Source organism: Phoxinus phoxinus, assembly GCF_949152265.1.
Source record: "Phoxinus phoxinus genome assembly, chromosome: 1".
NCBI classification, from domain to species: Eukaryota; Metazoa; Chordata; class Actinopteri; order Cypriniformes; family Leuciscidae; genus Phoxinus; species Phoxinus phoxinus.
The window spans coordinates 55,451,060-55,523,148 of record NC_136876.1 but is presented as its reverse complement, the minus strand read 5'-3'; the positions used below and the strand labels follow the sequence as shown (position 1 = coordinate 55,523,148).

The 72,089-nt window shown below is 40.0% G+C and overlaps 1 protein-coding gene across 1 annotated transcript; it reads left to right on the top strand.

Moving 5' to 3' along the window:
- Positions 1 to 29,643: 29,643 nt before the first annotated feature.
- On the top strand, positions 29,644 to 55,539 carry LOC306996065 (uncharacterized protein). Its single transcript, XM_079608160.1, has 7 exons — positions 29,644 to 29,680; positions 30,157 to 30,220; positions 30,306 to 30,459; positions 47,812 to 47,972; positions 48,399 to 48,605; positions 48,828 to 49,009; positions 49,113 to 55,539. Exons 2-7 carry the CDS (start codon positions 30,169 to 30,171, stop codon positions 54,663 to 54,665), a joined length of 6,309 nt encoding a protein of 2,102 aa, XP_079464286.1. The 5' UTR covers positions 29,644 to 29,680; positions 30,157 to 30,168; the 3' UTR covers positions 54,666 to 55,539.
- The last annotated feature ends 16,550 nt before the right edge of the window (positions 55,540 to 72,089 follow it).

Below are 72,089 nucleotides of genomic sequence, written 5' to 3'. Positions count from 1 at the left end.
TGAGCATGAGCACCAGCAGCGTGAGCATGAGCACCAGCATCGCCATAAGCACCATCAGCAGCAGCATAAGCAGCGTGAGCATGAGCACCACCAGCATCGGCACCAGCACGAGCACCATCAGCAGCAGCATCAGCAGCATGAGCACCAGCACGAGCACCAGCATCGGCATCAGCACGAGCACCATCAGCAGCAGCATCAGCAGCATGAGCACCAGCACGATCACGAACACCAGCATCGGCATCAGCACGAGCAGCATCAGCAGCGTGAGCATGAGCACCAGCACGAGCAGCATCAGCAGCGTGAGCATGAGCACCAGCACGTGCAGCATCAGCAGCGTGAGCATGAGCACTAGCACCAGCATCAGCACGAGCACCATTAGCAGCAGCATCAGCAGCGTGAGCACCAGCACAAGCACCATCTGCAGCAGCAGCAGCGTGAGCATGAGCACCAGCATCACGAGCACCAGCATCGGGACCAGCACCATTAGTAGCAGCATCAGCAGCATGAGCACCAGCATCACGAGCACCAGCATCGGGACCAGCACGAGCACCATCAGCAGCAGCATCAGCAGCGTGAGCATGAGCACCAGCACGAGCACCATGAGCACCATTAGCACCAGCATCGGCAGCAGCGTGAGCACCAGCATCGCCATAAGCACCATCAGCAGCAGCATAAGCAGCGTGAGCATGAGCACCACCAGCATCGGCACCAGCACGAGCACCATCAGCAGCAGCATCAGCAGCATGAGCACCAGCACGAGCACCAGCATCGGCATCAGCACGAGCACCATCAGCAGCAGCATCAGCAGCATGAGCACCAGCACGATCACGAACACCAGCATCGGCATCAGCACGGGCAGCATCAGCAGCACCAGCATCGGCAGCAGCACGAGCAGCATCAGCAGCGTGAGCATGAGCACCAGCACGAGCAGCATCAGCAGCGTGAGCATGAGCACCAGCACGAGCAGCATCAGCAGCGTGAGCATGAGCACCAGCACGTGCAGCATCAGCAGCGTGAGCATGAGCACCAGCAGCGTGAGCATGAGCACCAGCATCGGCACCAGCACGAGCACCAGCATCGGCACCAGCACAAGCATCGGCACCAGCATGAGCACCAGCATCGGCATCAGCACGAGCACCAGCAGCGTGAGCATGAGCATGAGCACGAGCATCGGCACCAGCATCGGCATCAGCACGAGCACCAGCAGCGTGAGCATGAGCACGAGCATCGGCACCGGCATCAGCACGAGCACCAGCATCGGCACCAGCACGAGCACCATCAGCAGCAGCGTGAGCATGAGCACCAGCAGCGTGAGCATGAGCACCAGCATCGCCATAAGCACCATCAGCAGCAGCATAAGCAGCGTGAGCATGAGCACCACCAGCATCGGCACCAGCACGAGCACCATCAGCAGCAGCGTGAGCATGAGCACCAGCAGCGTGAGCATGAGCACCAGCATCGCCATAAGCACCATCAGCAGCAGCATCAGCAGCATGAGCACCAGCACGATCACGAACACCAGCATCAGCATCAGCACGGGCAGCATCAGCAGCACCAGCATCGGCAGCAGCACGAGCAGCATCAGCAGCGTGAGCATGAGCACCAGCACGAGCAGCATCAGCAGCGTGAGCATGAGCACCAGCACGAGCAGCATCAGCAGCGTGAGCATGAGCACCAGCACGTGCAGCATCAGCAGCGTGAGCATGAGCACTAGCACCAGCATCAGCACGAGCACCATTAGCAGCAGCATCAGCAGCGTGAGCACCAGCACAAGCACCATCTGCAGCAGCAGCAGCGTGAGCATGAGCACCAGCATCACGAGCACCAGCATCGGGACCAGCACCAGCACCATTAGTAGCAGCATCAGCAGCATGAGCACCAGCATCACGAGCACCAGCATCGGGACCAGCACGAGCACCATCAGCAGCAGCATCAGCAGCGTGAGCATGAGCACCAGCACGAGCACCATGAGCACCATTAGCACCAGCATCGGCAGCAGCGTGAGCACCAGCATCGCCATAAGCACCATCAGCAGCAGCATAAGCAGCGTGAGCATGAGCACCACCAGCATCGGCACCAGCACGAGCACCATCAGCAGCAGCATCAGCAGCATGAGCACCAGCACGAGCACCAGCATCGGCATCAGCACGAGCACCATCAGCAGCAGCATCAGCAGCATGAGCACCAGCACGATCACGAACACCAGCATCGGCATCAGCACGGGCAGCATCAGCAGCACCAGCATCGGCAGCAGCACGAGCAGCATCAGCAGCGTGAGCATGAGCACCAGCACGAGCAGCATCAGCAGCGTGAGCATGAGCACCAGCACGAGCAGCATCAGCAGCGTGAGCATGAGCACCAGCACGTGCAGCATCAGCAGCGTGAGCATGAGCACTAGCACCAGCATCAGCACGAGCACCATTAGCAGCAGCATCAGCAGCGTGAGCACCAGCACGAGCACCATCTGCAGCAGCGTGAGCATGAGCACCAGCACGAGCACCATCTGCAGCAGCAGCAGCGTGAGCATGAGCACCAGCATCACGAGCACCAGCATCGGGACCAGCACCAGCACCATCAGTAGCAGCATCAGCAGCATGAGCACCAGCATCACGAGCACCAGCATCGGGACCAGCACGAGCACCATCAGCAGCAGCATCAGCAGCGTGAGCATGAGCACCAGCACGAGCACCATGAGCATGAGCACCATTAGCACCAGCATCGGCAGCAGCGTGAGCACCAGCACGAGCACCAGCATCGGGACCAGCACGAGCACCATCAGCAGCAGCATCAGCAGCGTGAGCACCAGCACGAGCACCATCAGCAGCAGCATCAGCAGTGTGAGCACGAGCACCAGCATCGGGACCAGCACGAGCACCATCAGCAGCAGCATCAGCAGCGTGAGCACCAGCACGAGCACCATCAGCAGCAGCATCAGCAGTGTGAGCACCAGCACGAGCACCAGCATCGGGACCAGCACGAGCACCATTAGCAGCAGCATCAGCAGCGTGAGCATGAGCATCGGCATCACGCGAGCACCATCAGCAGCAGCAGCTCCAGCATTGGCACCAGCACGAGCACCATCGGCACCAACACAAGCACCATCAGCAGCAGCAGCGTGAGCATGAGCACCAGCATCGGGACCAGCACGAGCACCATCAGCAGCAGCATCAGCAGCGTGAGCATGAGCACCAGCATCTAAACCTTTTTCCCCCAACTATTTACAACATACGTTAAACATCTCAAAATCAACATAAACAATTACATTTTACAGTACATAAAATAAGAAAGAATGATGTAGACTTGTATTCAGCTGAGCGGGAGACCCTGGTGTGCTGCTGGACTGGGATGGGCTCCACTATAGAGACCCTGGTTAGGCCTCCTGCTGGTGGGACTTCATCTGATGGTCTCCAGAGTGTTTGACTGCATATTTCCACTGTCCACTGCGTTGTCTACCAACAGGTTTGCAGGGCTGACTCATGGAATAAATATTGAGATACTTTATTACGCTAAAGTACTTTTAATAACCACTAATACCGCATTGGGGAAAAACTACTAGTCATATATTTCAAAGCTTAGTTAAACAGAATTATCTTATGTCTATCTTATCACTATCGATTTAGATCACTTATCACAAATCTTATCACTCTAATGTACTTAAGGTATCAACAGTAAACGTAAAGGAATTCTGCAGGAGAACCCCCCCCCCTGTCAGGGTTTTTATGATGGTTTTGCATTTATATTACTGCATGTTGCATTTTACTTCTGAATATTTTCAAGGTTGATACATTTAAATTATATACTTTTGTGTAATTTAATGTAAAACAATGCATCATGGTGTAAAATAACAATTTTGTAGTGTTGCTGTCCTGTGTGGGAAAAAAGTACTTCACATTTGTACGTGCACAAAGTATGTAGTTCCTTACATTTCACCACTGGTTATTTAGAAAATTAAAGTAACAAAAATGTAGGCCTATTATCACAATATTAACAAATTTGTTGCTAACTACAGCTCCGTCCCATTTCAAAGGGCGCATCTGAAGCGCTCGTACCGGTGTAGCCTACGGAGGATTGTTCTTGTCGCCTAGCAACAGTGACAGCTGCCGATGACGAGCGGGAGTAACATTACATTAGCACTGGACTTTTTTATATTCAATTGGGTTTTATATTCAAATAGGGTTGAAAACCTGTGTAAATATATTTACCATGGTCCATTTATGTGCATAATAAATAGAATACACTAGCCTACAAAATCGCATCAAGGTAAGATATAAATTAACATTTGAACCTTCGGCTAGACCTGAAACATCCTCACCATGTCCTCCAGTAAAATATAAAACATAAAATGACAATAGCCAATTCTGGCTCCATACTCAATTATATCAAATTAATTATCAGGATGGCAGCTGTACTCTCGCACCGTTGCTTAGTGCCTGGAGCGGTAATCGGGAACACCTGGTTGCGCAATTAGTAAATCCAACAAAGGCTTTATTCAAAGGACGCATAGGCTGCATAATTTGAAGTCCGCAGCCTTCACATTGGGACACAGCTTCCGTGTTATAAATATGTTAGACCGATCACTTCTGCCACTAAACTTTATCAATAATCTTCCTAATCAGTTTCATCATCTCAGCATCCCGGATAGCTTAGAAGAACTTGATATTGCAACAGAAACTTTTAACTCTCTCTTTTTCAGCACTTTAGACACAGTTGCTCCGTTGCGCTTAAAGAAGATTAAAGAACATAGTCCAACGCCGTGGCACAACGAGCACACTCAGGCCCTTAAAGCTACAATATGTAAAAATGTATTTTGCTGCTAGGGGTCGCTAACCTCTTACAATAACAAAGGCGTACGTTGATGACGTAACATTTCCTGCTGAATTATGGAACTTGTCGTCAAGCTGATGGATCTAATAATGTTTATGGATGAGTGAATACATTGATGTTTTTATCATGACTGAGGTATGAAGCAGGGCGCGATTGCTAATGAGAGACAGAAATCAGCGCCACACGTGAGTCCCGCGGATATAAAGGAATACGGACATTTCATTCTACCGAACTAGCCGCAAGTGCAGAAAGACTACTCACACAGGTCAGTTTATTTGACGAATTAAACTTGTGAGGTAAAGCAGCGCTGTTTCACTAGGTCTACACTATCACACTAAACTGCATTTGAGTGTGGTGAAAGTTATAATGTTATTCTAGGTGTTAGTTTGTCTGTATGAGACTAGCAGTAAGCTAGATCAACATTAGAGTAACATACACGTCATATTCTAACATTTCATAATGTTGAGCTGTATTGATTAGTAATGTGTACATTTGCTCACCTGTCTAATAAAGTACATGTGAGTGCTCTGTCAAGTCGAAGTTTGTCACGGACGTCAAGTGAAGTCAAGTCACCTTTATTTATATAGCGCTTTTTACAATACAGATTGTATCAAAGCAGCTTCACAGTGATTACATGAAAATAATACAAAAAACAATTTCATCATCGTCCACCTTTAAGGCATATCTATAATATTGTTGAATATTAAATGTCCCCAACTAAGCAAGCCAGAAGGTAAGGCAACAGCGGCAAGGAACCAAAACTCCATCAGGGACAGAATGGAGAAAAAAACCTTGGGAGAACCCAGGCTCAGTCGGGGGCCAGTTCTCCTCTGGCCAATGAGTGAACAGTGTATGAAGTTCAGAATGAATCAGAGTATTTGTCCAGTTCCGGTTGGTTAAAGTCGGAGTGGAGAGGAGGAGAGACTGGTTGACACTTCAGGTCAGCGGCGTCGTCGTCGTGTCCTGGCGCTGGTCCTTCATCAGATCTGGATACGGCCTGGTTCCGGTGGACAGCAGTAAACCTCGGGATAGACAGAGAGACTAATATTAGCGTAGACGCCATCCTTCTTATGATGTACCAAGTACATCAGGATTACGGGAAGTGTTCCCGGTCCCGGCTGTTCTAAACTATGCAGCCTAATTATATAAGTCTATAATGTGTTATGTGTATGCTAGGCTGAAGAGATGTGTTTTTAGTCTAGATTTGAATTGACAGAGTGTGTCTGCTTCCCGGACAATGTTAGGAAGACTGTTCCAAAGTTTTGGTGCTAAGTAGGAAAAGGATCTACCACCAGCAGTCGATTTTGATATTCTAGGTATTATTAACTGGCCGGAATTTTGAGATCGCAATAGACGTGAAGGACTATAATGCGTTAAGAGCTCGCTCAAGTACTGCGGCGCTAAACCATTTAGTGCTTTGTAAGTGATCAGCAATATTTTAAAATTTATACGATGTTTAATAGGCAGCCAATGCAGTGTTGACAGAACAGGGCTAATATGGTCATACTTCCTGGTTCTAGTAAGAACTCGAGCTGCTGCGTTTTGAACTAGCTGTAGTTTGTTTATTAAGCGTGCAGGGCAACCACCCAGTAGAGCATTACAATAATCTAGCCTTGAGGTCATAAACGCATGAACTAATTGTTCTGCATTATTTATTGAGAGCATATGACGTAATTTAGATATATTTTTAAGATGGAAGAAAGCGGTTTTACAGATACTAGACACATGACTTTCAAATGAAAGATTGGTATCAAAGAGCACACCCAGGTTCCTAACCGACGACGAAGACTTAACAGAGCAGCCATCAAGTGTTAGACAGTACTCTAGGTTATAACGTGTGGACGTGGAGCTCTCTGCATCTCAAAAACACAACGCTGATATTGGTCCTTGGATTTTAAGGTTAGAAATAATTCAGAATAATTAGGGCCCAAGCCCTGAAAGGGTGCAGAGCCCTATTGTTCTTCTAAGGGTTTTTTGTTATTCTTCTTCTTCTTTATAATAATTTTTTTTTCAAGGTTTTTGCCACTTTTGGGGGCCTTAACATGCTCAAAAACTCTTGAAACTTTGCACACTGGTCAGAACCCGCGGCCATTAGGGCCGGACTGAAGCTGGGACCCGGGCGTGGCAGGGGGGCTCGACAGCGCCCCCTGGAACGGGGTCCGAAAACTTGGTCCATAAATCAAACACGCTTGCATGAAATAATATGAAACTCGGTACACTTATAGATCTCACCGGTTCATATATCCTTCATGCTCTGACTTTTTACCCCAGCCCAACAGGAAGTCGGCTATTTGGCGTAGTTTAAAAAACACATGCAATGGAATTTAAAATACTCCTCCTAGACGATTCAACCAATCACCACGAAACTCGGTGTGCATGAAGTCAAGACATTGAGGATGATAAATTGCCAGGGGATTTTTGATATCTCGAACGGTTTGGCCGTGGCGAGGAAACGAATTTATGGCGAATATTGGAAACAGGAAGTGTGTTATAACATCCTCATACATTAACTGATCTTGATGAAACTTCAGCATTGTGTTCGCTGTAAGAGGCCCATCACATGGATGTGACTATTGTGAGTCAAAGTTATAGCGCCACCAACTGGCAGCAGGAAGTGTGTCACTTTCAAAATGCTTTGAATTCACCCTCTTATTTTTACCCGATTTGCTTCAAACTTCATCTGTATAATGTAAACACACGACAGATGTAGACCTGTGAAAGGATTATTGATATCTTTAATACTGTCGCCATGGCAACGCTTTAAACTTTTATATTCTTTTTGGATGCATTTGAGGCTCTTAACATGCTTCAAATTGCATGAAACTCAACATGCATATCACATTTATTGCCTAATAGACATGTACGAAGTTTCAGAAACGGGCGTGGTAAGGGGCTCAGTTGCGCCACCTTTAGTCAAAAATGGGGTATTAGTTTTACCTACAGTAACCAAACTCGGTACGTATATTCTTCTCTTCGATCCGGACAACTTTCTAATTTACACTCATTAGCCCCGACCAACAGGAAGTCAGATATTTTGGTTTGAATGTGTACTGTTTGGAGCATTTTCCCTCTGCCCCTCTGTGTGTGTGTGTGTGTGTGTGTGAGGAGGGGGGCTAGTTTAGTTTAACCATTTCTCTGCTGTGTGCAAAATCTCTGGCACTTTTGAGGGCCTTAACGTGCTCGAAAACTCTTGAAATTTTGCACACAGGTCAGAACCCGCGGCCATCAGGGCCGGACTGAAGCTGGTACCCGGGCGTGGCAGGGGGGCTCGACAGCGCCCCCTGGAATGGGATTCGAACACTTGTCCGTATATCAAACACGCTTGCATGAATTAATATGAAACTCGGTACACATATAGATTTAATCGGGCCGAACAACTTTCCCTGGGTCAAGTTTTACGCCAGCCCAACAGGAAGTCGGCTATTACGGGTTGATTGGAGAACGCTTGCTCTCGCATTTGAAATACTTCTCCTAGAAAATTAATCCGATGACCACGAAACTCGGTCAGCATGAAGTCAAGACATGGAAGATGATAAATTGCCAGGGGATTTTTGATATCTCGAACGGTTTGGCCGTGGCGAGGAAACAAATTTATGATTAAAAAAGGATGCATAAAGTGTGTTATAACTTTCTTCTCTTCGATCCGGACAACTTTCTAATTTACAGTCATTAGCTCCGACCAACAGGAAGTCAGATATTGTGGTTTGAATGTGTATTTTCTCTCTCTCTCTGCCATTCTGTGTGTGTGTGTGTGTGTCTGTCTGTGTGGGGAGGGGAGGGGGGATGTGTGTGTGTGTGTGTGTGTGTGTGTGTGTGATTTTGGTTGGGTGACAGTTGTAGGTTACAGTTTGACAAGAGTTTATAGTTTAACAAAAGCACAATGTTGTGTTTCATTGCGAGTGTACACAAATATAGAGAAACACTTTGCATTTTGAATGATGTTCTGTATGAACAAAATGACGGAGTATGTTTTTATGTCTCCATTGTTCGATCGAGCCTCACACACACACACACACACACACACACACACAGCATTCCAGCATTGCAATCTTGACATCGCAGAATGTTCATTATAGCCTTAATAAAATATAATAATAAAATAGTCAACCTTACATATAAAAATTACACTGCTCTGTTTAAATAGTCAGTTGTACAGTTTGTGCCGTTCATAGTAAGCACCGCTCCACTGTGATGTTTCCAAGCACATTTTTGCGCATTTGAAGAGGATAATTTTTCTATATTGGAACGTGAGTGTACAAAGTGTACAAAGTACAAAGCCTATAAAAAGAATAGTTTAGCATCCAAAAATGTTAATAATATATATATTATTATTATATATATAATAATATATATGTTAAAAATAGGGGGAAAAAAGAATTTACATAATATATATATATATATATATATATATATATATATATATATATATATATATATATATATTTATATATTTATATATATATCCCTCAGACGGTCTTCGTTTCGGAGTCACCTCCTGGGCCTTCCCGGTCAGAAGTGACCGGACACCTAAAAATTAAATTTCCTCCATCCCAGTAAAACCAATGCAATTTATTTTTGTTCTATAATATTTTTTCTTTTTAATTTTGTATTTTGAGAGAATTTGATTGAATTTATTAATATTTATGCAATATTTATGGTCTATTTTTGCCATTGAAAATAATACAAAATTTTTTTTTTTTTTTTTTTTTTAATGCAGTATTTTAGTTTAATATAGAGTCTAGGCCTTCAAAAAAAAATGGTTAAAGCAGATTAGCGCCATCTGGTGAGAGTATGGAGAGAAAGCGTAGAACCATGTTGTAACCACTAGATGGCATAAGACTTCCCCAGCTGTTTAATGGACACATTTACTTTTTTATTTTTTTGTGGATTTGAATATATATTTAAACAATCTCAAAAACTATTTCTTATCAAGTTTTATATATATATATTTTTAGAAATAGTGATTTAAAGTGTTAGTTTTTGCATTATGATTAGTCAAACCTAAACATTGTGTTAGAAAGCCTAGAAAAATTATCCTAGAGTGGAAATCACACAATCCACCTAATATGTCATCATGGCTTAGTGATATAATGATGTTTAATATAAATATAAATATATATATTTTTAATAAATATATAAAAAATAAAAAAAATTATGAAAACATTTTTTTTTACATTTTTTTTTCTCTAGATGTTTTAGAGTGTCACCCCTTTAATGCTGTGTACTTAAAAAAAAAAAAATTGTAAAAACATTTTTGGGTGAATTTTTGTGTTTTTGTCAATTTCCCATTCATTTCCTATGGGGGTCATTTTTGACCAAAGACCACAAGTGTGACTATTTTTTTTATGACCACTTATCATGCTCGGATCATGACCTCAATTTTTTTGTGTGTTCACATACATAATGCCATAAAAGTCACCAAGTTTCGTAACATTCCGATGAAGCTGTGATTTTTAAAAATTCAAAACATATTTTTTGTAATCTGAATTTATTGGTGTGTATGTGTATAAAAGTGTGTTTGTATGTGTGTGTGTGGGGGTGGGTGTGTCTGTTTTGCACTCTTGATGTTGTAGAGTTTCCCCCCTTTCCTGCGGTGTACTTTTTTTTAGGATTGTGTCCGATTTGTAGATTGTACACACAAAAATGCGGAGAATTTTTGAATTTTTGTAAATTTCCCATTCATTTCCTATGGGTCGGTCATTTTTGACCGAAGACCACAAGTGTGACTATTTTTTTCACAACCACTTAACATGCTCGGATCATGACCACAATTTTTTTTTGTATTCACATACCTAATGCCATAAAAGTCACCAAGTTTCATAACATTCAGATGAAGCTGGGATTTTTAAAAATTCAAAACAGAAAATATTTCGGTCAGAAACGACGAGGACCGTCTGAGGGATATATATATATATATATATATATATATATATATATATATATATATATATATATATAATTAAAGCTGGAGGGCCCAAGCCTAACTAAAGGCGGTGCCACCGGCTTGGGCCCGCAATCGCTGCTTGCAGCTTTATATTAGTTAGTGTTATTGTTGCATAAACTTCACATTGCAGTCAAACTGTTGCTCGATGCCTCAGTAAATGTTCTCTGCACGCGCTGTGAATTTGAGTTAGTCGCGCGATGTGCGTTTGAAAAGCAAAATGCACCAAACATTATCATGGTTTTTACTCCAATCTCATTTCATAACATCTTGGAAATGACAGGTATGCACTATGTTTCAGGAATGGCACAAAGGTGTGTGACTGGTTAAGTCTCTGTCTTTAGTTCAGTGTGTTAAATAATGTGCTTATTTTGTCATTTGTTGTGTATCTTTGGATTATGTTGGGTTTGTAAATAAATCCAAACAATCAAAGAGCCATTCTTTTTTAAATCTCCTCATTCTTTGTGCAAGGTTCCTCATAGGCCCTGAGAGCTCCTAATAGGGCCATTATGGGAGGCTCTTTGTCTCTCTCAGGTGTGAAACACTCAATATTCATGGGGTGGTTTACGCCTACTCGCATAAAGCTTTCTTACACAAGACATGTCTTACAAATTTTAAATAAATATATTGTCTTATCTGAATGAGTATTCAGGATGATTTTCACATAGTTTTGGAGCAAATATTCTAGGCTACGTGATACAATTTTCAAAAGTCTTGTAAAGAAATAATTAGTTTGGGCAATTCACAGAAATCTTCAAGGAAGACTGCAACTGATGAAATAGGAGGTCTATATACAGTTAGCAGCAGGATTTTTGGACAACTTTTAAGGACAGCACAAAGATATTCAAAAGAAGCATAGTCTCCATAGGATGACTGTTGACACTGAAGAGAAGCTTTAAAGATTTTAGCTATTCCTCCCCCACATCTATTTTCACGGTTGGCACTTATGAAGTTGTAATCGGATGGAAAAGTGATGGTTCATTTGTGTTGTTCAGTGATACAATTCAGCGATGGTTCATTTGTGTTGTAAAAAAGTTCATTTATATATATATATATACAGGGGTGCACATAATTTTTTCAGTGAGTTACTCAGGTGAGGACCAGGAGATGGTGTTTGGTACTCACCCCATATGTAGCGTGGCCACAGCTGTCAATCATGACATCACATTTCCATTTTTATAGCATAAAATAACTAACTAAAACCAAACTTATAAAATAAAAATAAACGAACACTTAAATTTACATCAGCGTGAAAAGAACGACCTAAAATGATAGAAACATTTTTTATTTGAAGTGTTATTTGATTGTTCAGATATATGTATTTGTATAAATTAAATATAATTCATCCTTATTAAAGATATTAAAGAGCAGTGAATTTTCTCTTTTTATTTTGTTGTTTGATCAATATTAAGTGTACAGAAGGCATTAGGTTTATTACGCACTGTCACTTTAAGAGTGTGCACTGATGCACGGTACGTTCTGTAAAGACATAACCGACTGTGTTTACGTGAATACTCTCCAAAACGGACATTTAGACATAATGTTGTGTGTATTTGTCCATTCAGACGCGAAAGAGAGCTCGATTCAGTCCTTGCGCGCAGCGTCTATGTGCGGGGCTGCACGCTTCGGGTCGTGTGTGTGTGTGTTCGCACAGAAAAACATACCGAATAAAGCTGTCTTTCGCGTCGTCACTCTTCTTCAGATCTATCCATATGTCTGCTCTTCTCTTTCTCCCAGACGTTTACATTTTTTAACGATTTGAGACATGCATGAAGCGCATGCCGACTCGGTAGATCAGCACGTTACAATTCAAATGTGCGCATCTTCCACAAACGCAAATCAGTTCTGACTGGATCACTTCCCCAATCGTCCCTCCCTTACATTTCCGTCTAGTTTTTATTCGTCATAGTGGTCGTCATTTAAAACAAGGTTTTTATTTAGTTATCGTCTCGTTTTCATCTGTGAAAAAATTTAATTAACACTGCCTAGGTTGCATTTTGGCGACAGTACGCAAAGGCGCGTAGTAACACAAGTGGCATTACGCATTCCTGATTTTTGTCGCGCATGCGTACCTGCGTACCAGTTATGTGCACCCCTGTATATATATATACATACATACAGCGCAGTCTGGTATTGAATTGGAGTCTGAAATCTGACACTTTTACTTTTGAAATGGCTACTGAAGCAAAGATTAATAGCATATTTGGCCCTCTTGACTTTGTTGCCAGTTACAACCCAGGGCTAATCAATAATGAGGGAACTTAATGATGACTGGGACTCCCCTCTTCCTAAAGAAATATTCAGTAAATATTGGGGAAACATGGGACATGTGGCGACTTTAACTTAAGGATTTAAGTAAGCTCCACATTCCAAGATGATACACAAACATATCACCTTCTACAGCCACAGGAAGGTTGTTTGTCTTCTCTGAGGCATCAGCAAAACCAATAGCTGCAGTGGTCTACCTTAGATTGACAGATTCATGAGGAATCAACCATGTCGGCTTCATCATGGGTAAAGAAAATTCGGCTCTGAGCAAACGGTTCCCCATCTTGAGTTGTGTGCTGTGGTTCTGACAGTTGAACTGGCTGTGGAGCTTGACGTAAAAAAGCCCCTAATCATCCCTGTGCAACATCACATAGCAACACTTTAAGTCAAACATTATCATGAGAAAGTGCAACACCAGGGACAACATTACACAGAGGGTGCAGTGCGTGCTGCTGGCTATTGGATAGTTGGTGGCAAGAGTTTGCAGTGTCATTCATGAATATGTTACATGCGGAAGAACCACAACCTAAAAAAATTGCTTGATTTCAGACATGATTTCACAAATTAAATGGTTGGGGTGGACATTTAAATATCATCAATTGGTGCCATCTATAAAAGCCATTGGCGAATGTATCTAGGCAGGGCGTCATTTCCCGGATGTGGTGTGATTTCCACTATCGCGACTGAACGCGACTGTGGGTCGGTAAAGGAGAGCAGCTGTGTTTACGATCGCTTTCGTGTTTTCTGCCACAGCTGCTCTAATTGGCTGATGAATATGAATGTGCATCTGTCCTCCTATAGGTATCATTTTAATTTATAATATCAGCTTACCGTGACAGGTAGACAGTTGTCAGTTTTTCAAGATCCATTACAATTTGCATATTGAAAAAAGGTGTGGGAGTGGATGATGCCATACTATATATGCTGCATTCTATTGTCACAGTTCATGAATTCAATGTCTCCTTTCATCTCGTCTTGCATTGTGTGTGTGGGTGTGTGTGATTGTGGGCGGGGTCGCTGATCGCTGCTGCTGATCAGCACACCAGCGGTGTATGATCAGCGTCCAGCTGCAGCTGATCAGTGAATCATGTTTCAGTCCCTCTGTTCACTCTGTCTTTGTCAGAGCGTTGTGGTGTTTTCCTGAAGTGTTATCCTGTTCCCGTGCCTGTTCGTTTGGATTGTGGATTTGCCTCTTGTCTTCGCGTTCATCGTCTATCTGGGTTCCCACACTTCTGCACTGATTCACCGCGCACTGCCACCGAGGATTACTGCACTGGATCACCGAGCACACTACCTGTTGCCTGCCGAGGTCCCTGCGTCACCGTCCACCTCTGTTTGTGTCCGCCTGACCTACATCTATCTTCTCTGGCTTAATAAAGCTATTTGATATACTTGCATTTGCATCCTGCCTCGTGTTTGTTACAGAAAGCTCTGACCACCATCATGGATGCAGCAAGTTCGATGGACTGGGACGAGTTCGCCTCTCGCAGCATCGCGAGAATGGACCAACAGGAGGAGAGCATCTCCAGTACAGGTCGGGCGGTCCAAGCTTTTGTGACGCAGGTGTCCGAGCTCACCCAACAGCTACAACATCTAAGAGCTCCCACTGCGCCACCCACACCGCCCGTTCAGCCCATTCCACCAGAGTCGCAAGGTCATCGCGAGCCACGCCTACCCACACCTGAGGGATATTCCGGTGAGCCTGAAATTTGCAGAGCTTTTCTGACCCGATACTCTATGCACTTTTCGTTACAGCCACAAACATTCAGCCAGGAACGATCTAAAGTGGTGTTTCTCACTGCTTTCGGGCAAGGCGGCTCTGTGGGGAACGGCGGTGTGGGAGAACCAAGACCCATGCTGCGCGTCGTTCCAGGCACTCTCGGAGGAGATGAGGAGAGTTTTCGATCGTGCGGTGGCGGGTAGGGAGGCGGCCAGACTACTCGCCGATCTCCGCCAGGGAGATCGCTCGGTGTCGGAATACTCCATCCAGTTCCGCACCCTGGCCGCAGAGTGCCGATGGAACGAGGAGGCGCAGTGGGACAGATTCCTGCATGGGTTGGTTGACCGTGTCCAGAAGGAAATTTACATGCTGGATCTTCCTCCAAGCTTAAATGGACTTATTGAGTTTGCACTGAGAGTCGATGCTCGACTGAGCAGGATGAGTCACTTCCATCGGAGTCTTCATTTTGGCGACGCAGAGGACTGCCGAGTCAGCAGCACGGACACGGTCAGCCCCGTTTCAGATCCCGAACCCATGCAGGTGGGCAGAGCTCGGCTTTCCCGAGAGGAGAGAGAAAGGCGGAGGTCCCAAGGACTTTGTTTATACAGCAGCAAAGCGTGCCACTTCATCAATTCCTGCCCGGTAAAAGACCACGCCCGGTAGTAGCTAGGAGGCTACTATCGGGTGGGATCTCCGCCAAGAAGACCTCATCTACACTCCTCTCGGTAAGACTGAGGTGGGCAACACACTCACATGACACCAAGGCTTTACTGGACTCGGGGGCTGAAGGTAATTTTATGTACGCCAGACTTGCTCACCAACTTCAGCTCCCCATCTCACCACTCACGCACAAGATTTCCGTCACTGCTCTTAATGGCCAGGAACTTCCCAGTATTTCTCATACCACTGAACCCATATCACTCATTACATCTGGCAACCATACTGAGACAATAACCTTTCTCATCATGGACTCACCACTCGCACCTATAGTACTTGGCCATCCTTGGCTCGCTCAACACAACCCCAGAGTCGACTGGGGTCACAATTCTGTGTCTGCTTGGAGTAATATATGTCATGAGTCATGTCTAGTGCCTGCATGTTCGTCTGTAGGTGGTAACATATTGTTATGTTGTTCAGTAAGTCCTGCGCTGCTTCTCTCCCTCCGCATCGTCCCTATGACTGTGCCATAGATTTAGTGCCAGGTGAGTCTCCGTCTAAGGGCAAATTATATTCACTTTCTGTTCCAGTAAGGGAGGCTATGGATAAATATATTTCTGATTCTCTAGCTTCCAAATTAATTCGCCCTTCCTCATCTCCAGCGGGGGCGGGGTTCTTTTTTGTGGGGAAGAAGGATGGATCTCTGCACCCGTGTATTGATTATCGGGGGCTGAACAACATCACGGTAAAGAATACTTATCCTTTGCCGTTGACACAAAAATCTTCACAAAATTGGATTTATGTAACGCTTAACATTTGGTCCGCATAAGGAAGGGTGATGAATGGAAGACCGCGTTCAATACCCCCAGGGAGCACTTTAAATACTTGGTCATGCCTTTTGGGCTGTCCAACTCCCTAGCGGTGTATGATCAGCGTCCAGCTGCAGCTGATCAGTGAATCATGTTTCAGTCCCTTTGTTCACCCTGACTTTGTCAGAGCGTTGTGGTGTTTTCCTGGAGTGTTATCCTGTTCCCGTGCCTGTTCGTTTGGATTGTGGATTTGCCTCTTGTCTTCGCGTTCATCGTCTATCTGGATTCCCACACTTCTGCACTGATTCACCCCGCACTGCCACCGAGGATTACTGCACTGGATCACCGAGCACACTACCTGTTGCCTGCCGAGGTCCCTGCGTCACCGTCCACCTCTCGCCTGACCTATATCTATCTTCTCTGGCTTAATAAAGCTCTTTTACTTGCATTTGCATCCTGCCTCGTGTTTGTTACAACTATTTATAATCATTTGGAAACAACTGCCAGTTCTGTTAGGATTGTTTTTTTTATTTTTCTAGTGCTTTTAATACAATTCAACAACATGTTTTAGCTGATAAATTGTTGCATTGTAACCTTCATAGTACAACTATAATTAAGCGTAGCGTTAGTTCTGGCAGATCACGTTAGTCAAGCTTGCATCAGCTGATTCTCATCTACCTATAGGAATACGACGCCCAGCTCCACCTCTCGTCAGTCAGGATTTTACATTCTGATTCCCCTTTAATCAGAATAAATTCTCGAATTATGTTGTACTTTAAAATCTTGAAATAGTGATATCGGCAAAACATTTATGTTGGTTCTGTTCTGTTTACCCTAATTGCTAATTGATACCCAACTCTAGGCTGCATAGATGCGCAGGGAGTTCTCATCCAGAACGGAACCATACCGCCAATCCAAACTGTATGCTAATTGTCAATTGTATTTGACGCTAGTGGTCCTGACATAAATGTGGGTATTGGATTATCTTCTATGTCGACCCCAGTATTTTAGGCTGGGTGTTAACCCTCTGGGCTCGGCAAACGCGCGGGTGCGTTTTGCTTGTTTTTTTTTACATAGCAGCAAAATAGACCTAAAATGCTCAGTCAGTTTAGGTCATACAGCCTTAAGAAATATGAAAAAATAAGCTGTTAAAGGGCATATTGCAGGTTTTTTTTTTTTCAGAATTAATATATAATGTCATATGAAGAGTAAATGCATGATTAAAAATTGTTTTGCCAGACATAAGGGCACAAATTTAGTAGAAAACGTGACAGTTTCCTCGACCTTGTTGAAAAAACGCTTTTTTTTCACCATCGCGTCATATTACGTCACATGGGGGAGTCGTTTGCCGGCTCTGCGTTCGCTCAGTGCAGAGTAGGCTGGTATTATGTTGAAGCGGTTGTGATTCAGTGTGTTTTCGGTGGTTATTGTATTTCAATTAATAATTATCGTGATAAATGACTGTGAATTATGGCCTGTCAGGACATCGAGTCCACAGGTTTCCAAACAAGATAAAGGACGGTGCTATCTTCCGTGTTTGTGTGCGTTTTGTGCAGGGTAAGAGACGGCCTTCGCTTCTGCGTCTGCTTTTAGCGTTCACTATAGACTGCATGATTATAATCCCGGCGATATGATGAGTTAACGTTACGGTGTAGTGGTAAAAAAAGAGGTGGGTAAACTATAAATTCTGGTGAACCACGACGTGGTCACCCGGTAAGGTGGGCCACTGCGTACCGGTGTGTGTTTTTTATCCTGATGACATCGCTATAGGCATCATTTGATGGTACTACCAAGGTTATCACTGGTTGTTCCCTCATCATAGGTCACACAATCACTAATCAATTCATACATTAATCTAAATTCTTGTTAAAAAGACTCAAGAAGGAATAATATGGTTGAAATCTATAAAGTTTACTAAATGACAAAACAGAGAGAACAAAAATATTTTTAACCCGTAATTACAAAACAAAAACGGTTGTTGTATTTTTAAAAGGCAAAGTTGAACACCAAAATTTTAATTTGAACTGTAGGCTACACCAAATGCTGCGCAAAAAAAATAAATATTGACGAATTTTTGTTTATTACTTGTTGCCCCTGTTGTGGTTTCAATCTTTTTATGAAATCACTTCTCAGAGATCTTTGATGCCAGAAATGTTAGACTTTATTTAACAAACAAAGCCGAGCTCCCCTCTGCAGAAAGAGTCGCTCCAGACATGTGGTCGGCTTCACATATATACCCACATCACTTCCAAAAATGGTCATACATCCTATAGATAGGGTCTTGCACCATGTGACAAACTTAAATAGAATCATCTGCTGCATCAGCATTCTTGACCTTTCTGTAAGCCCCCAAAAGACAAACCAAAGTCACACACAGGGAAATAATGGTGTACAAATATATAGCTGAATTACTTATTTCCTAAATAATAAAATCTTCAACATTCCCTCCTCTGGGGCTTATCTAAGCCCCACTTTTAGTATCCTTTTCCAGAGTGTAGTTTCAAAATCCAGCCCCCTCACTTATGCTACCTAGTGACTAAATCAAGTCACCCAGTCTCTTTTCCAATGACTAGATTATGCGCACCACACTCGGGAGGAGCATTCGAGCCAAACATCTCTCTCCATACATTTTCTTTCTTTCAGTTGTATTTTCTTTTTTTCTTTCAATGGAGAGAGTAAAAGACTTCGAATTCTCCCTAACAAAACAAAAAACATTGTTATAAGTGTGTGGATAAAGTTGGTTCAGCATTGCCTGTTATTGTCACAGTAGAGTATGTCAAACATAAAAATCCCTTATACATTTAAAAGTATTCTTGCGGTGTAGATATCCTCTTCGACCCAGACTCCCAGGGTCTGGCTCATCAATCATCTTCTTCATCTTTATTTGAGGTACTTGAATCAACATCCAATTTTTGTACATTTAAATTTGGTTTATAAGCCCAATCTTAATAATATTGGTTGCCCTTTAAAATTAATTTTCATTATCTTGATATTTCAGCATTTCCATTTGTTTAACAGTGATTTTACCAACTAATGATCTTACTATGGGAAGTACACAACAGAATAATAACCACCTTTCAATATTGCAACTTCAGAAAACATTCCTATTTTAGCAAACCATGTTTATACTTCAAATCAAGTTTTTCTTAACTTTTTGCTCTTAAACTTTTTTGACTTAATCCTGTATTCGCTAAATGTTCCTCCCTGCGCAGTATTATTTGGTTAACGTGCAACACTGATCTTCAAACATAAGTCCTTCTACTTTTCTCATGTAATTGTTTTCCTCCTAATGCAGACAAAGCATTACAGTAAATCTCTGCTGATTTATAATAAATAATTTATTCATTCTGCGTTTTTATTTTTCGTGATCCATATGAATTTTGATTTAAAATAGGGCTGGGTTAAATACCTATTTTTCTCATTTTCAATTGCTTCTTTTTATGAAGGAATATCAATTATTAAATTCGAAGAATCAATCTTTTAGTCAATCATTTTTAGTTGATGAACGAACAGAACATTGTAGTGCACCTTTTATCCTTTAAATCGCTTTGTGCTTCGTTATAAAGTTTCACATTTTAAATTCTGTCTATTTTATTACCAAATTGACCAATAACTACCATTTAGACATTTTCAATGCCAAGCTCCTCATTGTAGCTCCTCAGTTCAAGCATACTTTAACTGAATACCTTTTCTTCCTTTCTACTAATTTCTAAATAAACTATCATGAATAAACTAATTATGTCCCATGTAATCACTCAAACTAAGAAAGCTTTAGAGCAATGTTACATTTACCTCATAAAAGTCATTCAATAAACTCATTAGACAATTAGAACAAATAACTCTAGAAAATAACTTTTTCTACTACCTTACATATTGATTATATGTAGGCCTACATTTCTTTTTTTCTGTAAATCTAAATCCATAATTTTTATATCAACCATTTAAAACATAAAGCATTATAACTTTATTATTAAAACTTCCTTGTGTGCAATTTAAGTGTTCGTATACAATTCATTTTAATCTTCAATATTCTTGGAATAACTTGCTAACCCATTATCTGAATTTATTTCTGATAGCATTTCAAATCTAAGGAATACTTCTCTGTTAGAAATCTCATTTCTGCATCTGCCCTTCCTCTGCTAATATCATTGCCTTTACCCGTCTATATAATGTCCACATAATCCATTATCAAGCGTTTTAATAGTCCTTCTTGGCTATTTGTGTCGCTGTTCCTTTCTTAACTGTTTTTTGGCACAAATTTTACAAATTTCACATTCTTAATCTCTCTTTACAAATTTCACATTCTTAATCTCTCCTTTTCCTTAATCTCTCATAATTCCCCCCTTGCGTACTGGTCAAAACCAGGCGCATCTGGATTGAAAATATTCAAAAGTGATGTTGGTGTAACAATCTGTCCTTCATGTGAATGTCAAATATCTGTTTTTACCCTCCTCTGGTACCATAGATTGTTCTTAAAATCCTGCTTGTTATTGAATTCGATTAACTTCCAATTAACTTGAGTTTGTCGTCCTATTAGCACTACTTAATATTTTATTTAGTCAATAGAATATTGAATCATAACATAATCTTATGAATTAAAATTAAAATCCAATATTTGTTAATAGCCAGTCTTAATACTTGTTTTAATTTCAACTGTAGCCTTAAACTAATTAGGTATACCCCTGTATTGACAAGTTGCATCTGAGTACCCTTTTGGATCTTTTTAAAATGTCTTTTAGTTCTTTTTTTTTTCCTTCTTCCTTTATGAATTGTCTTAATTCCCATTATTCTATGTAAATTTCTTGAATTAGTCGTTAACATTCATTTTATCATCATACCATACATTTTCTTCTCTTCAATCAATTTTTTCTTGTGGGGTTATTATTAGGTTGCTACTAAATATTCAAGGGCTTTAACATTACATTTTTAGAAAAGTTTGGTTGATGTTGAGTATTGTCTGAACTTGTACTCATCTCTTTCACTCTGTTGCTTCTCTTCTTTGCACAACTCCTTGTGAATCTCCTACTTTCTGCAACTTTTCATTCCTGTGTTGCTGGTTAAGTTTGTCTCCTTTTTCCATTCATGTTGATCTTTGTGAGTTGCTGCAATGGGTTTTTTCCTCTCATTTGCAAGGGAAGATCATTGATCCCTCACTTTCTGTTGTCGAGGGGGTTGAGGCTTGTTGGTGTATTTTAAGTTGAGGCATGGACTCAAGTCACTTTGCTGATTAATGCACAAGCCTCTTTTGAGCCTCTTCTGAGATTACAATGCACAGTCACTGGTTCTTTGTTAGAACCATCCCAGGAACCTTCCTGGAAGTGAGCTACTATCATCTGTGAATGAAATCTTAATTATTTATGTTAGTGACAACAACATATATTAAATCATCTGCTCATCTGGCCCATTGTCCTCCTTGGTGTTACCTGTAGAATGGTCATGTGGGCTGAGTGGTTTCCTTTTATTATCAGCAGGGCTTGAACCCATATATTCCCTTTATTTTTCATAAATTTGGCTTTTTATCTTCATATTTGCACCCTCTTTACATTTTTCTCACATTCAATTTCAAATGTACTTTTTACAATTCGTCAATTCAAAACGTATCTCATTGTTTTGAGTCCCACTATCAGCACACTATTCATCTTGGACAACACTCAACCCACTTTACAAGACAAAAGTTACAAGACATTATTTCATACTTTTGAGAAATAATCAGCTCCATCACAATATGCTGAAAAGAAAGTCAGATGTGTTATGCTCCATCATGATATTCTGAAAGGAAAGTAAGATGTGTTATACGCTGCGCAAAATGTGGCACTGTTTTTTCCCATTATTTTTCTATTGCCACTACAGTTTCAACCAGGAAATTTAACCAAATTCATCCATGGTCATTATTTTATTGGGCAGAGTTTGCCCTGTGGGCCCACATATTCAATTTTCAATACAGCTGTATTGGCAAAATAATTGATTTGCCTCAGTGTCTCTTCAAACTCAATCTCTCACTCCATTCATACTCAGTCACACACATTGGCCAACACACACACTCCTGTTACTGCTGCAGCAGGTTCTGCTCTAAATGCAGAACTTATAATTTTAGCTGTGGAATGCCACAAGGTCTGATCAGGTCAACACAACTATGTCCAATCACTATTGAGAAGTTTCCATGATCATAAGGTTTCCGTTTAATACCGGTTTTACAAAACCTTTTTTCTTTTTTATAAACTCTAATATCCTCTATATTTTAGAATAATAGGCCTAGTTGGTCTAATTTTTCTTTCATATTATTTTTGTCTTTGCTCATGAGCTGCTTTTAAGAAGAAATTTGGAGATCTCTGCATAATCTTGGATTCTTGGCCAGTAACATTTCCAACTCATTATCCCAGTTTTGACGTTTGTGATTTCATAATTTTGGACTTTTGGAGTAACTTTTCCCTCCAATCTATCTCTAGAATTTACCAAAACAAGATGGAGTGACCAGTATCATTGCTTTGTCAACAATAATAATCAATAATAATCATGCTTTTACAATAATAATCATGCTTTGACATTTTGTCTTTCTTTTTCTTTGCCAGAGAATAATTCTATCATGCTTTTAGCCCTATAGTTGTTTAATCTAATAGCCCTCACTATACCAAATCCAGCCTCCGTTCTGATTATTTGGTGAGTTTGAGCACCCACTTCTGTCTGTCAACATATTTTCTTTTTCTTATAGGGCTGGACTTGTACCTACTGAAAAAGCAGAGAGGGTTAGTTTAGCAGAGAATATAAAGAATTGCTCTTAGACCAGTGAATAATCAAAATTAATAAAGTTAATATAATAATTAACCAACTTTGAAGCAGTCTCTGGTGATCATTGAGGAGTCCACACCTGTGGTGCCCCGTAAGGGTCAGTTCTTCTGTTTTTAGATCATCAGTCCGTTGAAGCTTCTTGGCTGTCGCTCTGCATATGTTGTCAGCCGATGCTGTCACTCAAAGGCCTGGTGTAGGCTCTGCTGTTTCTCTTCTCAGTTTGGGCTTTGAAGTTGATCCTGCCTGAGTTTTGCATCTCAGGATTTTCTCTTTTTCCTTAGGAAAAGTCTCAAGTGAAAGTTTCACCTTTTCCATCATTAAATCAGTCTTTCTCCTTGTTGAGCTTTCCAGAAAGTCAATTTCAGGAGGGGAGCAGAAAGCCCCTCACCCACTTCTGTCTTCTTTCTGCAGTCTCTTTGACCTTTGGCCTCTTGTTGCTTTCATTGAAACTGTCAGTGAAGCCATCTGAAATTTGAACACTCAGAGATCTGCATGAATCAAATTGAACTTTTAACTAGTTTCAATTGTGTCTGAGCTATCAGCTCTTTATCTAAAGTCCACTTTTTAACCATCTTTTTTTTTTACTAGTTCTTCTATATAAAAATCTCACTGGTTGACAACAGCAGTTCTTCCATTCTATTTTTAGTAAAGCAAGTTCTTCATTGCAGGAAAAAGCAAGCTATTTCTGTTTTTCAATATCAGCAATAATCTAACTTTGATTATCTAAGTATAATTAACTTTTCCCTATCATAAAATCAGCTTTCAATCTTTATTCTATTTTTGCATGCTGTGTTCAAATAATCTAGCATGGTGAATAACATTTTTCTCAACCAACATCAAGGAATTCCTCTTATCTTTTCTTTTTAATTATTGAATCAACAATATTTACTACAATTCTAAGATTCCTAATGTTTATGAAACTTAGTCACCCAATCTTGATCACCTAACACTGCACAACTTATTTTTTCTTAACACAAACTTAATAATTCGCAATGGAATAATTTTCCACTCTGTCTTCAGGGATAATGAGATACAAATTTAGACGTCTTCAGATATAACATATTAAGCACGTGCAATCTTATTTATATTGATCTATTCATATATATATATATATATATATTATTAGGCTACATTTATTGATTAAATACTTCTTTTTTCATTATTTTATTTTTTTTCATACTGCAATAATCTGCAGAGTTAATATCTTGAAACAATTGTCTTCCTTTACTTTTGTTAATTCACCATTTATTTCATGTCTCTAAATCTCATTCACACATTCTTTGTCCCTTTTCAAGTGACCAGGGTCAGGGGGGTCACTATTTTTATCCACAGGCACAGTCAAGCAAGACACAGGATCCCACAGGGACACACACCCTATTCTGTACTCTATTCCCTGTCAGATCTGAATTATTCGCTACTTCTCAAATTTTTTATTTTCAAAACACTACATTAAATATTCACTGTTTCACCTCCTCAACACAGCAAAAAACAATACCTCTAAGATTCACTGATTCACTTCCTCAACACAGTGAAAAAACAATACCTCTTTAACTATACTAAAACTTCATCTGTGCACATGCTATTTACTTGTATCCTTCAAGGCCCACTTACAAGTAAAACACAAATCAATAATAACTGATATCCTTATCAGTACGGTTGTCATATATGCTATTCTTGTATCATTCAATGCCCACTTACAAGAAAAACACCCTGTGTGCATGCTTTTTGCGTAATCATCCATCGAGGCCCTCTTGAAACGCAAAAACACAGATAAATCAACTGATATCCTTATCAGTAAATACAAATCCTCTGTATGCATGCTCTTGCTTATTATCCATCGAGGCCCACTTAATAAAGCAAAACACAGATTCTTGCATATTCGTACAACAAAACCTTAGCGCCAAATCAGCAACACCAGTGTCCATACAATCCACACGGGATCATATAAGCACTGGTAAACACTACTGGGAGCTCCCCCGCGCTATTACAAACTACTTGATATCTACAAGGCCTTCTTATTAGAAATCAAACTGCATGCAATCATTTCTGGAATCAAAGACCCCTTTTTCAATTTTGTTTTAGTTCTTTTAAATTTGAAGAAGCTTTTCTTACCACTTCCGGGCAGCTGCTGGTGACCAACACATACTTTACACAAAAGCAAAAATGCTCACCTCAAAGTACAGTGGCCACTGTTGTTTGTGCCGGTCACCAGAGATGCCCTTCGTGGTTCCTTCAGCTCCTAACAAGTCCCATCTGGGGTGCCATTTGTTGTGGTTTCAATCTTTTTATGAAATCACTTCTCAGAGATCTTTGATGCCAGAAATGTTAGACTTTATTTAACAAACAAAGCCGAGCTCCCCTCTGCAGAAAGAGTCGCTCCAGACATGTGGTCGGCTTCACATATATACCCACATCACTTCCAAAAATGGTCATACATCCTATAGATAGGGTCTTGCACCATGTGACAAACTTAAATAGAATCATCTGCTGCATCAGCATTCTTGACCTTTCTGTAAGCCCCCAAAAGACAAACCAAAGACACACACAGGGAAATAATGGTGTACAAATATATAGCTGAATTACTTATTTCCTAAATAATAAAATCTTCAACACCCCTTAATTAAACATTTAAAATATTCACAAATTAATATGGATTTTGTTGTTGTTGATTTATTTTTCTGAGACAAAATTAGAACCTGGAAATGATATTAATCCCGCAGTGCTGAATGAGAAGAGCCATATGTCTCTGGAACCACAGCCTACAGAAAGGTGATTTATAGGCTAGCCTAATGATAATAAATGTGTCTGAAAAAATAACGAGGCATTTTAATTGTTTATTAATAAACTATTGTTTTCTAAATTAGTGTCGGTTAAAAACATATCTCCATCTCCGCTGTTAAGCAGATGCACTTTTAGAGAGAAATGCACCTTTCATACGGATTACATAATCAGAATGTATTAGCTTTCGATTCGAATTTGTTCGTTTTGAAGTGGACATTTCAAGCTTTAGCCTACATATAGGCTATATTTAGTTTTAGTTCTCGGGCTCCAGTTCACGGAGATCATGAAAGCGCGCCTGATTGTTTTATTTTATTTGACAAAAGCACAACGTTTCTTGTTATTGCGAGTTTACACAAATAAAAGTAGTTGCGAATAATGTATTATTATTTTCTGTATGACCAGAAATGATAGAGTATTTTAAATTGTTTCACTGTTGATAAGTGATCGCGCCCGCGCGTCCGTGCCATGCAGTGCGCGCTCACACTCCGCTCCACAAACGCTTGGATATGCGTCAAAATCTTGTGTTTATTTGTGATAATCTTAGGCTAGCCCTGTATTATTATGGTTTAACCCGCGCGGCTACTGACAGTAATGCAGCGCAATATGAAAGACTTCGTCTTAGGTTTAACAACCTATGAAACTAATAATGAACAATATGAAACTAAAACGACATAGCCTGCTTAATTTAAATTGGCTTAGGAACTATATGCTATTTAGAGGTGGATAAACGCAGTTTAGAGGTGGATAAACGCACTTTGGAGGCTTTTACGTGCGTTTAGCCTCCACTACATCCCTGGTTACGGCGATATGTGCACACTGTCCCGGCTCCTTCATCTGGTCGCCCGGTCTGCTGTCAGCATGTGGGTCGGCCACCGGTGGGAAACATGACGCTCACGGATCCGTCAGAGATCACTTATTGTACATTTGTTTTACAAAATGTGCCTTGTCTTAATTTAATTCATTAACGTATCCTCCATAAACTTGTAATGTCTTGCAAGTCTGCAGCCGACACTTATTATTATTATTATATAATTATGTTCATTTTCAATCTGTACTCTGAATTTTAAATGTTTGTGTTGGCTGTTTCTACATATAAAATTTGTATACAGTAAGAAAGTTGTGATTGTGATTATTTTTTTATTCATTATCACCAAGTGGGGCCATTCAAAACCTTTATAATGTCCCTCTTTCTCTGGAAACGGTCTCCTAATGGCTGACATACACGTGCAGGTAAGGGTCTAAATACTAGCTTTGCTATTGCCTGACACATAATTACAATATTGTGATCTGAGCATAGTGTTATACATATCGTCGGCTAACGTGAATACATCTATAAGCTAACACTGTTCTCTCATCGAGACCCCTGCCCTGTTCTCCTCACACCACAGCTCAATGCGTCTCCTCTGACCGCTGTTCAGTCTAATCCTGGCCTGTCTACTCTCTTGGCTTCATATAAGGCTCATAATTATATGGCTGAGGTCCGTCATACGAGTAAACATTTAGGCTACAATTTCCACAGCGTCCGAACTGTCATTGCGATCCATTGCTTTCCTATTGTTTACTTTGACCGCTCTCCCCCATGCTACGTCACTTCCGGTTTGGCGGTTTTCAAATGCGGAAGTAAAATTTTCTCACAAAAACGACTCCAGAAGCCTAAATAGCGTTTTATAAGTATATGTTTATATTTAAATCTAGTTCCTACATTATTGTTCTATACATTGGCACACTGGGTACTCTAACCTGCAATATGCCCTTTAAATGTCTACTTTTTTATGTGTCCACCTACAATCGAAATAAAACATTGTGCTTTTGTAAAATAAAGAAAGTAAACAGGGAGTGCTTTCTGCCTCTCCGTCTCTGTGAACTTTTTTTCTGAAGCACGTCTCTAAACTTAAACAAAACTGAGCGAATACTATTCACTCAGACATGACCCAGACAAATTTGGGGAGAGGATAGCCTACATATTGCAAAACTTTCTGAAAATACGAATGAGAATAAACTGCACAATTACTAGAAAGGTTTACCTTGGATATTATACAATTTGCAAGCATACAAAGTTTGTGGAAACATACACTTTTTTTCAAGATGTTTCCAACTCTGAACCAATTCTGTAGTAATATATATATATATATATATATGTGTGTGTGTGTGTGTGTGTGTGTATGTATATATATATATGTGTGTGTGTGTGTATGTATATATATATATGTGTGTGTGTATGTATATATATATGTGTGTATGTGTATGTGTGTGTGTGTTGTCTTTGCATTTTATCTTGTGGCTCAGTGACAGCTGAATGAAAGCTCATTAGTATGCAGCATTAGCAGGTCTTTGTCTCCAGGTGTGAATTAGGACATTATTCATGACCTTGTTGGATCATTCACGCCCACCTGCATATTGCCTTTCCAAACAAAAAGTGTCTTACAAAATTTAAATCAATCTATTGTTTAATGTGAACGATTAGCCCGGATGATTTTCAGATCATTTTGAAGTAAAAACTCTAGGCAACAACATCCATTAGTCAAAAGTATTGTGGGAATATGTGAAGTTGGTCGTTTGTGGTCTTATATCAGAAAATTGTTTGAGTTTTTTGAATAACCACGCATAAATAATATTCTCTCAAAAATGCAAACATGTACATACATGTTGCTCACATATTATGATAGCCATGTTCGTGCTAAATAGAGTGTAATTACACCTTTGCCATTAATATGTTTATAAGCAACTGAAAAAAATACAAATATCAGGTCATGTCAAAACATCTCAATGACCCCAAAAACACCTTAGACCCCAGAGGGTTAACATGTTTGACATTATTTTAACTAAAACAGGAGCCATCCCATCTATTTTCATTGTGTACTTATGACTATAAAGACACTCAGACATCTTGTTGTATACAAAGGTTTTCAGACGATACCGCCGTTGTGGGTTTAATTAATCAAGTGAACTGAACAATTTACAGTTGGTTTTATGACGGTCATTTTCTTCAAATGCTAGAAGTTAGAAACGTGTGTACCACTGTCGTATATAAAACTTTAGAGACGGTCCCTAAATGTGTGAATATTGAATATCCAGTGTCAAGACAACTTTATGCCAGCATTTCACTGGGAATCGCTCAGCATGAATCTCTGTGCTTTACTGTCACGGTGCTGTGAAGGGCAAATACAAAGGAGTTCACTAAGATGACAAAATCCAAACATAGAGTTTATTTCCAGACAATGAAGGTTTACGCACACACCAGGTAACACAAACAATACCAGACCCTAGACAGAACACAGGCAGGAACTTAAATACACAGTGATGATTAACAAATGACTAGCAGCTGTGATGAAGGTGATTAGTGTCCATGGTGACAGATCAGTGGCGGGAAACACAGACAGGGAAACACATGTGAGGAATGTAACTGTGACAGTTACGTTCATATTCTGAGTATGCTTGCCTGTTCCCATATCTAAAATAGCCTACATCCCCAGTAAGGGGATATCAAACATAACATCCAGGTTCTTAACCCTCTGGGGTCTGAGGTAATGGCCAAGAAAATGACAAACAGTAAATCCATTCAATCAAAATTATCTCCACTTGTCTAATGCAATAGCTAATACCTGACCATTCAATCTTTGATATCATTAATATATTCTGCTAACTTGGCTAAATTAGAGGATTGTGGGAAATATAGAGCTATATTGTGTTAGGTTATATATACATATCAAAAATGTGATAAAGAGTTGAGTCAACGTTATCTATTTAAAGGAATATTTGTAAGAAATTGTTTCATGAGCTAACAGGAAGTCACATGATAATCCTGGACTTTTACTTCTCCTTAAGCTATATAAATATTGGGTAGACTCAGCCTCATCTAAGCATTTTCAACAAGACAAGATTATGAATAACCAGGTAAGTCAACATTTTTTTATTTGCTTTATTTTTTCTTGTTGTCCGAGCCAAAACTGAAAATAATAATAATAACAATACAAAAGAAAAACTATTTAACAAAAGAAAAGTATGGACAGCTTCAGCTCATCAATATATATTATACATTTTCATAAAACAATAAATATAAAAAGTAAAAAAATAATTACTTAATATACAGTGGAATCTATATCTACTTTTAAAAAAAACGTTTAACCTTTATTTATTAGCTTTTTTTGAAATTAGATTCCACATTTTATCAGATTTTCAGATTGTCTCTACATTATACAGGACTTTTTTTTCTGGTTGACAAGTAGTAAATAAATATTTTTTTTCCTTCTGAAAGAATGCATAAAGAAGAAAGCTAAAATATTAATTTTGATGAATGAATATTAGGTTAACTGCCTCATTGTTTATTTTTGCTGTCTATAGATTGTAAAATCAAATGTATTTGCACACAGGCCACATGAAACATGATCGAAGATGAAATCGCTGTTGTTGGCATTGGATGCCATTTTCCTGGAGGTAACTGTTAACAATTTTCATTATTTGTTCATGCTATGATTTTGGCCTTAATAGTATTTACATTGTATGTTCTCATCTATTTTAGGCGAGGGACTTGAAAACTTCTGGCGAGTCCTCCTTCATGGAGAGAACTGTGCGGTTCAGATCCCAGACGACAGGTTTCGTCTCTCTCAATGGTACGATCCAGATGAGAGTAAAGCAGGAAAGACACACACAGCAAAAGCAGCATTCATCAATGGGTAAGTCTTCAATTCATTTGCCCTCATAAAAAGAACTTATGACTTTCTAATTTACTGTCATTCGCTCCAACCAACAGGCTATTTTGGTTTGAATGTAAGTAAAAAAATTAATTTAAAAAAATCAGTACTACTCCTAGCAAGTTTATATGATTCACACCAAACTTTTTCAACATGATGCTAAGACATTGAGGATGTTAAATTATTAATGGATATAGAATATCTCAAACGGTGTTGCCATGGTGAGGGATTAAAGTAGTGCAATTATTTTTACATGTTTTATTTTTATATAAAACAATACAAATATTAGAAATAAAAACTTTTTTTTTTCAATTAAAGTGTGTAAGTCAGTGTTAATTTTGGCAGACATTTTTTATTTAGTTTTAGTCATAGTCTTTTGACTAAAATGCCATTTAGTTTTAGTTTTAGTTTAGTCATCTGAATTGTTTTAGTTTAAGTCGGCGAAATACATTAAGATTTTAATGATCTACAGTAGATATACATTTACTAAAATCTAATGGGTTTAATTAAATTGTAATGCATTTATTTAGAATTTTTTCAAACCGTACTGAATAAAGTTCTCTTTCGCAAACTCTTATTCAGATCTATCCATATGTCTGCTCTCCTCTTTCTCCCAAATGTTTGCATTTTTGAACATCTTATGAGACATGCGCATACCTAAACATGATCAGCACGTTACAGTACAAATGTGCGCATCTACCATAAATGCAGGACATCATTCTGACTGGATCTCTTCCCAAATCGTCCCTACCGAACATTTTCGTCTAGATTTTCTTTGTTGACGAAAATGTCAAAATATTTTCGTCATAGATTGTCATTTAAAACTGGTTTTTATTTAGTTATCGTCTCGTTTTTCACTGTAATTTTTTTTAACACTGGTATTAGAAATGAATAAATTTTTTTTAAAAAAAAGTCATACATAGTATAACAGCATATGCCTATTTTTAAACAGGGTTGAGAAAACATGTTCATTAAAACTGTTTGCTAAGAACATTTTCAGGCATAATTAGTAGGTATAGCATTATGAATGTATATTTTGACATTATCAAAGTCTAAAATCTGTCACAGTGTAGATATTTTTTTATGAATTTATTGAAATGTTGAATTTTTGACTCAATTTACTGGTAAACATTTGATCTCGCTCTGCGTGTGTGTGTGTGTGTGTGTGTGTGTGTGTGTGTGTGTGTGAGAGAGAGAACAGGGATGGGCAGTATTTCAGATACACATATTTGAAATACAAAATACTATTTTGTATTTTAAAGCCTTTGGAAAAAATCAAATGGAATTTGTATTGAAATACATTTAAGATGAGTATTAATGTTTTTTCAAAATACATGTGGCACCCAAGGGGTGTTTTTCGTTATTTTGCACAATTATAATTTGAACAGAGGGGAACCAGGACAACTGGACTCCTGACCCATCGTAATACCGACTACGCCACCCTGGGAATTTCACCAAGGGAAATAATGGTCCAATAAGGACACTCGTTCCCACAAGAATACGGCAGAGACGTGATAGAGAAAATATAACAATAATACTTTATAAATAGCATAAAAGTGTTCCACACACAGTTCAATGGACAATGAATGGATATGGCTTCAAAATAAAGACAAAAATAAAGGAAAATAAACAAACCAATAAGACTATCAATATAACAGGTCAGATGGCAGGGAGAGATAACAAAACCTACTCAATTCCACTTCACTACGCACTTCAAACGTACACTAATGTACTCACTTCACCACACACACGTGCATTCAGGTGACAGAAAATGTAGAATAAAATCACTCAGTGAACAGGGGTACCCATTAACTTGGACTTAGAGTGGTCAGCGCTCCCTCATAGCCAGTCCAACAAAGTTAACATTAAACATCAAATTGTCACAAATCAAATCAATAAACAAAACAAAAAAAAATACAAAGTTGATCTCCCAAAAAATACAAAAGCAACAAAATAACAGATGCAATCACATTACACATTCACCAACATCTAAGCTCGTCATGATCCATTAAAGGAGAACTCCGGTGCAAAATGAACCTTTGGTCTAATTACACATTGTTACCTAGTCAAGCGTTATCTGAGATTTGTTTTCGTGATTATCGAATGTAAATAGTTGTATCTCTAAAAACAGTTTAGCCTATAACGCTAGTATATTGGGCATAGTGTAATGACAAATAAAAATCGCTTGTTAACCCTCTGGGGACCAAGGTGTTTTTGGGGCCCTTGGGATGCTTTGAAATGCCCTGACATTTGTGCTTTTTTCAGTTATTTATAAACATGTTAATGGCAAAGTTGTAAATTCACTCTATATAGCACAAACGGGGCTACCATAATATGTGAGCAACATGTATGTACATGTTTGTATTTTTAAGAGAATAATGTTTATGCGTGGTTATTGAAAAAAATAAAAATGAAAGTTGCTGAAATGAGACCACAAAACGCACCGTTTTTTTCCAGAAGAGGTTTATGCATGGGAGTGGTAATGGCCCATCAATATTAATGATTTCATACCCGGGGTGTGACAGACACTCCCCCATTGGCCCATCATGAGGCCTAAACAAAGAGTGTTTTTCAATCTGTTTTATTGCAATTCCTCTATGTGGAGGATACTAAATGTTCAACTGAAGACACAAGTGAACATTACATGCCTGCCTTTTACCAAGCTGTTCTTTGCAAAGCACACAGATCTTGCCACCAACTGTGCAAAAAGGAATATTTCGCAAAACTGCAATGGAAACAGTTTTTGCGCATTTACAGTCACCTGACTTAGGCCATGTCCACACGAACACGGGTATTTTTATAACCGGAGTTTTTCCTCCTGCGTTTTTGAAAAAATCTCCGTCTACATGAAAACGCAAAAACACGGAATCAAGCGCCGTCAAGAGCATTCCACGCCAGCAGGCGGCGATATAACCCTAACCGTAAAGCCACGTTGGCCAATCAGAAGCCGTCAGCGGCGCACAATCTGACGTCAAACACAGCGGATAACGGCGCACACTTTGACGTCGCAAGGCAAAAACTCCGGTTTTACTGTCTACACGACAACACTGCAACCGGCGTTTCTGAAAATCCTCACCCTGGCAGGGGTTTTCAAAAATGTTCGGTTTCAGTGACCTGATACTGCGTCTCCGTGTGGACGAACGGGCGAACCGCGTAAAAAAAGTCACGGTTATAAAAATACCCGTGTTCGTGTGGACAAGGCCTTAGAAGACGCGGTGTGTTTGGGGTCCGTGTACGCAAATAATAATAATAATTATCATCATTGTTATAACATTTATTAGCCTACATATTTAAAGACGCTTTTATCCAAAAAAGGAACAAAGCAATTCGTCAAATGTCATTCATAATACGGGTTAGACTGCATGGCACGGAGCCGCGGACGAGAACACTTGCATTTTCCTATCAACAGTGGAAACAACTTAAAATAGCCTACTATCATTTCTGGTCATACAGAAAATAATAATACATTATTCGCAACTACTTGTATTTGTGTAAACTTACAATAACAAGAAAGCGTTGTGCTTTTGTAAAATAAAATAAAACAATCAGGTGCGCTTTCATGATCTCCGTGAACTGGAGCGCGAGAACAGAAACAAAATATAGCATATGTAGGCTAAAGCTTGAAATGTCCACTTTAAAACGAACAAATTCAAATCGAAAGCTAAAGCCTGTTTTATGCTTCTGCGTCAACTCCACGCTGTAGCTACGCCGTCACTCCTACGGCGTCGTGGCCGTTTTATGGTTCTGCGTCGGCTTGTGTTGCATCGCGGTGCATTTCACCGCCAGAATGCCAGGGGTTGGTTCGCGAATCTCTTTACTGGCCCTTGTGGTCTGCGTCGCCTCGACGCGTAGTTACAATTTTTTGGGAGGTGCACGTCGAGCTACGGCGGAGGGGGCGGAGAGGGGTTCGCGTCGACGCAGAAGGGTCTGCGGGGGTACGCCGTCGATTCAACGCAGAAGCAAGCATAAAACATAATACATTCTGATTATGTAATGCGTATAAAAGGAGCATTTCTCTCTAAAAGCGCATCTGCTTGACAGCGGAGATGGAAATGTATTTAGCCGACTTAGAAAACAATAGTTTATTAATAATATTAACGGCTCTTCTCATTCAGCACTGCGGGAAAATATCAATTCCAGGTTCTAATTTGGCCTTAGATAATCAGTAAAACCGAAATGTTTTCCATATTAATTTGTGAAAATATCTGTAACATATCTGTAATAATAGTGGGTAAATATGTAGTCTACTTACTCTTTCTGATTTCTGAATGTGTTGCGAAGCGCACTCCGAGTTGCAGGCGGAGGTATTGATGAAGCTCCATTCCTTTTTAAAAAGGTTGAAGAATATTATTGTATCGTGCCATCTTCCCAACGCGCAGGTGACTGAATGATGAAACTTAATGCATTTGCTTGGGGGCGTTTCCCTGTTTTGCATAGATGGCTTAACACATTATCTTGTGAATAGCGCGCTCCGTCAGTAGGCGTGAACGAATTAAAGTCAATGAGCTCGTAATGAGCTCGACTGGAATCGCTCTCTTTTCATACAGATTACAGAAGCTGAGAATATTTGTTTTTCATATAAATTACTTCATTTGAAAGATGCGATCTCAAGCTTTATGCCCGTGGGTATGTTTGCCTGTTTGACTGAATTTTCGCGGAGTTACATATCATTTTCGAACGCGTTTCAAATTGGAGTTCATTGACAGAGAGAGTGCAGAACTCGCATCATGTTCATTTTTCTTTATTTGGCAAAAAGCAAAACACTTTATTTTTATTGTGAGTATACAGAAAAAAAAATAGAAACTGAACAGGATCGATTGATGTATAACACGAAAATGAAAGATTAAAATTAACAGAGCATTTTGAGTTCATTTTTGCATTGCTAAAAAAAAAACATGAGCAAAACGCGCCGGCGCGTTTTTGGTCCCCAGAGGGTTAATGGCAAAGGTGTAATTACACTCTATTTAGCACGAACATGGCTAAAAAAAAAATTGCTTGTTAATACCACTAACAAGGCTCAAAATAGCCCCACACTAACACGGTAGCATAATGAGGGTCCCTACCTTCAAACCGAAGCATTAAGAACTTTGTCCAGACAGTTTAATAAGAAGTAGTTTATACATACAGTCAACTTCGCGAATAGAGGCAGAATCCATCTTGGAAAAACAGTCACTACCAATCGATCTACGAACGCCAATCCGGATACAACGGACCCTATGAGATTCTACACAGTTCAGCGCATTTGGATCGGCATTCGTTTATCGATTGGTAGTGACTGTTTTTCCAAGATGGCTTCTGCCTCTATTCGCGAAGTTGACTGTATGTATAAACTATCTTCTTATTAAACTATCTGGACAATGACAAAGTTCTCAATGCTTCGGTTTGAAGGTAGGGACCCTCATTATGTTACCGTGCTAGTGTGGGGCTATTTTGAGCCTTGTTAGTGGTATTAACAAGCGATTTTTATTTGTCATTACACTATGCCCAATATACTAGCGTTATACTAGCATTATAAGCTAAACTGTTTTTAGAGATAAAACTATTTACATTTGATAATCATGAAAACAAATCTCAGATAACGGTTGACTAGGTAACAATGTGTAATTAGACCAAAGGTTCATTTTACGCCGGAGTTCTCCTTTAACATCACACGAACACTAACTCTTCTTTCTCACGCAAACACACGCACACACACACAAACACAGTCACTTCCAACGATAAACAAACACTCAATACACAAATAACACACACACACACACACACACACATACAAACACAGTCACTTCCAACGATAAACAAACACTCAATACACAACTAACTCGCATCAACTCATTCACACGACAATCAAGGTACCATACGAACGCACAGTCTTTCAGTTGAAACAGTGCGGGAGTGGCTAAACGGGCACATGGACTAATACTCGGGTCTCACAATCTCCCGACATCAAGTTTACTTAATGTGGGGGCTTGTCTGCAGGCGCAAATGAGGCGAGACGGGACGTCGTGGGAATGCGCAACACAGAGAGTATTCCGAAAAAGAAAAAAACAAAAAGGAAGGGGAAGCCAGGTCACGGTCCCAATCAGCTGTCCGTGATCACGCGGACATATTACCAGCTCTAGGTCTTTTCAGCTAAAACAGAGGGGAACACGATATAAACAGCAAGTCCTTTCGTGAATATTCACCCATTAAATTAGCAGTTCCACCTGATTATTGGCAAATCAGCCCTTCCAACATTAAACCACGGTGGATAAACACAGCCCGGGATGCATATTAAATAACAAACAGAGCGCGTACAGCCAACAGCTCACCCCAAATTAAATATTTATTTATCCATAGTAACATACCCAGCTGCTGTACGGCTCAGCTCAAAGGTCCCAACGCGGGAACAGCTCAGAAAGTCAACATCCGAGTCTGCAGCAGTCAACACGCTCCAACAAACGCATGAAGACTCCTTATACACACTCACACACCTATAGCGCACCTGGATCTAATTAGGTGATTGCCATTCACTATTAACTAGGCAGCTATGCCTGCTACACATACAATACTTTTTACCAGTCAACCTCTTTATCAGGGTACTGATTTCATGCATCAACTAGTTCAGACACTCCCCCCAACCCCAACATTCATGCATGTGATCCGGAATAAGGTGAGAGGATGCCATGATCAATTCTACTGGTTGATTAAAGTTATAGTCAAGTCAAGTCACCTTAATTTACAGTGCTATGCATAAGTTTAGACACCCATGCTAAAGTTGCCTAAAAAGAGGAATAAAAAATCATCTTTTGGAAATTTATCTTAATGCCTTAATTTAAAAAATGAGGAAAACTCCAACCTTTAAGGACACCAATTTTCTTTGTGAATGAATAATGTATCGTAAAAAAATAAATGTTCTTCCTTAAAATACAGGGTGCATAAGTCTGGACACCCCTATGTTAAATTCCCATAGAGGCCGGCAGATTTTTATTTTTAAAGGCCAGTTACTATATGGATCCAGGATACTCTGCATCCTGATAAAGTTCCCTTGGCCTCTGGAATTAAAATATCCCCACATCATCACATACCGTTCACCATACCTAGATATTGGCATAGGGTACTTTCCATAAGATCATATCTCAATGCAAATTAAACCAGCTTTTAGGCTAACTGAAATTAAACCATGCCAATATCTAGGTATGGTGAAGGATATGTGATGATGTGGGGCTATTTTAATTCCAGAGGCCAAGGGAACTTTATCAGGATGCAGAGTATCCTGGATCCATGAAATAACTGGCCTTTAAAAATAAAAATCTGCCGGCCTCTATGGGAATTTAACATAGGGGTGTCCAGACTTATGCACCCTGTATTTTAAGGAAGAACATTTATTTTTTTACGATACATTATTCATTCACAAAGAAAATTGGTGTCCTTAAAGGTTGGAGTTTTCCTCATTTTTTAAATTAAGGCATTAAGATCAATTTCCAAAAGATGATTTTTTATTCCTCTTTTTAGGCAACTTTAGCATGGGTGTCTAAACTTATGCATAGCACTGTATATAGCGCTTTTAACAACATAGATTGTATCAAAGCAGCTTTACAGTGATAATAGGAGATTACAGTAACAGAGATTGTTTTGGCTTCACAGTAGCTCTAGAATAAAGTTATTGTCCAGCTAAAATTAGATTTGATTGATTCACTTCCGTCGCAAAGTTCATTAGTTATTAACTTATGGGACCGCTAACACGACACCGTTCCAACAGAAAACTCTTAATGCGATCCGGCCGCTCATTTGCACAAAACAGTGCCTGGTGTCTCGAGAACGCAAACCATGAAATAATAATAATAATAATAATTTTTTTTATCGCTTCTGCATAGCCACGTGACCCGGAATTATCCAGACAACATTTTATCTGTACAGAGGTAAAGGGAAGGGAGGGATCCTTCACAGGGGAGAGACTAGTGGACACTTCAGGACTGTGTTGTCATTGTGTCCAGGCGCTGGTCCTTCATCAGATCTGGATACGGCCTGGATCCGGCAGACTGCGGTGAACCTCGGGATAAACAGAGAGGCTAATATTAGCGTAGATGCCATCCTTCTTATGATGTACCAAGTACATCATGATTTATGGGAAGTGTTCCCGGTTCCAGCTGATCTAAACTATGCAGCCAAACATTGAGTTTTGGAAGTCTATGATGTGTTATGTGTATGCCAGGCCAAAGAGATGGCTAATATGGTCATACTTCCTGGTTCTGGTAAGAACTTGAGCTGCTGCGTTTTGGACCAGCTGTAGTTTGTTTGTTAAGCGTGCAGGGCAACCCCCCAGTAGAGCATTACAATAATCTAGCCTTGAGGTCATGAACGCATGAACTAATTGTTCCGCATTTTTCAATGAGAGCACATGGCGTAATTTAGATATATTTTTAAGATGGAAGAAAGCGGTTTTACAGATACTAGACACATGACTTTCAAATGAAAGATTGGTATCAAAGAGCACACACACACACACACACACACCCAGGTTCCTAACCGACGACGAAGACTTAACAGAGCAGCATCAAGTGTTAGACAGTACTCTAGGTTATTACGTGTGGAAGTTTTTTGTCCAATAATTAGAATCTCTGTTTTTTCTGAATTTAGAAGTAGGAAATTACTAGTCATCCAGTTTTTTTATATCTGCTATGCATTCCGTTAATTTTGTGAATTGGTAAGTTTCGTTAGGTTTTGAAGAAATATACAGCTGAGTATCGTTGGCATAACAGTGAAAGCTAATTCCATGTTTCCTAATGATATCTCCTAATGGTAGCATGTACAGAGTGAACAGCAGCGGTCCTAGTACTGATCCTTGTGGTACGCCATACTGAACTTGTGATCGATAAGACATCTCGTCATTTACTGCTACAAACTGATAACGGTCAGATAATTATGATTTAAACCATGATAATGCAATTCCACGATCGGATGATAAGAGCAAATCATTTGTGACTCTAACGAGAGCTGTCTCGGTACTATGGTACGGTCTAAATCCTAATTGAAAATCCTTGCAGATATCATTTCTTTCAAGAAAGGAACACAGTTGTGAGGATACTGCTTTTTCTAGTATCTTTGACAGAAAAGGCAGATTTGAGATCGGCCTGTAATTGACTAATTCTGTAGGATCAAGTAGAATTTTTTTTAACAAGCGGTTTAATCATAGCCAGCTTAAAAGTTTTTGGTACGTATCCTAGAGACAAAGACAAATTTCACTTGAATTCATCTGCTACTAGCAGAACGTTGGCACAATGTACCCCACCTTCTAACAATGTTTTAACAACATGGCCAAACGGTTGCTATACAGATGGTACTCAACCAGAATAATACTTTTACAAAAATTGCGGGTGTGTATTTGCTGCCTTTGACCGCTAAGAGGCGCTACATTCGCAGACTTTGGAAAGTGTCAGTTTATTTTCTCTATTGCGTAATCTGCTGCCGTGCCGTGGCTCATTGAGAGTGATTGAAATGTGGAACTAGCAGATCAATTCCAGTGAAACATGTAGTTAAACGAATTCATATAATCACAAGACTGAAATTAAATGTAGCCCTAATACATTTAATAAATAATGAAAACATTTCAACACAAAACATTGCAATAGAAAAATATTAGGCTACATCAATGAGGGTTTACAAGAGCATAAGACGTGATCTTAACAGCGGTCCGATGATAGCGCAGTGGTCAACGCAACAGCACGAGCTTCACGGAGCTTCAAGCGATGCGAGATCGAATCTCATTAGCTTTGGCTGACAGCGTTAAATGTTTTACCATTCTTGATGCTTAGATAGGTAACTGTTTATTGAAGTCAAGCGTTTTGTTTAATTATCAATGGCACATTACAACATAAATTTGCTACATTCCAGTTGAGCCGCACAGACGACAAAACTGATGAAGGAAGATTATCAGCCGATCGCGTCAGAAAATGAAAATTATGAAGCTATCTTTAATCTGCTAAATTATTGTTTTGTGAATCATTCACGAAATTAAGATGACTGACATTGATACCCGCCATAGCAAAGGAAGAAATTTTTAAAAACAGATCCTGGACATTTCAAGGTTTAAATAAAGTGTTGGGGCAGTTTATTTATTTAAAACAGGGTTGCATCGAGTTAGTTTATTTTCTAAGTAGGCCTAAGAAACAGAATCTTATTCTTGCGACATTTTAAATTTGTATTGCCAAAGAAATTGCAGCTAAATAAACAATTAAAACAGTAGCTAGTCTACAAAACGAAAATAGTTCAAAGCAACATAAATTAAGATCATGCGTTTTTCTTTGATTCTCTCTCGCGCGCTGGATCTCTTTTATTTTAGTTTATTTAGTCTCCCTGCACTGCGCGCGCCGGGTCTCTCTCGAAATTAAAAATTTCAGGGTAAAACCCCATTATACAGCTGATAATACTGTATATGTCGCTGTGTGTCATCCATACAAATCACGAAAAAAAACTGAAACAAATGATTGAGCCTTGCTTCAAATACACAGAATGCATGGTTGAATTCACTGTACAATAAAACGAGGTGAACGCGAATAAAATAGCTCTGCATCTGCTGCTTGCATTCGTTTAGTTGGCAAGAACGCGTTTCGTCGATAGTTCATGTTTAGTGCCAGATTGTTGACAAACACACTGCTCAAACATGTTAAAATTATACAAAACTAGTTGAAACATATGGATTGAACACTTCAACTGAAAGTGTATGTGAAACCCCTTTAAATACAATACATAAAACTACAATATTTATAATTTAAGGGCCTACATTTGGACACATCGAGAGATTTATCTTTAAAAATGTTTTTGCCTTTGCCTGTGACAGGGTTTCTGCAGGTTACAGTAAGTCAAATTTAAGACCTTTTTAAGACATTTTAAGACCATAAAGATTGAAATTTAAGACCTACACGACATTACCAAAAAAATATTAAAATCAAAGAAATTCTGAAAAAATATTTTTATATCAATGAATTCAGTCATTGAAAAAGCATTAATTAAATTTACAGATAAAGCAATCACATTAGTAACCTTCCACACCCAACAACGTGCCAAATGCCCAAAACCTTAGGCCCAAAATGAAAATAGGCTAAAACAAACTTTCAAAACGTACTAATAGTATTACTACACAACGAAATCAATTCACCAAGTTATATGTCGAAAACCAGCAAATAACAAATAAAATTTGCATTAATATGCACTTTTTGTTTACATAAACATTAAAATAACAACATTAAAAATTATGGCCAGATTTTAAAAGAGTGTCTTGCAACATGTAATCTACTATGTACAAGTTCAAATAAAGTTTAAGGTTTTATAAAAAGATAAACCTCACATATTTTAGCCTTTAAATAATTTTTTATAAAAAGAATGACAAAAAAGATAAATTACTGACATTTACAATGCACATTAGCTTATCTTTTATTATTAATAGTCAAATTTGGTCCCATTTTCCCGTGGCGTCTGTCGTTGCTATGCAACCATGCACTGCGCTCTCCACAACGACAAGTTTTAGTAGCTAATGGATTTTCACCACCGAAAAATGCTTGCTGTAGCTCTGCTACAATATTTATTTACGGAGAAGAGAAAAACACCCGTAGTGTTTGGGTGCACCCCCATCCTTGTTGACTGAGCTTTCAAACCGCGTTTCCACTGTCGGGCCAAAAGAGGGCCTGCTAGTGCGTGCCACTGCCAGGGCCAGTCGCGTTTCCTTCCACTGTCACTTCGGGGCTTGATCGAGCCTCGTCGGGCTGGAAATAAATGAGCGCGTCACTTCAATTAAGAGCGCGCTTCATCGCGCCTACATTTGAATGAACTTGAGCGCGCAAAATGCAATATGTGAACGGCCCCTTGGCGAGCTACCTCCAATCAGGACACGAGCTGCTGGTAGCTCGCGAGCGACGTGTTGGAGACCCTGTAGAGCTCCGCTTTTGTGGGCTACAATTCAATACTTTTTTGCTACTTTGTAATAACTTTCCAGCGTTTCTGGAAATGAACGAGGGTAAAACCTTTTTTAGACCTGACTAAATGAAATTTAAGACCTCGGATGAAAATCTGTCCGTTTTTAAGACATTTTAAGGCCTTAAATTTAAAGTTCAGAATTTTAGACTTTTTAAGACCCCGCGGAAACCCTGTGTGTGTTACGCCCCGTGGCTCAAAAGGGACGCAACAAAATTGGGACACACGAGAAAGCAAAAGTTTTCAAATAATTGGTTTATTAACTTAAAGGCCATGTTGCAGGTTAACCACCACTGTCGATTAATGGGTACATAAATCACTCAAGATATGTATATCATTTTTAAAATGTCTCAAAAATGGTCTTAAATACCAGTTTTTTACGTTTTTGGTATTAACGTTTTTTTTCACGCAATTCGGTGATGACGTCACGTTGGGGAGACGTGGAGGAAAGGTAGCCTGATGGCCGTCAAAGCCAGTGAAATGCATGGTCCGAGGAGAATGAGTGGAGAGTTGGTGAAGTGTCCTGGTGAGTTGCTATCATTTAGCAACGCAGCAATGAGATAACGACACATATTTTTTTTTACTGTCATTGAATAGCACCGACTGAAAAATAAACTTTTCTTTATAGTGGCGGTGATCATGACGTTAGTTCAGATAAGTAACGGTAGCCTTTGTCATAGTACTGGTAAACTTTGTCTTTGTCATCTATAAATAGAAGGCATCGTGCTAGCTATATGGGCGTTTCTAAGCGTTTCTCTTCCTCCGGTGAAAATGTTGTTGCAAACGTAGCCGGCGCGTGTCTGTCGCGGTGTTTGGCAGGTGCTTGTGCGGGCGGTGCCGTCCCGTGGAAACTGCGCTGGAAAGCTTGTGCTGTTGGGCAGTAAGTCGAGGAACTCACCCCGCGACCAGATGTGACTGAATGCTGAATGCATGCTGCCTGAATCCGTTTGTGCTGAAGATAGCATACACACATCTCAGGCAGGATCATGGTCCCCTTCAAGCCAGCACGCACGAGTAGCCTATGTTAATTGTTTGTTTACTTTTTTCACGAAGTCTTATGAACCAACTTAAACAGTTATAGGTGACTAGAGATGTGTTGTATAGACAATGATCATGTTCTATAATCTGCGCTATCTGAATACTCTCGTCTACTACTCGTCTCTTTAGTCACTCTCAGCGCTCTCAATGCGGGCTTTGGTAAACTCTCTCCCCAAGGTGACGTCATGCAATGCATTGTGGCGGAAAGGAGAATCGTTGGCGCTGTAAGATAGTACCTACTTTTTCGTATTATATTCCGTTTTGTGATACCCAACAACATAAAATACAATTGATAACAGTTTAAATGTTCATTACCAACAAGCAAATTGCACAAATTCGTTGGAAAATTTTACCTGCAACACGGCCTTTAAAGGAAAACGATACAAAAGTGTGTAATGTAGTAGTCAGTTGTCAGTAATGCCATGCTAGATGAATGAATATGTAATGTGCTGTAGGTTGTGATGCATGCAAAAGAAAGATAAACAAAAGTAATCTAGTCAAGTCGGCCACACACATCTGCCATCAGTCTTGCTTCTCTTAAAGGCGAAAAGGGAAGTTGGCAACAGGTGACACCGATGTAATCAGATAGAAGGGCGGAGTAATCGTCCACTGATTGGGGATAAACCTCATTAAAGACACAGGTCGTCACACCTGGTCATCAGGCTCACTCTGCATATGAAAGACAGAACATTAAGGCCCCGTTTACACGATGGGAAAACGCAGATATTTCTCTGCGTTTTGGCCTGTCATTTACACGAAAACGCCGTTTTTATCCCAGAAAACAATCATTTCTAAAAACTCCGGCCAAAGTGGAGATTTCTGAAAACGCCGGTTATATGTTGTCGTGTCAACTGGGAGAAACGGGGTTTTAGGTTCTCTCTTGTTGATTCTGAGGATTCTGATTGGCTTGCATGGCTTTATCCTTCTCCCTACACTGCCGCCCATAGGTTTAGCATAGTTATAAAGGCGCTCGACGGCGTATTTATGCGGGTTGTGTGCACGATGTTATTATTGAAAACGGAGGGGGAGAAATATTCGTTTCTCTAAATACCCGGCTATGTGTAAATGTGGCATAACACCTCCTGAACCCCCAACCCCCCACAGGCGATCTGAGTCTGAGACCGACTTAAAACAAAGAGAAGTCGCAATTCACACTTAATTCTAGACATTAGCATTAGGCTAGTAAAGTGTTGATAATGAAATAATTTAATTATTTAGGCTACATGTAGGCTAGTAGGATAATATTTCTGTCATAAAAGTTTATTACTAAACATTTAATTATTTCAATAATTGAAGAAATAAAATGCTACCTCGGTTTGGGCCAGCTTTTTCCAAGCAAACCTAAAAATGCATGTTCATTTGTTCAAACGCATGTTCATTTGTTGTCATGAATACAATGTTCAACTCCATGTTAAATTCCACGGGGATCTTTGGATCCTTACAACCAGGGTGCGCGATTTGTGAATTATTATTATTTTTTTATATATATATATAAATCTCGAACCACGTGCTTCGTGCTGCTGCTAAACTAAATAACATTTATAGAATATAATTTAATTCAGGGCGATTTTGCCTAGACTACATTTAATTATAGCGAGATTTTCACCCTTGTCCGTTCCTCATTGGGAAGCACTCACATGATAGCTAAACATGTTTGAGTAGATCCTCTGCACATCTCGGTTTCATACGGATTACCTAATCAGATAACATCTATTAAATATTTAGACATTTAAAGGCTTTAGACATAGCTGATTTCTTATCGTGACTGAGCGGAGGCAAGTGGCTTTCGGTTCAGTTTTGTGACGCGCAGTTCCTGGAGACAGAGACGACAGACAAACTTTTGTCGTTAGCCTAATATGAATAAAAGTTTACAGTTTTGAACGATGTAGGCTACTCTACTCTGATCTGTATGACTAAAAAACTACAGAGTAGCCTATTAGGGCCTAAGTTATTTTAGCTGTTATGAGAAAAATAAATCCAAATGAACGCGCCGCTGCGTCTGTCGAACACTGATTTAACATGCCAGAATAAAACCATATTTTAGAACAATGCATAGCGCCACTCGGCGTGGTGTGCCAAAACACTTAATTATAAACTTCAATATTGTGTTAAAACTCCAGCAGTCAGTGTGTGAGCGCACAAGGGAGAGAAGCGCTCTTCATTCTCATCCCTCAATAGAAAAGTAAAAATAATCAGCGTCATTGCACCTAATTTATTTTCACTGACTGCGAATAGGCCTATTTAAACTTTTGGTTCACACATTTTATCCTCTAAAAGTTTGTTTTATTTGGTTTCAAATTTACTTTTACAAAAGTATGTTTTGCTTTCGTTAAATAACAAACAGCAGAATACAAACAGATAGCTTGAACAGAAAAAAAAAAAAAAGTTTATAAAAAGTTCTAAAAGTTCTAAAAAGTTATCATGTTGTTCTCATTGTTCTCATTCTTGTTGAAATAAAAAAATTTTTACAAGACCTTGTGCTGTTTTTACAAAATAAAAAGATAGCCTACAAACAGATAAATAATAGTTCACTGTTCATACAAATAAAAGTATATATGTATACTCTATATACAGTATATACTATAAACTGTATATGATCATTTTTTTTAAACAGCATTAACCAAATTTTCTTTATTTATTTAATAATAAAATTATTACTTTATAACATGTAATCCACCTAATCTTAGTTTCATTGTTGTACAGTAAATGTCAATAGCTCTTGTTTTGATTTTTCATGTTTGTTGTATGCTTATTTGGAAATTACCATAGTTGTAGTATTTCATCCTTACTGTTAATTGACATTAGCCCCACTTATGTTTCAAAATGCGGCTATTGCTGCTGTTTTGCAAATTGTCTCTTTGCGCCACCTGGCGGTCATTTTGGCGAACGACTTTGAAATGCGAGTGGTTTATTTTAGCTGCAGTGACCGTGCCGCCTACCGATGCTTTCATGCAATTTTTTTAGGGTTAGGGTGGTTAGGTTAATGTGGGTTTCTCCCATACAGTGAAAGTCATTAAGGTTCAATGTTGTTAGGAGCCCACTAACTTTCAAAGTATCATTGTGGCGAGCAGGACGAGGTCGAGAGACGTGAGAGAGCGGCGCGAGACCGGTGGCATGATTACTGATGAGCGACACCTGCACGACGCACCGGTCTCGTATCTCTCACGGAGGAGCGGAAGCATAAAAGGCAGCCCGGTCTCACCCCAAAACGTCACATACTGACGGGTCTTGACCATTCGGCAACATACGACGAAAAAGGTACCCTTTAACGTCCATATGAGACGCAGACATAAGCGCACCAGCAGCGCCTTCTAGCGGTACCCTACCGCATACCTAAACCCAACCATTCCCGAATCGTCACATATGGACGTTAAAGGGTACCTTTTTCGTCGTATGTTGCCGAATGGTCAAGACGCGTCAGTATGTGACGTTTTGGGGTGAGACTGTGTTATAAAAGGAGGAGCGACGACAGTGAAGATTGAGAGACGAACAGGCCTGAGTTTATGTTGTGTTTTGCTTCTGTAGCCAGCAGTCGTCCGCGAGGGGCTGCTGGCTTATACTTTCATTTTGTATTTGTTTATTTTATTTATTAAATAGTGGGTCCGCGTCCTTCTTCCCATAACAACATACCTTGCAACACTAGTGCCGAAACCCGGAAAGAAGGAGGAACGTGCTGTCAAAGAGCCCTCGCCGCTCTGGAATCCGCGGTGCCATCGAGCATGGTGGGCAGTTTCCGTCACCATGGACGCTCGAGGCGGTGCGCTGGAGTGAGTTGCCAGAGACGGTCGAGCTCGCTGCCAGCCGCCTGGGTGCTGGAGGGGCGGCTGCCATCCGTGAGGGAGTGGAGGAGTCGCCACCGTTCGCCATGAGCCGGAGCCTGCTGCCATCCGCCATGTCGGGGAGGAGCAGGGAACGGTGGACTCCTGCCGTCTGCCCGAACCCAGAGGAGCCTTCGCCGTCCACCAGGCGGCGGAGTGGCGAGTCGTCCACCGAGGGCTATCCAGCGCCACTGCCAGGCACCCCGGAGAAGATCGCCCAGCTGGTGGAGGACAAGATGACAGCGCGTTGTGGGAAGGAGGCGGGAACCGGTGAACCTTTAAAGACTTAATAAATAAACAATTACAAAAATGAAAGTATAAGCCAGCAGCCCCTCGCGGACAACTTTCACGTCCCTCGACCTCGTCCTGCTCGCCACAATCATGTTCCGCTGAAGAAAATAAGTCATACAGGTTTGGAATAACATCACGTGAGGATGAATGATGATGGAATTGTCCTTTTTGGGTGAACTTTTTCTGTAGTATCTGAACTCAAAAAGCAATAACCCCATAATTTACCTTTTATTCTCTGTAGCTTGAATGAGTTTGACCACAAGTTCTTCGGCGTCACTAATGCTGAAACAATCACCATGGACCCTCAGCACAAACTTTTGTTGCAGTGCACCTACAGGGCTCTAGAGGATGCTGGGATACCAATGGAAAAGGCCAGTGGAACGCGAACAGGAGTATATTTGGGTAACATATAAGCTAATATAACTAAGATAAATTTTGCTGTCTTTAATCCCAGTGCAAAAAGTATATGCACTAACTACATGGGAAGTACCTTCGGAGCAATCTTAGGTTAAGATTCATTGCTAAATAGCACATACATTTTCTCAGTTTTTCCCCCTATTCAAAAGAGGGATCTAACTTGTCCTGACCTCAATATGTGCACTTGTGCTTTAACTCATTTGTGTCACAGCACAAACAGCACACGAGGTGGCTACAGCTAAGAGCTGATAACATAAATGTTGCTTGTCCAAGCCCTGCAACTGAAACTATTGTTGCTTTGAGCAAGGCACTTAACCTTAGGTTGCCTTGCAATAGGAATACAGCAAGTGACTATGCACAAAAGCATACCTGCTAACATGTCTAACATTTATTTGTTTGCTTGTTTTTCAGGCCTAATGAACAGAGAGTTTGAGCTGGCAAATGTGAGGAGTGATCCGAAACACATAGACCACACCAACGGCACTGGCTCCGCTATGAGCATAGCTGCCAACCGCATCTCATACATATTCAACTTCACTGGCCCCTCACTGTCCATTGACTGTGCCTGCTCCTCATCCCTCGTCGCCGTTCACTTAGCTTGTCAAGCCATAAAACAAGGTAGTCTTCAAAAATATATGTATGTAAACCATGTGGATCAATTTATTTGCACATTTTAAGAATCCATATACTGTATATTGTATGTTTACTATTATACAGTACTGCACAAATGACATTAGATACTTCATGTTTTTTAGTATGTTTTGCTTTTGAATAAATCAAATTATTAGCCATTAGGCTCCCCCTATCCCCCTAAATTGTGTGGTTATCTGTATTCAACAGGAGATTGTGACATGGCCTTGTGTGGTGGTGCGACCTTTATGCTGGAGCCGACCATTTTTGTGACTCTCTCCAAGGCAAAATTAATCTCTTCTGATGGAACGAGTAAACCTTTCAGCAGCAAAGCAGATGGATATGGCAGAGGTGAAGGATGCGGGGTCGTTTTATTGAAGCCTCTGAAAAAAGTAAATAAAAAGATTGTCTCATATTAACACAACACTATGACAGCAATGTAGCTAATGATAAACTACTGCAAGAAACACCCATTTGTTGTCTGTATTTTGACAGGCTTTTGAAGACCATGATCATATTTGGGGTATCATCAGCAAAACTGCAGTAAATCAAGATGGCCACACCGTTAGTCCAATCACCAAACCATCCCTGGTACAGCAGGAGGAGCTGCTTAGAAAAATCTACTCAACAGAGACTGACCTGACTAGTGTTCAGTACATTGAGGCTCATGGGACTGGGACTCCAGTTGGAGATCCAATAGAAGCAGGTAGCATCTCAAAAGTCATTGCCAAAGCAAGACCTCAAAAGTCAGGGCCACTCATCATTGGTTCTGTTAAAGGCAATATTGGACACACAGAATCTGCCGCAGGTGTTGCAGGGCTCATAAAGGTTATTTTGATGATGCAGCACGAAACCATTGTGCCATCATTGTTCTACTCCATGGAAAACTCCAGCATAGACGTTGAATCTCTCAATATAAAAATCCCCACCACAGCAGACAAATGGATCTGTGACTGCAGAACAGTGAGGTGTGCAGGAATCAATAACTTTGGGTTTGGTGGAACAAATGCACATGCAATTGTCAGACAATATGTGCAGTCAGAAAAGCCAAAAGCTCAGCTGTTAAGCAAATCCCATCAGTATTTTATGGTCTCTGCAGCCTCCGAAAAATCCACAAAAAATATTATTAAAGATACGGCAGAACAGATCAGCACAGGGAAAATATCAGATCTACAGTCTTTACTGTACACATCCGCATGTAGAAGAAGTCACTTGAAACACAAATACAGGAAAGTATTTCAAACATCATCATTGGAAGATCTGCAAGAGAAACTTACTGCTGCTGTGGAGAAAAAGCTTGTACCGTCAAAGACAGACTCCAAACTAGTTTTTGTGTTTTGCGGCAATGGTGTTACATATCAGGGTATGTGCAAGCAGCTGCTAAAACAAGAGCCAGTTTTCAGAGAGGAAATCGTGAAGATTGAAACTTTGTTGCAAAGCCATAGAAGTTTGAATCTGATAGAGATGCTGGAAAGTGAATCTGAGAAAAGCACAGAGCCGTCTGATCCTAAGATTGTCCAGCCTCTTCTGTTTGCTGTTCAGGTTGCGGTTGTCAAACTCTTGAAACACTGGGGCATCAGTCCTGATGCTGTTTTGGGGCACTCTATTGGAGAAGTCGCTGCGGCTCATTGTTCTGGTTTGCTGTCACTTGAAGATGCGGTGAAAATCATCCACTATCGCAGTTCTCTGCAAAGCACTGTGACAGGAGGGAAGATGCTGGCAGTCAGTAACATGGCTGTTTCTGAAGTCTTGAAAATTCTTCCATCTTATTCAGGAAGGGTTTGTCTGGCTGCTTATAACAGCCCTCAGTCATGCACCCTCTCAGGAGATGCAGATGACATTGACAGGCTGCAACAGAATTTGAGCAACTCACCCAGTGGAAAAGATTTGTTCCTTCGCATTTTAGATGTACCTGCAGCATACCACAGTCACAAGATGGATCCTATTTTATCCAAAGTGACACAAAGTATAGGCTCATTGCAGGCACATCATTTGGAGACAGAATTGTTCTCAACAGTGACAGGTGTTAGTTTGTGTTCCTCTGATTTTATTACTGGTGAATATTGGGCAAAGAATATCAGAGAGCCAGTTGAATTCAAACAAGCTGTAAAGTCTGCAGCTAAAAACAAAAGGAGTGTGATATTTGTTGAAATTGGTCCAAGAAGATCTTTGCAGAGGTACATCACTGAGACTCTGGGAAATGACTTCACTGTTATTCCCTCAGTGCAGCCTGATAAAGATCACGAGACAATGCTTGCTGTTGTTTCCAAACTGTTTGAGCTTGGGGTCAAAGTGGACTGGGAAACGTTATACAAAGGTTTTGAGACTGAACCAATTCCCTACCCACGTTACCAGTTTGATGATGTGAAGAGAGATGTCTTTCCTTCTAATTCCCAGTTGATCAGTCCTACTGGCAACCATCCAGTAGTTACACAAATGGGTACAGACAGTTTAATGTTTAGCTGTGATTTATCCTCTGAGTCAGTGGCCTTTCTGCAGCACCACAAGCACAGTGGGGTTGCCATGATTCCTGGGGCATTTTATGCAGAGTTGGGTTTAGCAACTTACATGGCATATGCAAAGCCTAAGGTCCCACTAAGTTCTCTGCAGCTCAGCATAACATTTCAGAATCCATTCATTATCACTCAGAATGCCCCAGATTTAAAAGTTCAGCTGCATCATTCTGACCATGTGGCCAATAACACATGTAACTTCAAAATACAGTCTACTTCTGCAGTCTATGCATTTGGCACAGTAGAAGCAAAACCAGGAAGAAGTCCTGAAGAACAGTTACTTTCATTAGACTGTATTTTCAAAAGATGCAAATTCCACATGACTAATGAAGACCTCTACAAACTTCTAAGTCAAGCAGGATTTGAGTATGGATCTGTCTTCAGAATGAATACAGATGTGTATTGTGGGGAAACATTTAGAGAGGCTATATCTGTTGTGAAGGTCCCAAAAGAATTACTGCCTCAATTACATGACTATCACCTTCACCCTGTGGTCTTGGATTACATCTTGCAACTTTTTCCTGCAACTATAGGGGGTGTATCAGCAAGACCTCAATATCCTGTGCAAATAGGAAGCCTGGCTATATTTGAACCATTGCAAGAGGAGATGGTTATATATCTGAGAGCAGTACACGTGGGAGAAGATTATTTGGACATTTGTGGCTGCTTAGCCAACAAACAGGGTAGGGTGTTAGTGGAACTCAGGCATGTGAAAATCAGAATGTTAGGAAGTCGTTTCCAAGTAGTCGAGGAGTACTTCTTTCACAACAATTTCAGCATCATCTCTGAAGTTGCCACATTTGATACACCGATTAAGGCACTGGTCTTTTCTGACCAGGTAGGAATTTGTAAAGCTTTGCAACAGTGCTTGGACCCAACATCTAGATTTGTTTCTTCATCAAACAGTAACATACTGTTAGAAGATGGAGTTGAACTTCTTTTGTCAAAACTGAAAATTTCAAATGTAAAGAAAAACTTCCAGGAAATTTTGTTCACGTGGGGGGATGCAGATCTAACCTCTCTTGAATCAGAGAAGGTCTTGGACAGTTTGGCAGGGTGTTGTGAGATTTTCCGAAAGCTTGTCACATATCTCAAGGCACTTAATTTCCCAGGTGACATCAGAGTAATAACCTATAGGTGCTCTGAGAGCTTAGTGGATTACATCAACCCTGGGTTTGTTCTGTCAGGCATGACAAGAGCATGTGTAGCTGAGCTGCCAGAAATGTCCTTCCAGCTGATTGACATGGGCTCTGCCACTTTTGAAGACATCAAAGCTTTGGTTCAGGTCCTCAGATCATACCCCTGTAAAAAATATCCAGAGATATTAGTGAAGGAGGGCAAAATTCTCAAACCTGAAATAAACCACACACCTCTTCAAACCATGGCAATTTCTTCAAGAAATGTCCACATGTTGGATGAAGAAGTCTTCATCTTGCAAACATCTGACCCATATATAATGACAAATGTGTCCGCAACTCAAATGGATAATTCCATTGAACCGATTCAAGGAAAATATATTGAGCTTCATCTCAGTAAAATCTGTGTTCATTCATCAGATTACTTTCCAGTCAGCATTTCTGACATGAATTATGGTCAGACATTGTATTGGAACAAGCACACAAATGAAAACCATAAGCTCTTGGCCCTTGACTTCAGTGGCACTGTCACAGCTGTGGGTAAAGATGTCAGCAAATTTAAAGTGGGTGATCACGTTGTGTCTTGTTTCCCTGTGGCTGCAACCACTAAAGTAGTTCTCCCAGCAGCTGTTTGCTGCAAAGCAAAAAAGCTTTTATTCCTGAAAGACGTGCCCTGTGTATCTTATATGGTACTGGCTTGGGCGATCCTGCATGAGTCTTTACCCAAAGCTAAACAGAAATGTAAACTGGGCATTTTCTCCTCTGTTCCTGACTCGGCTTTGATGAATGTGTTAATTACTATAGCAAACAGATCCGGTTGGAATGTCAGAGTGAGCACGCAGGCTGATCAGCTGTATTGTGATTTTAGTGAGGTTGAGGGAGCTATTCTTTTGCCACCTTTTAATGTAGAAATCGCTGAAATAGCTAGCAGTGTTAAAGGCATCAAAAACATTGTACTTGTCTATGACAGCCAGACAGAATTTCCATTCAAAACTACAACATTCCGAGGTACAAATGAGGAAGTCTGCTTCCATGCCCTCCTCATGTCCCAGATAATGCAAAAAGGGTCTCTGCAAATGCAAATGCCACAAATCTACAGTTGGCTGAACTCCATGCATTTGGACAGAAAGTCCTTATATTTGGATGCAAAAGCTAATCAAAGAGTGAAATCTCAAGTCACTGATCTTTTGTCTGTAAAAGAATCTGAATCATACTTCAGATGCCAGATCCTACCCATTATCATCCTGAACAGTGAAGACAAGAACCAGCTGTCTGACATTCCAGTGATGCCCAAACACAGTCTATTCAAGAAAAATGCTGTCTATATTGTCACAGGTGGTCTAACAGGGTTGGGCTTTGAGACAGTAAAGTTCATTGCTCAGAAAGGGGGAGGAAACATTGTCATTCTGTCTAGGAGTAATCCAAACCCTCAGATGCAACAAGAGATAAGTCAGGTCAGTCACCATTGGGGTAATGTCATTAAGTCTCTGCCATGTGATGTTTCTGTATCTGAGAAAGTGGACCAGACAATTGTTAACATTGGAAAACTATTTCCATCCAGTCCCATCAAAGGGGTATTCCACAGTGTGGCTGTCCTGCATGATGGGCTGATTGAACATCTTGACAAATCTCTTTATGAGAAAGTTATGAGGCCAAAAGTAAACGGAGTGATTAACCTTCACCGTGCTACCATACAGTGCAATCTGGATTACTTTGTGTGCTATTCCTCCATCTCTGCCTTCATTGGGAATGCCTCACAAACTAATTATGCTGCGGCTAATACATTCATGGACACTTTCTGTCAGTACCGCAGAAACATTGGGCTTTGTGGACAGTCCATTAATTGGGGGGCTTTGAATCTTGGTCTTTTGTTGAACAAAGTCAGTGTCCAAAGATTTCTGGAGGCAAAGGGAATCATGCTTTTGGAGATTCCAGAAATCCATGAAAGTCTTGAGCAGTGCCTCTTGATCAACAAACCTCAACAGGTTGTATGCAAATTCAATTTTCACTATTTTTATTTAAGTCAGAACACTCCACTAAGGTTGCAATTTTACAAAATAGTAGAGGAATTCTCAATTAAGACTGGAGTGAACATGTCTAGACCTGAACAACCCATGACATCATCCTCCCCACGTGATTATCTGAGGTTCATGATTAGCGAAACGAATGGTTTTGAGATGGATGAGTTGAATGATGATGTTCATCTTTTTGATTTAGGCATTGACTCAATGTTAGCCATGACTCTGCAGAATCGTATCTTCATTGATAGAGGTGTGAATGTCCCTCTACTGACTCTGCTGGATCCAAATAACACAATGGCAACTCTCACTAAAATCCTGGAGGAGAACCATTTAGACGAATATCAGAGTGAAGATAAGAGCAATACCACATACTTATGATTTGTAATTTGTATTTCTCTAAAGCAGTCTTGTTGTAGTCTCAAAACAAGGACTTCCTTCTTTTGATGTGAAATAGGGGTACAGTTTGCACTGTAGTATACTAAACAATACAATTAACTCAAGTTTATCTAGTTAAAAAAATGTAATATTTTTATATTACAAAATTTCCACCCAGTCTATTATAATGTTAACCAGAGATAAAGATAACCAGAATACAACTCTATTTAATTCTAACTATTCTGTGAACTTCACTTCAGTTTGTAAATTGATTTATGTACCTTTTTTAATGTGCATGCTGATGATGATTATGATTGATTTTTACCATTATTTTTTCATTATTTTGTCTAGCTAAAGAGATCATGTCAAAATTATTTTTAAGTTGGGTCAGAGGTAACAGCAAATATTAAATTAAATCCTTAATACATTTTATTTAATACATCAATCCAAACAATAGTATTAGTAGGATTTATAGTAATTAAAAAATACATTATGGTTTGTTTGCTGAAGGATGTTTAAAATACTGTCTACAATGACAATTGTAAAGATATGATAATGAATGATTCTGTTTTAAAGTGTTTGTACTTTATGTATGAATTGAACATTTCTGTAGTAAAAACTAGTATCATGCTATTTTACAAAGCAAACGTTGAATCAATAGCACAAAATGAGATGTCGATATTATATGTAATCGATCATTTATCAGTAAAACTACAATGAAATTGTAATTGAGTAATAAGTAAAAAAGTAATAAACAGTTAAGTGTACTGTATTTTGAATTGGATGTGACTGTAATAGTATATGTGTGGGTATATATGTAGTTCTTGTTATCAATCTTGTTATCCTAGGGAAATATCTGAGAAATAAAGAAAATGTAATGTAGAAAATAATCTCTCTTTTTTTTACATTTTCATTATATTCTAGATTTTTATTTATTACACAGTTCTCTGTATACCTTTCAATTAAGTTCAGCCATTGCATTCTGATTTTTATACAATAATGCTTAAAGGGTTAGTTCGCCCATTTAAGACATGAAGTTGTATGCAATCCTTACCAGCACTATAGTGCATACACACGGACCCACTCTGTGGTCACCTCCCTGGTCAGAGTTCTGGCCGCTGGAAGTTTTTCAAGAAAGTAGTCCTGGTTAGTTTCCGGGGCCACAAAACTGTGCGTTTTTACGTGAAAAAATGATTTGCCTTTCAAAGCTTGATTAATTAACATCACAAAAAACATGCCCGACAAAATTCATACCTCAGTTTTAATCGGCACTATTTTCTTTCCATTTCTGTCAAACCGCGCTGCTGTCGACGTCAACAGTGCGCACGTTCCGATCAGCTGTTGATAGCGCGACTCGCTGACAACATGTCTGACTACGAAACTTCTGATGATGAAACCAATTTTAGCACAATGTCAGACGGAACAGATGATGATGAAAGTAATTTTAGCACAACGCCAAAGGGATACCTTTATGAACTCAACTGTGTGTGTGTTCAATCAAACAGTTTTCTAAGCAAATTGTACCTATATCACTGAGAAAACTATTTGATTGAACACACACACAATATCCCTATATACTGTTTTTATATTAGACTTCTTTTCACGTGATTTCCACTGGAGTCTAAACATCAGCTTGTTTGCCGTACAGTTTAGACATGGGATCATAAAGTTAGTAAATAGAGCTTACCCGTGCTACTGGTACAGCAAAACTCTTTAAAATGTGTTTTTTTCTTTTTCCTCCTTGGTTGGGGATGTAATCGTCTTCGCTGAAGTGAGCACTGCACACACGAAAATCCTTGATTCTGGATATTTTAGCACCCGCAGAGTAACCGATGGCAACCAGCCAAAGCGGTCTCATAGCAACAGCTGATCGGAACGTGCGCACTGTTGACGTCGACAGCAGCGCGGATTGATAGAAATGGAAAGAAAATAGTAGCGATTAAAACTGAGGTATGAATTTTGTCGGGCATGTTTTTTGTGATGTTAATTAATCAAGCTTTGAAACGCAAATCATTTTTTCACATAAAAACGCACAGTTTTGTGGCCCCGGAAACTAACCAGGACTACTTCCTTGAAAAACTTCCAGCGGCCAGAACTCTGACCAGGGAGGTGACCACAGAGTGGGTCCGTGTGTATGCACTATAGTGCTGGTAAGGATTGCATACAACTTCATGTCTTAAATGGGCGAACTAACCCTTTAACAGTATAATTGCTGTATATGCTGTTTTAGGCAACTGAGGGTACGTTTATAGAACAACTATATGCTTAAAACGGAGACGGTTTTCCTTTGAGTTTTCCATGTACAGACGACACCATTGTCAAAACGATTCCCATTCACACAGATCCTGATTTAGAAAATGACTAAAAACCCTGTATTCTGCTGCCAGGCCATTAGATGGCAATAAAACATTATTGACTGAACACATAATGCTGGGGGCACACCACAAGATATTCTGGCCGATTTCTCCCCTCCCGACAATCTTAAATGAAGTCCTGATCATCTTGATGGTTCAACAGATTATCTTATCAGATTTACCTGTGGTGTAAGGTGTGTTAAGAGTGACCGAACCTGCTCGGAAGAAAGTCGGAGCCGCTCCTATCGCGAATCGTAAAATGGACATCAGAGATGGATCACCTTGTCGATTTGTGGCAATGTTCAGTCAAAAGCTTTAAAATAATTCACTACTTTGAAACCCATTTTCAGGCACCCAAAACGGTGTCATGTAAACAGCCCCTGATTTCTATCACTTTCCTGCACAATTTTCTTTTGTGATCTGTTGTCATGGTTAATTATCAAATGCACCTGTTCATCACACTCATCAGTGTAAGCTCGTCTAGGTCGGCCCAATGGTGGTATCCGATAGAACAGGTGAAGGGTCTCTGCATGTTACTGTCTTTCCGTGTGGCAAAGTAAATTAATTCCATTAGCTTTTATCCGACTCCATTTTATCATGACCTTGAATTTAGGTTTAGATTGCAAATTGGTTGTTGGTCAATTATATAATAGTTTAGCAATACATTGGATTATTCTATTTAACCCTTTAATTTCTATTTTACTCATTCATTAGGAAACTATGTCGCTCAGAGTCTTGCGCCAGCCGGATTTATACGCGGATCTTATGATCACAAACTCGCCAGTCTGTTCGATAACCAGAAGTTATGGCTAAAGCATTTAAACAATGCCGCCGCACACACTTGCAATTGTTAAAAAGTACCCATTTGGCTCCCTACGGTCACCCATATAACAACTTAGTTTAAGCCCAAACAATAACCAGATGTTATGGCTAGTACATTAAAATAATCCTGCTCCAAACACTGCCATTATCTCAATAGTATTTTTATCTAACCCCCTATTTGCAACTGCATAACAACTTTGTTAAAAACGCTATATAAATGAGGATGACTTTAACTATGTAGATTGTTTCAAAGCTGCTTTACAGAGATAAACGTATAATTTAAGGTAACAGATTGTTTTGTCTTTATAGCGGTTCTTGAATAAAGATATTTTCCAGCTAAAGTTAGTTTTGATTGATTCACTTCCGTCGAAGTGATCATTAGTTATTAAACTAGGGGCCGCTAAGACGACACCGTTCTCTCTTAACAGACTTTAAACGCAAACCTGTGAGAAACGCTGATGGCGCTCATGTGCGCATCAAGAATTAATTCTATAGTTAGTATATGCGGTGAAATATATAATTCCCTGCAAACCATGCCTAAACAAACTACTTGTCTTAAATTGATACAGAATTTTATTTTATCACTTCGGGGTAGGTACGCGTGTCACCTAGTGACCAACGTTAAATAATGAACTCAGGTCCCAGCCACAGAAACCCAACAGACAGTCAAGGTTGAATACAAAAAAATATACTCTATTAATAGGCCAGCAAGCACTAAATAGAAAATACTGATACGAAGAGGAAAGAGTTAACTAAAATCAAGTCTCTGAAACCCTAAGAGAGAGGTTAAGATTCAGTGATTGGGTGGCTTCGCGGTAGTTTGCTCCAGCTGTCCTCCCTCAAAGCAGTCGAACGAACACGTCCAGAGGATCACGGTAGTCGTCAGACCCACAGGAAAAAGTTACGGTACTCTAGGCAGCGAGCGTTGAGGGAGATTCTGGTGTAACCAAGGCAGTCTTCACAGCAGCACTGGGCCCAGGACCCCAAGATGGATAAGCCAGAGACTAGAAAAGAGTACCAAGAATGACCACCAACATCACAGATAGCAGAGGTCACACACACTGTAATACGATAAAATATAGTTACGGCCCTCAGGCAACAATAGTGAGCGTTGAGGGAGGTTCGAGGATAGCCACACAGTCTTCAGGACAACACCAGACACTGGAACCACAGGATGGGTATTGCTGAGGCTAGGAGCAATCAACCACAATGAACACCAACAGCACAGCTAGCAAAAAGACACACATTCACACTGTGTGATAGTAAAATATAGTTATGGCCCTTCAGGCAACAATAGGAAGCGTTGAGGGAGGTCCGAGGATAGCCACACAGTCTTCAGGACAACACCTGTTGTGGCAAAAACAATATTTAACAAACACAGCATTCCCAGGCAAAGAGACGTCAAGATCCAAATTGTATTTAAAAGAAAAAGTTATTTATTCTTGCAAGAATAGTTCCCAATCTAGCCACACAGGCCAGCTGCAGGGTGGGGTGAAACCCCCAACCCTTACAGACCAGTTTGCAGGCAGAGTGAGACCCAGATAGGTGTTTTTCTGGTAGTCTTATAATGTTCTCATCAAAGCATTCTTTAAACACCCACCCCAGAGGGCAGGAACAAAGGAATAACCAATCAGATAATTACAACTTCCTCCATTGTACTAAAGTTTTGACAATTTCATACACCCAAAGTACACACATCTTAGGCCTCAGGCCTTGATCACTATCAGCACCTCGGTGCCTTTACAGACCCCAAATGGTCATTATGGAAAGGGGTGGTGAAAAACAGTAAAGCAGATGTCTTTGTTCATTTCAAATATCTTACTTAGATTATTTTAAATCCTACAATTCCCCCATTGGCCCCGTTGGCCACACACATGGAGTCCAAAGGTGACACAGTCCATAAAGATATGCTTTCTGTTGTGTGCAGTTGCATCTCAGACTTTTCGTCCAGGCTTGTTGCAACAGCAGTTGGTCAGTCTTCAGTCATTGTTCTCCTTTCAGCCCTGCAGGAGGAGGCTCTATCAAATGGGGTTGCACCGTTCATAGATATGCAAATCATCCATCGAATACTTCACATCTCCACAAGAACAGGCACTGAATCTTGGAGCAAACGCTGGTTCCTCTTTCTGAGGCAAGACACAGAATGTGAACTTGGGTTGCAGGGATCCTGTGATTCTAAAAGAGCATCTAGCACAACGAACAGCAAAAGCAGACACATGTCATTTGTCATTGGTCAGAGGATTGATGTGGTTAGATTGAAATTAGTCTCCGGCAAAAAGCCCTTAAATTGATATACTTGAAAATATGGTCAAGGAATGATAAAAGAAGATCTTACAAGTTCTTACACTGTTTCTGGAAACATTTAAATAAATTGCATTACAACAAAACAACAAATGCTGGTTTAAAACATAATTTCATGAATAGTATCAGCAAGATATTCAGTGTAACCAAACACAGAGACTCAATTGAATTGATGTCCAAAAACATTGTTGCAAGTCAAATGGAAAAAAAATACAAATAAACAGAAACCCAATAAGTTTCAGAAATGTTTCAAAAGCATTAATGAGAATACAGATATTTGTACTTGGGTTAAAATGAGAAATACTGACATACATTTTAAAATAACTTGGTGAGACAAATGATTACTTAAGTGATAAAGTAAATCCAAAGAAAAACAAAACAAACAATTACTGGATGCAATACACTGTTATTATTCAGTCTAGATGTAAAGACTTAAAGGGCACCTATTATGGAATTTAGAAATTTACCTTTCATGTAGTGTGTAACATAGATCTAAGTGAACAAAAACATCCTGCAAAGTTTGAAATTTGAAAGTGCACCGTATATAAAGTTATTGTCTTTCAAAAGTAAGAGTCGACTCTGAGTCATTTTTATGAATCGTTAGAAGACCGAAGCTTTTTCTCTGACTAGATGACGTCAACTTATTATTTGAAGTTATTATTATTTATGAAGTTATAATTTACAATTATTTGAACAGTTATTTGAATACGATACGCCAACTTATTGCGCTCCAAGGCAAACTTGAAAACATCACGGCGACGAGACGCTGCGTTCTGAAGTGCGATCTGCCCAAGGAGGAGCATTTGAAGACTAAGTGGCTACAATTCATCATATATACAACTATACCACAGAAGTATAGTCCGAGCCTTGTGCTTTTGTCGCGCCATTTTGAAGACGATTGCTTTACCAACTTAAATGCAATCAAACTGGGATTCACGAGCCGGCTGATATTAAAGGAAGGTTCAGTTCCAAGTGTATTTGCATCAGCCGTATCACAACCTGTAAGTGTTATTAATAATTGTTGCTTATATGTTTTATGTAGGATGCTTAATTATTATTTTGTTTGTTTTGTAAGCACCGTTTAGCTTCTAGGTTTTCAATGACAATTGTATTGAGATATGTGAAGTGTTTGTCGTTGTTTTCGGAGTTGTCTTAAAGAATAGAGTAATACCTCGTAGTAACGTAACTGCATTTTTTTTTTGTAAAAACGTTATGTTTATGCATCGGGCTAACGCAAACAAAGACTGATTGTGCTTTTACAATATGAACTCTGGGCTATGCTCGCTAATATAACATTAAATTCTTTATCTTATTTTTAGTTTTTTACTACAAACTACAAAGCAGTGGACTATAATCATAACGCAATTTAATTGATAAAAGCATCATTGTACTCCGTGTTAAACAATAAGTATTATCTCTGTAAACACTGCTGGGTCATCTGACCAATCAACGCAGATTAGCGTCGCGCAAAGGAGGGGTTTGAAAATGAGTCGTTGAACGAATCATTTGGGAGTCGGTGAGCAAATCAGGTAAAAATAAATTCATATTATACGACAACAAAAGTGTTTTTTGTCATTGCATGCATATAAAACTGTTGTTGGGGACTCCCTAAACAACATTAGGAACATTTTAAATGTCATAATAGGTGCCCTTTAATAAAAATTGTATGCATTACATTTTTGTGAGGCACAATCATCTGCAGATTTGACTTTGTGTGAAGATTAAATGGTGCTATATATGGCTGCATTTAGCTGTGGCTATGTGTAGATTCATCATGCTCCAAAACAAAGATGAGGGGGATTTACAATTGTGATGCAAATTTGGTCCTGTTGTTGTAACAGGGAGACAGCATGAGAATGTGGGTATGAGGTGTGCTCAAAATCTTCCCACACCAATGTTTTTGTTAAGAAGCATGATAAAAGTGCAAAGTACAGAGTTACTGAATCCTGTTGTGAGGAAAGCATTTTCATGGTTAATGCAATTGTGAATCACATTGTAGCCATATTTTACTGGGCACAGTCTGCCCTGTATCAAAAGTCTGCATCCTCTGTAAAGAAAAAACAAATGTCAAATAGTTAATTCTTTTTTGTTGTGCTGCCGCATCTGCCCTGGCGTTTCCTGTTGAAATAGTTGTTATTAGCACACTTTACAGACAACACTTTTGTCCTGTGCGATGTCTTTCAGCAAATCCCTGGAACACAAATATCATTTAAAGCCACAGTATTTATCAAAACAATTGTCATTCTATTTCCCCTCCTCCTTGGGCTTTACTGTCCTTGCATCTGTAAGATCAAAGGTATTTATTTATGTCTCTGATGACTCTGTCTTTTCCTGCCTTAAAGGTTTCCTGGGCCCAAAATTGTTAACTGTTATTCCAGCAGCTACTGCATTTGTCCTGCTGAGTTTAAGCCTTTCACAAACATGCATACATACCCTGAAGAGAAACAAATACTTACTACAATGTCTAAGAAAGTTAATATCTAAACAAAAAGTAGAAAATATTAATTTTCTACCACACCACATTCTCATCTTCCTATTAATGTGTTTTGAAGTTCAAATGGCCCTCAGTCATCTACAAACATTTCTTAAAGTCATCTATTGTTTTATCAGGTCAGATCTTTCTTTACAGCCTTTCTTTTGTCAGTCGAACAGCATTCTCGCCCTTTGTTCACACAAATATTAAAGGCTCTCTCGATAATTTGACATTGATCTAGCCAATTTTTTACTGTATTGTTGTCGTCAAATCTATAACTTATTTTATTTCAACCCATGATGGACGGCGATCTACAACTCCACAATTCCAACTTCCATCAGTACTTTAAATTGATCTAGAAATTCATTCAAATCTACTGTATATCATAAATGACCAAATCGATTCAGAATTATCAACTTCTCTCAAATTTGTCATTCGCCTTCACCCATCTGTAATTGATAAAACATTAAAGGTCCCATGACATGAAATTTTCACTTTTTGAGTTTTTTTAACATGAATATGAGTTCCCCTAGCCTGTATATGGTCCCCAAGTTTTTAGAAATTTCAATCGGTGTAAATCGAGCTTTTGCTATCTTTCTCTGCCTTTGAAAAAGTGGAAGCTCAATCGGGCTGATCTTGAATCTCCTCCGTATGACGTCATACGGAGGAAATGTTACCTCCCCTTTCTCTGCTTTGCCCGCCCAGAGAATATTTCCAGTCCATGAGAAAATGAGCTAGGAAGTAGGAACGCGTGCGCGCGATTTTAGTTTGTCCACGGGAGGTATCATGGCTTTTGAGCGAGCGAAGCATAATAATGGCTCAATAATTGGATGTACAAATGAACACCGAAGCCTTTTTTTTTAGTTCCTTCATCCAAGCCCCAGAAGAACCAGTGGATTAATTTCATTTACTCTGGAAATGCGCCGACACAACTCCCCAAAGGTTTGCATGTCTGCGGCAAACATTTCACCGACGACTGTTTCCTCAGCTTGGGTCAATACAGAGCTGGCCTCGACGAACGTCTGAAAATACATCGATCGAGCTACCAAGCAACACTTTCTGATGTGTAATTGTTCAAGTTCAGACAGGTAATCTTTCTCTCAGATCGTTCAATACTGCTGTTTATGCCTCAGTAAGTCAAGCCAGTGACTAAAATATCAACTTCACATCGTTTCTTTTAGTAGGATGAAAATAATCGTATTTAAATTGTGAATAAATTATATACAGAAAGCGATCAAAGAACAATCTTTGTAGGAATTGCGCGCGCGCGTTCATTTTCTAGCTCATTTTCTCATGGACACAGCGCGATCGAGTTTATCTGGACACTTGCCAAACTCGTTATGAAATCAATGACGCACGTTACACTGCACATGAAGCTCTTACTGTATTTACATCCTCGTGTTTGCATGGGTGAAAGCAGAGAGAGTGCAGAAACTGCGTTGCAATGATAAGATCTTTATTCTCGCGATCAACAACAGACTCATCTGCTCAATGCTCATCACAGCAACATTTTATGTGATGGGAATAGATCTAAATACTTTAAAAACTTCTGACGATTTGTTAATCTCGATAGCTGTAATAGTAAAAACGTATAATAACTGTAGTAAAAGTATTCGAGAGAGTTTCACATGTAATAAGTAGCTATTTCATATGCAAGCATGTCAGCCAATCACAGCAGTGGGCGGTTACACTGAATCCCCCCTTCACAGACACGCCCCTTCAAACAGAGCGTTCAAATCAGAGGCTAAAACTGGGCTAGGAAAAATGCCTTTTGTTTCTAAATTATGACTATTTTTTATCTAAAAAACATACTAACATTATAAGGGCAACCCAGGAAACATTATAAAATAATATAATAACCCCATGTCATGGGACCTTTAATGACACATTCATACTCACTATTTAGACATAATGGCTTCCACTACCTAATACCGAAACTCACTCTTATCAAGACATAAACTGCAGTCATCATCAAACACACACACCTGACTATGAACCGTTCATATTTCGTATTCATATCTTTTCTCTAAAAAGATTTACATTTTAATTGATATTTTAAAACTTACATTTTCCTGCAGCTTTTACCTAATTTTTTACATGGCCTCTTAACCATTTTCAAAACGTGTCTATTCATTTGCTTTTACAAAAGTCAGCTGTGTTGTTTTTTTAATTTTATTATCATTACTTTGCTTCAGCTTTCTTTAGCTGACCATAACAGAAAGAAAGACAAAATTAACATTCCTTACTCTGCTCAACCAGTCTCTCTTCTTTCTCTTTTCAACAGCCTTCTAAGACTATAATTTGGACAGAATGTAAATTCTATTCTATTGTAAATTCATTACAATAACTTTATGTATTAGTTCCTTCGTTACTCAGACTTTTCCTTGAATCTACAAAATCTGTCTGCATCTTTAGCCACCACCATGTACTAACGACCTTCAGGAGTTAAAACTATCTTATAGACACATTAGTTCAAAATCAACACTTCTATAATTCTTCTTGCCCATAAGGCAACCAACATCATGTTCCTGATATAAACTAATACGTTTTGTTACTGTCTCCACAACAAATAATGACAATCACATCATGGTCTCAGCTGGCTCTTGAAAGCACCTTCCCATCAGCTCTTTATCTATAAAACTCCATCAGGCTGCTGTCCCCTGGCATAGTTGCAGAATGCGTTTTTTTCTTCTGGTGAGTGGTGTATAGAGGAACTGCACTTTCTCTGGGTCAGACTGCCGTAACTCCTCACAGCTCATCTCCCCTCTCAGTGCCCTGCTGATCCTGGTGGCCTCCAGTAATCAGCGCTCAACTATCATACCTTTCTCACATAAAAACACCTCCAATCAGGAGATGCACAGTGTCTTTGCGTGAGCCTCCCTGTTAGGTCGTCCCCTGGCCAGGAAGATCGCGCCTGTCGCTGGGTAAGCCACTCGTACCCACTGGCAACCGCTCTTTTCCCATCACACGATCTTTGATCGTTTCTTCAACAAAATCAGCTTTAGGAAAGGCACATTCAAGGGTCATCGGAGCCTAATAGTGTTCACACATGGAGACAGGTTAATAACAACAGTATTTAATCACTTAAATCCATTAACCATCTTAATAGCAGCAACCTAGCTGCTTAGATATTTAAATCTCAACCGTACATTCAGTGCACAGTTATTTCTGAAGCCGGAGCCATCGGCCCTGTATGGTGGAGACTAAAGTCAGACAAAGAAATCACTGGTTCTAAAATAAACAAGTCAAAAACTGTATTATTATTTCTGTATTATTAAGTCATTCAGTTTTACTTTTAAAACATTTACAATTTGTCCTAATTGTATAAGATGTAATTATTTCTCATTTGACAGAAAATAGGTGTGTAAAAAAAAAAAAAAAAAAGGTCTAGCTCACCTGTCAGATGACCCCATCTTTGGCTGAATCTCCTCTCTCGGATTTTTTACTTATGACGAGCGTCTTACTAATCTGTCAAACGTCTTCAACAGACCTGATCTTTTAACCCAAAATCAGACGGGTTTTAGCAAATATGCTCTGTATTCAGCTGTGACTCTTCCGTTCACTTACTTAATCAGCTGTGGCTCTTCCGTCCACCTACGAGCTAGTTTTCAGAAAATTTACTTGACTTCCTCAGGTCAATTTCCTGCTTAAAAACTCTGCTCGCACCAAAGAAACAGTCTCAGCCATTATGGTTCACTCACAGTTAGCCTAGATCAATTCTTCACCCAACAAAAGAGAAGAAAAAAATAAATAATTTGGCTGTCTTTTTTTACCTGAGATGCACTGCCACCGTTCTTTTTTCTTAATTCCCGTGGAGTGACCCACTGGCCCTGATAACAGTTTGGCTCTTCTCTCTCAATTCGGCGAGGTAAGACTAAAGCCTGGTGCTTTAGGATGATCAGTCTTCCATCTGCTTTTCAGGGCCAGCGGTCACTTCCAAGGAATCCCACTTCTGACACCAATTGTTGTGGCAAAAACAATATTTAACAAACACAGCATTCCCAGGCAAAGAGACGTCAAGATCCAAATTGTATTTAAAAGAAAAAGTTATTTATTCTTGCAAGAATAGATCCCATTTCTAGCCACACAGGCCAGCTGCAGGGTGGGGTGAAACCCCCAACCCTTACAGACCAGTTTGCAGGCAGAGTGAGACCCAGATAGGTGTTTTTCTGGTAGTCTCATCAAATCATTCTTTAAACACCCACCCCAGAGGGCAGGAACAAAGGAACCCCCATGGTTGCCTTAACCCCTCCCTAGCCTGGGGATCGTCTCAGCTCTGTCTTAGTGACATACATACAGCTATATCAACGTTATAACAGGAGAACTCCAAATACAGAACACATGGCATTCATTTGTTATCATTGAGAAAACAAAATAAGAAATAAAAGATTAAAATTGCTACTACACACCAGACACTGGAACCACAAGATGGGTATTGCTGAGTCTAGGAGCAATCAACCACAATGAACACCAACAGCACAGCTATCAAAAGGACACACATTCACACTGTGTGATAGTAAAAATATAGTTATGGCCCTTCAGGCAACAATAGCAAGCGCTGAGGGAGGTTCGAGGATAGCCACACAGTCTTCAGGACAACGCCAGACACTGGATCCACAGGATGGGCGCTTCAGGCAACATTAGCGAGCGTTCAGGATATCCAACTGCAGCACACCGGTGTTCAAGCAGAGAGCTCTGGGAACCTGGGCTTCATTTACAGAGCAGGAGTGTGCATTGAACACAATGGCAGCCAATCAACAGCCACCAAGCCAGCCCTCTCTCTTCCAAAGAACCAGTTTTTATCTCCTTCAACCCAGGCATGGCCAGCTGGTAAACAATTAGTCACTAATTGCAATCATCAGCATCAAGGCAGAGGCAATAATAAGGCTACGTTTACACGTGGCCGGTTATTTTCATAAACGGACATTTCACCCCTCTCCGTTTTCAGAAAAGTGTTCGTTTACACGAACCCGTGTATATGCCATCAAGAGCATGCCAAACCTATAGGTGGCAGTGTAACGAGAAGCTCAAGCCCACGTTAGCCAATCAGAATCCCGAAAATATAGGTCGCACTTTTGACGCAGTGCAAGTTCTGTCGCATACTGTGACGTCGACTGCCTAAAACTCAGTTTTTCTCAGTTTACATGCAAACGTGAAAACGGAGTTTTCCAAAATCTCCACTCTGGCCGGAGTTTTTAGAAAGAATCGTTTTCAGAGGAGAATTCTCCGTTTGCGTGTAAACGAGGGGCACAACCGAAGGGAAATGTCTCCGTTTTTCAAAATAACCATGTACGTGTAAACGGGGCCTAAAGTTACTCAATGACAGGAAGTATCAGCCAAATATGGGTAAAAAGGTGGAGCATGATAACGAGTTCTAATAAACTGATCACGTCACATTAGCAGGGGAGGAAGCACAGTCCAAATATGGGCATAGTAATAAAACAGGAAGCGGGTTGCCAGGTTTGTCCATTAGCGGGGGTCTAAAAAGAGTAAAGTAGGGCAGAATAAGTAATAGCAACAACAAAACCCACTACAAATTTGATGCACATGCACAGTGAATAATCACTACAATTCAGAGTGCAAATATGTTCACGCACACAGTAAACACCATCACACATGATACACCGCACACAGTAAGGCCCTAATGTCTCTACTGATAAGGCAACAAAAGAAGAAGAAAACGACTAGGTCAACCTGTGACACGCGAGCCGAATTTCCCCACAACACTTTATCTGTAGAGTGGTAAATGGATCCTCCATAGGGAGAGGGTAGTTGGCACTTCAGCACTGCGTTGACATCGTGTCCAGGCGAAGGTCCTTCGTCAGATCTGGATACGGCCTGGATCCGGCAGGCTGCAGGAAAACCTCGGGATAAACAAAGACACTAAAATTAACGTAGATGCCATTTTTCTTATGATGTAACGAGTACACCAGGATTTAAGTATAGACTTCCTATCAGAATTAGTATTGGCTGCAGATAAAGTACTAATTGTTGGTGATTGTAATATACACATAGATAATGAAAAAGATGCATTGGGATTGGCATTTAAAGACATTGTAAACTCAATTGGAGTTAGACAACAAATGTCAGGACCGACTCATTGCCGTAATCATACTCTAGATCTAGTGATGTATGTCTCGAGACCGGTCTTGGTGCAGTTTGGGTAACTGCACAACTGACAGATGACTTTGAGCGCATCGCCAACAGCGGTGTGTGTGTGTATGTGTGTGTTGTTTGATTACAGTATTGTATTTAAGATGGTGTTAGACTAAATAAATGGTCTTAAATATCATCTGCATGTTGTGTTGACTAAACATTAGGCCTAATCCAAGTTAATAATTGTGTATCTTTAATTTGATGTTACTATTTCATCTACACATTAAGTATAATTTCAATTGGTTACATATTTCTCATTCTTTAGACAGTTGTTGGAGGAGCAAGATGGTGTTTGATGTTTTGTCAGATGAACCAGTCATGTCAGTCCTCAACAGTACACAAAAATTAAGGTCTCAATCCACTAATAGGGCAGTAACAGCCGTCATGCAATTGCTACACAGTTGATTTCACCCAATCTGTAAAAAACATTTACAGTGAGCTCACAGTCACACACACGACATGGTCTGTCTCTGTTGTTCTGCATGTGTAGTTGAAGTAATACCGTCTAATATGTATTGAATGTAAACTGCGGCTGAACCCTAGTATGCTGCTGTTCTTGAATTCATACACGTTATTGCTTAGCTTCAACACTAGTCTGTTTTTTTCCCCTCCGGTCTCGACTTGGTCTCGGTCTTGGTCTCGACTTGGTCTTGGTCTTGACTTGGTCTGTCTTGGTCTTGGTCTTGTCTTGGTCTCGATACCCTCTGGTCTTGGTAGTGTCTTGGTCTCGGTTTAGGCGGTCTTGACTACAAGTCTATCTAGATCTGATATTATCACATAGAATAGATGTTGATGCCGTTGAAATACTGCAGCAGAGCGATGACATCTCAGATCATTATCTAGTCTCGTGTAAATTACATTTAGCCAAGGCTGCAAAGCCGACTCCGTGTTATAAATATGTTAGACCGATCACTTTTGCCACTAAAGATTGCTTTATCAATAATCTTCCTAATCAGTTTCATCATCTCAGCATCCCGGATAGCTTAGAAGAACTTGATATTGCAACAGAAACTTTTAACTCTCTCTTTTCCAGCACTTTAGACACAGTTGCTCCGCTGCGCTTAAAGAAGATTAAAGAACATAGTCCAACGCCGTGGCACAACGAGCACACTCAGGCCCTTAAGAGAGCAGCCAGAAAAATGGAGCGCAACTGGAAGAAAACAAAACTAGAGGTGTTTCGGATTTCATGGAAGGAGAGCTCGATTGCTTACAGAGAGGCTTTAAAGGCGTCTAGATCTGCTTATTTTTCAACCCTATTAGAAGAAAATAAACATAATCCTAGGTATTTATTTGAAACAGTGGCTAAACTAACGAAAAAGAAAGCTTCAAGCCCAGAAGTTTCCAAGCAACACAGCAGTAATGACTTTTTGGACTTCTTCACTTATAAGATCGATAATATCAGGGACAAAATTATAACTATGCAACCGTCTAATACAGTATCGCATCAGGAAGTGCATTGTAGTCTCCCTGAGGGAAAATTTGATTCATTCATTGCTATAGGAGAGGAAGAATTTAGCAAACTCGTCAAATCATCTAAATCGACAACTATGTTAGACCCTATACCGACTAAGCTGCTGAAAGAGATGCTTCCAGATGTCATAGATCCTCTTCTAAATATCATTAATTCATCTTTGTCTCTAGGATACGTACCAAAAACCTTTAAGCTAGCTATGATTAAACCGCTTGTACAAAATTTGTCAATTACAGGCCGATCTCAAATCTACCTTTTCTGTCAAAAATATTAGAAAAAGCAGTATCCTCACAACTGTGTTCCTTTCTTGAAAGAAATGATATCTGCAAGGATTTTCAGTCCGGATTTAGACCATACCATAGTACCGAGACAGCTCTCGTTAGAGTCACAAATGATTTGCTATTATCATCCGATCATGGTTGTATCTCTCTATTAGTGTTACTGGATCTTAGTGCTGCATTTGACACCATTGACCATCCTTTTAAATAGACTCGAACATTATGTTGGCATTAGTGGAATTGCACTAGCATGGTTTAAATCATACTTATCTGACCGTTATCAGTTTGTAGCAGTAAATGAAGAGATGTCTTATTAATCACAAGTTCAGTATGGCGTACCACAAGGCTCAGTACTAGGACCGCTGCTGTTCACTCTGTACATGCTACCATTAGGAGATATCATTAGGAAACATGGAATTAGCTTTCACTGTTATGCCGACGATACTCAGCTGTATATTTCTTCAAAACCTAACGAAACTTACCAATTCACAAAATTAACGGAATGCATAGCTGATATAAAAAATTGGATGACTAGTAATTTCCTACTACTAAATTCTGAAAAACGTACTCGGTTACTAACGTAACCTCGGTTCTCTCTAGGAGAGGGAAAGACTCTAGGTTATTACGTGTGGAAGTTTTTAGTCCAATAATTAGAATCTCTGTTTCTCTTACGTAGAGTTCTCTCCTACTGCGTCGAAGACGCTACAGGAAAGATATTTATTTTTCGAGATTGAAGCCTAAAAATTAATCCTTAATTTTGTAAAATATTGTAAAACGCTTTTCTGTAGCATACAACCTTAGGCGGAGCAAATCGCGCGCCCATTGGCTGCTCCGCCAGAAAAGCACAGCCTATGCGAGGCCAGTGACGCTCACCAATGAGGACGCTTCGCGCCCTTCTGCGTCATCTCCCGCCGAAACGGGCGTGGTCTAGGCCTATAAATACAAGCATAGCTGTCTCCCACTCTGATTTTCGTCACAGAAGCGACGCAGCGTGGGCACGCACGGCCTGAGACGCAGTACTCGTTCCCTCTCCTAGAGAGAACCGAGGTTACGTTAGTAACCGAGTACGTTCTCTTACATAGAGTTCTCTCCTACTGCGTCGAAGACGCTACGGGAACCCCTGTAACACGCCGTGCGTGCTCTTGGACCGACACAGACACCCGAGGGCGCGCACGCCCTTGTATACAAGTGCCTACACCAAGAATGTATAGGGAGAGCAGCTAAAAATTAGCATCATCCCTTTATAGTAGTGCCCCTAAGGGCATACTAATATATATATGAAATATTAGATATATATGAGGGGTAAAAGCATGCTCATGGGACACATTGTCAGTGAGTGATGCTTAAAACATTGGAGTGACCTGGGCCGCAGCGCGGGGCAGGGACACAATACATAGTCTTCTAGACCGAGAGCAGTTTAGCCTGCAACGCAGGAACCTCTAGGTTATAGAACCTTATAAATGTAGACGGGGAGGCCCAGCCTGCCGCCATACAGATATCTTGCAACGAGATTCCGCTATACCAAGCCCACGAAGAGGCCATGCCTCTAGTAGAATGTGCTCTAATGCCCAG

What these genes read in the sequence shown, in the direction of transcription:
- LOC306996065 (XM_079608160.1), top strand. Translation starts at nt 30,169, where the DNA reads ATGATCGAAGATGAAATCGCTGTTGTTGGCATTGGATGCCATTTTCCT. An exon ending in TGGATGCCATTTTCCTGGAG is followed by an intron (nt 30,221 to 30,305) that starts GTAACTGTTAAC and finishes CATCTATTTTAG; the next exon opens with GCGAGGGACTTGAAAACTTC. An exon ending in TATTGAAGCCTCTGAAAAAA is followed by an intron (nt 49,010 to 49,112) that starts GTAAATAAAAAG and finishes GTATTTTGACAG; the next exon opens with GCTTTTGAAGACCATGATCA.